The sequence below is a fragment of the Gopherus flavomarginatus genome, chromosome 3, assembly GCF_025201925.1.
Source record: "Gopherus flavomarginatus isolate rGopFla2 chromosome 3, rGopFla2.mat.asm, whole genome shotgun sequence".
Lineage (NCBI taxonomy): Eukaryota > Metazoa > Chordata > Testudines > Testudinidae > Gopherus > Gopherus flavomarginatus.
The window spans coordinates 175,372,259-175,436,314 of record NC_066619.1 but is presented as its reverse complement, the minus strand read 5'-3'; the positions used below and the strand labels follow the sequence as shown (position 1 = coordinate 175,436,314).

Here is a 64,056-nt window from a genome sequence, read left to right as displayed (position 1 = left end):
CAACAGGTCACTGATACAGAGCAATCTGAATCACTTGATAAGCTAGGTGCAAGCAAATAATATGTATTTTAATATGGCTAAATATAAATTTATATATCTATCTAGGAGAAAAATGTAGTGCATACTTTCAGGAAGGTGACTGTATCCTGGGATGCGGTAACTGAAAAGGATTTGGGGGCGGAGATGGATAATCAGTGGATAACAAGCTCCAGTGCAAAACTGTGGCCAAAAGAGCTAATGCAATCCTTGGATGCATAAACTGGAATCTCATGTAGGAGTAGAGGGATGATTTTACCTCTGTATGTGTTACTGGTGTGACTGTTACTGAAATACTGTTTCCAGTTCTGCAGTCCATAATTCAAGAAGGATATTGATAAATTGAAGAGGGTTCATAGAAAAAACATGATTTCGGCTCTTTGAGTCTTAACAAGGAGAAGGGGTGATTTCATTACAGTCTATGGAGTACCTACATAGGGAACAAATAATAAAGAACTCTTCAATCTGGCAGAGAAAGGTAAAACACGATCCGATGGCTGGAAGTAGAAGCTAGACAAATTCAGACAGGAAACAAGGCTTAAAATTTGTTAGCAGTGAGAGTAATTGGAAAGTTGTTCCAATGGTTAAGGTTCATGATAGATTCTCCATCACTGAATTTTAAAATCAAGAGTGGATGTTTTTCTAAAAGATGTGCTTTAGGAATTATTTTTAGGGGAAGTTCATTGGCCTGTGTTATACAGACTATCTGATCATAATGGTCCCTTCTTGAACTGGAATTTATGAACAGCATGACATTATCTTTGTCTTCCGTTCCTCCACTACCACCCCAATTTGTGTCTCTCACACTTGTTTATTGTCTAAAATATAGACTATAAACTCTTCAGGGAAGAGAACGTGTTTTTATGTCCACAAATCTCCTAGCATATCCTTGGACACTGAATAGTTAATAAAAATACTAATAATGACTATACATTATAATACAGTTCTTTATGCTTGTGAATTCAAGTCAAGTAAATGCTGAAATAAAGTAAGGCCAGTCTGACTGTCAAGTGGCAACATGTTGCAGCTGCTATACAAGATTATTGAGTTTGAAAGTGAAGTGCAGGTGAGAAAGGACTAGGAACACTATAGAATTCCTTTAGCACTCTGCCTTTAACTCAACCAGCTTAGCATGTGTTAAAGTGTATGCTGCATTGTTTATGCTAGACTGAACATGTTAGAATGCATTAGCAAACAACATATCTTTACATCTTAGTCTACTGCAGAGTTTCTCAGCCTTTTCAGGCTGGCTCCCCTTTATTGGAAGTCAACAAGTTTTGCAACCCCCTTTCATTTACTATAAAAATAGGAGAACAAATATATCAGTGATAACCATATATAATGTATTTGTATGTGTATTTTGAGAGGTCAACAGAGAATACTTGATCTTGAAGGTTATGGGTGCGCAGGAGCAATGGAGCAAAATTTTCTTTGCTTTAGATAGTAATAAAATTCTCAATACCTCAGAAGACCCCTGATTGCTTGGGGGATGCCACCAGTTGAGAAATACCAATCTAGACAGAGCCCCATATGTCATTTTCAGAACAACTCCTTTCTGGCCAGCCAGTTGCCGAATAAGGGGCTACCCAACATGAGTGAGGGTATCTGAATCAGAGATCTCGCTAGACTATGAGGTACAAGCCATACTGAATCCTCTTTAGTTACCATTTCAAGTCACTACAGAGCTTGAAGGAAATTAACATGTGGATTCAGCCACATCTTAGCAAACATGTGCATTGTGTGTGTTCCCTTGTAAAAAGTGTATCAACTGTGACATGGTAAGGGACCATGCAGCTCATGGGTTTGCTAATGGGATGTAGCGCTTTTCACCTCTAACCTGCTGTTTCATATCCAGCCCAGGTCAGTAATGACTAAAAGTTATCCTCTAATGGTTGTTCAGTGACCTATGTGCAATAATTTTGATGGTCACAATCCAGTTCCCAGTGGTCAGGAATCCACATTTCTGAAAAGGTTATCGCAACAACCCTTTCAGCAATCTCAGCAAGAGGGCCAATTCATTGGCTCGAACACCTTGCAGGATCCGGTCTTAAATGAGTAATTATTTCTAGAGATTAAACCTACAAGGCCAGATACATTGATGGTATAGAAAGCATGTTCTGCCTCCGCCCAAGCTTACCTTGTTCTAAAGATGAATAGTGGAAGTAAGTCTTCACATGTGTGTGAAAAATTAGAGGGAACACTGCTACACAATGAATTTTGTTATGTGCACCAATATAGAGGTGACATGTCACACACCACCTCTATATTGGTGCACATAAAGTTTCTGTGTCAGGGGTGGGGCTGAGGGGTTTGGAGTGTAGGAGGGGGCTCAGGCAGAGGGTTGGCTGCCGGGCGGGGGGTGACTTCAGGACCTATGTTCTAAATTCACAAAGTTAAAATATTGAAACAAGGCAATGTTGCTTCAAAGAGATCCTATTGGATATTATTTCTACGCTGAAGCAGAGTTTACAGGAAATTGAATTTTGACTACATTCCAGTACAACTGCAAGCTTTTTGTTTTGTTTTGAAGTTGTTCAGCAAGTCATGTGGTAGTTCCTGGTAAGAAGGAAATTGCATTTCAAGATGTTTACTGTACTTCCGTGTTTTGTCTTTTTTCCCCTTCCTTCCTAAAGACAGGCTAAAGCTGCACAAAGAAAATACACTGCTGTAATTAATTATGCTGAGAACATGCTATTTCCTTGTTCAAGGCTTATAACAAAGTTAAAACATGCCTCAGATTTTTTTCTTCAAATGGTTTTTACTGTGCCATAACAGTTTAAAGATAAAACTACAAACTTCTGTACCTATAGAAAAAGGATCTTTTGAACTAATGCAGTTCTCTTTTGTTTCCTGCTCCATCCTTTTCTATAATGCCACAAATTTTGGATTTTACGTCAGTTTTATGAGACTTTAGGTCAACAGATATTCCTCATCAATTCTGAGACAAAAAGCCCACAGGCAGAACTCTGCTCTCTGTTATGCTTAAATACATTCAGAATAATTCCACTGACAATGGATTAAATAGCAAAATTTGAGCCAAGATCTTTTTTTCCAGAGCAATCTCTATTGTTATCATTAACATGCCGTAGACTCCTTCCAGATCATGAATGTTAAAAAGGGATAAAAATTAACCCTGGTACAAGGAGTCCATGCAATACATACATGCATCAGCTAAGGGCTTGTCTACCTTAGGGATTTTTGTATAGATGTGGCAGCACTGGTGAAAACTCCATGATAATGTGCTGCAATGCTGTAAAGTGCAACATGCACTGATTTGACTTTGACTTACCTCAGTTCCATCATACCGAAGGAAGCCCCAATTTACACCAATGCAGTACATCATCTCTACGCTGCCCTGGAGGATCGTGACCTGGACGTGGCTTGAGTGTTCCCATAATTCTGAGAGCAGTGCAATGCAGTCAGGAGTCTTGCATTCCTGGTAGGATCTCCCAATTCATCAAGGTGAAAGGTGAGGTTTCAGACGAACAGCGATCCGACCCTCCACCCCCACATCCTCAAAGGCAGCTCAAAAATTTCTCTCATCAGTTTTGAAGGCTGCAGCAGGATGGCAGTCTCCCATCATCTTGGTTTCCTTGCCACTGGATTAAGATCTTCATCCTGTCAAGGACCTTGTAGACCCTGGTATGTAACAATGTCTCCACATTCAACGAAATCATGCACACGTGTCTTCCATATTCATGATCAAGTCCTATGGTGATCAGTGAGTGGCAACGGGAGCAGGCAGTAATGACCAGAAGCTCCTAGTCACGGACTGGCATGCAGGCAGCAGCTGTTAGATGGTTGGTTTTGCATTTGGACAGAGGCAGGAGTGCAACTCGGCAGCTGCAACAGCAACTGAGCTGCCCTTTTTAGGATCGACTGCACATCCCACATGGGGAAGTGGCAACAAAAGGTCCCCTAAACAGTCTTCCTCACCTATCCCGACTGGATAACTACGTTCAGAGGGATTATCTTACTGTGCTCAAAACTGAACAATGAAATTTAGAACCTGGAACATTCAAACCCTGATGGACAATCCAAATAGTAACCAGCCAGAGCACAGAACAGATTGTGGCCAGAGAACTCAGGGGATATAACATCAACATTGCTGCACTGAGGGAGACCTGACATATAGGAAAGGGACATCTAAAGGAACAAGATGGTGGTTACACCTTTTTCTGCACAGGAGCAGGTGATGATGAATCCACGGTATTGGTTTCACTATCAAAAGTGAAATAATAAACCAACTCTCGGAACTACCAATTAGCAACAATGAACAACTCATGACTCTCTGCCTTAAACTTGCCAAGAACCAGCATGCAACACTCAGAGCATCACTCCAACTCTTGATGCTGATGACAAAACCAAAGAAGGATTCTATGGCAACCTTGACTAAATTCTGTCCTCCATCTCCAAAGAGGACAAGTTGATACTCCTTGCTGATTTTAACACGAGAGTTGGACATGACTTAGAGCTTTGGAATGGCACGATCAGAAAGGAAAGAGTGGGCAAGACCAATACCAGTGGAATACTTCTCCTGACCAGATCCACAGAACACAATCTAAATAAGCATAAACACTGTGTTCCAAAAGAACAAGTACAAGACATCATTGGAAAAAACCTTATCCAAGCATTGGCATCTGATCGACTATGTCATTGTCCGTGCTCATAACTGTGAAGATGTCTATATCACAAAAGCGATGACTTATGCTGATGGTTGTTAGACAGACTGACTATCACCTCATCCACTCAATTACTTCCATCAAACTTGCTTCAAAACAATGAATGCAGAAGAAATCAGCCAGATGAAAGATCAACATCGAGAGTCTCAAGGACCCAACCAAAACCTGGCCTTTTCTGGCAAGGCCTCACCGAGAAACTTAGTACATGGCCTTTATCAACCTCATGAAAGCAACTGACTCCATCAACCATGAGGCTCTGTGGCAAATTCTCCTAAAATTTGGATGCCTACCAACATTTGTTGCCATCCTCTGACTGCTCCATGACAACATATCCGTGATGGTCATCAACAATGGATCCATAATGAACCCATTCCTAGTTGAGACAGAAATAAAGCAAGGCTGTGTCATGGCTCCAACCTTCACTGTCTTCTTTGTTGTCATCCTCCTTCTCATCGCTGACAAGCTTCCCTCCAGACTTGACATCCAATACAGATGGCAAGCTCTTTAACGTCAGTCATCTCCAGTCCAAGACAAAGACTATTACCAAATCAGTCACTAAACTCCAATATGTAGAAAAAACTGTGCTCCCACTCAGAAAATCTTCAGAAAACAGTTGAGGCCTACAACCAACTAGGCCTCACACACAATACCAAGAGAACTAAAATTCTCCATCAACAGGCTCCAAATCCCCAAGATCCTGCTCCCACAGTCAAGACCAAGAAAGAGACCCTGGAGAATGTCAAGCACTTCTCCTGCCTCAGCAGCTTTGCCAATAGTCAACACTGATGAGAAGATTCAACACCGATTCCAATGCAGCAGTGCAGCTTTCAGAGGCTTGAGAAAACATATCTTTGAGACTCGTGACATCAAGAACTGTTATATCCTTGGGGGCAGCCAGTTTAGGAAGAAATCACTTGAGGTCAGACAGCAGACAGCTAACAAAACTACCATTTATTTACAGACACAGAGCTCGCCTAACCGGCCGAAGCTGGCTGGGCTATCTCCTAATAATCTAACTCAGTTGCCATAGGAACAAAAACCATGACAACCAAATACACAACATATTCCTCCCCCCCTAATAAGAACATCCCCTAAATAAAACACACACTAGACTAGAGAAGGAGGGTAGACTGCCTCCATTCCCAGCTAAACCCTGGGGATTATTTTGCCCCATAACTGTGGATTTGCCCTAGCTAAAGATCCAGCCGATGAGGAGGCCTTCTGTCTCTAGGTGGATTACGGCGAACTTCTGCTGTTGTTGCACCCGAAAGTACCATGAGCTCAGGGTCCGCAGCACGAACAGGTGAGGAGGTGGTATCAGCTCGTGCTGGGCAAAGGGGTATCTCAGCCGCCAGAAGTAATGGAGGAGAACAGTCAGGAACAAGTGATTTGGTGTCTCACCAGAAGAGGTGAAGTCAGACCACTCAACTGCAGATGTGTCCTGAGGACTGGCATGACCTGGCAACAGCTGATCTACATGTTGCCGCCAGGTAAGATTCTCTGCAGTCTGGACTGTGTAGGAAACAGGTCCTGTTTGAGTGAGGATCGTGGCAGGGACCCATTTAGCTCCGGAAGTATAATTCCGAGCCAAAACTGGCTATCCTGGGCTAAAGGTTCAGTCTTTTGCTCTGGGTGCCCATCTGATTTGATATTGCTGCTGATGTTGCACAATTTGTCAGGGTTCAGAAGGTTTCAGAAGATCAAAGCAAGTGCACAGCTGTCGTCCCATCATTAGAAAGGCCGGGGATGCCTGGGTCATAGCATGAGGTGTGTTTCTGTAGGAAAGAAAGAAGGTATCCAGACGCTTTTGAATGGAGTGTTGTCCCCTTGCTGATTTCAAAGCATGTTTCATTGTCTGCACAAATCTTCCAGCTAATCCGTTGGGGGATGGAGGATATTGTGCTGATGTGATGTGGTGTATCCCATTTGCCTTCATAAAATTTTGAAACTCCTGAGAGACGAACTGCGGTCCGTTGTCGCTCACAAGTTCTGGCAGACCGAAATGACTAAAGAGTCCCCGTAGTTTTTGGATAGTACTCTCTGCAGTAGTGGACTGCATTATAGAGACTTCTGGCCATTTAGAATGGGCATCTACTGCCACCAAGAACATGCTTCCTTCAAGGGGGCCAGCGAAGTCAATGTGAATACGTTGCCATGGGTTTTCAGGCCAGTCCCATAGGTGTAGGGGTGCCCACTGAGGTGCACTCCTCACACCCTGACATGACATACAAGCTTTTGCCTTCTCTTCAATAGCACTGTCCAATCCAGGCCATCAAAAATAGCTTTGTGCAATTTCCTTCATGCGCACTATTCCACAGTGACCGGAATGTAGCTGTTCTAACATCTGTGATCTCAGTGGTGGTGGAATGACGACACGTCTCCCCCACAACAACCAACCAGATTGGACCGATAACTCTGTCCTCCTAGACATGTAGGAAACAAGGTCGGGTGAGACCAGAGAGGTTTGTCGAGATTTTCCATGCATCACCAGGTCCATAACTTGGGACAATACTGGGTCAACACGAGTTGCCTTCTTTATCTGAGTAGCTGTGATGGGTGTATTCTCTACCTGTTCAAAGTAGAAGATTGCCTTTTGGGCACTGTCTTGATGTTTGACTGGCAAAGGCAACCTTGAGAGGCCATCTGCATTGCCGTGCAGAGTGGATTTCCGATATTTGATTTCATGTGTGTGTGCTGAAATTAACAATGCCCAGCGTTGCATACGACTAGCAGCTAATGGGGGAATGCCTGTGTAGGGTCCAAAAATTGACATCAGAGGTCGATGGTCTGTGAGAAGAGTAAACTTCCACCCAAACAGGTACTGATGAAATTTCTGAATTCCATAAACAATTCCTAATGCCTCACGTTCAATTTGGGTGTAGTTAGTTTCTGCTTTGCTTAGAGTGCCTGAAGCAAAAGCAATAGGTCTCTCTTCTCCCAAAGGCATAATGTGTGACACAACTGCTCCCACTCCATAAGGGGAGGCATCGCAGGCCAATTGTAGGGGTAAGGATGGATCAAAGTGTGTTAGAACTTCAGAATTTAGCAATGCATCCTTAGCTTTGTTAAATGCAACATCACAGGCTTCAGTCCACTTCCAGGCCTTGTTCTGTCCCAGGAGCTCATGAAGTGGTTTTAGCAGTGTGGCTAACTGTGAGATGAACTTTCCATAATAGTTCAGTAGTCCTAGAAACGAACGCAGCTGGCTTACATTTTGAGATGGGGGAGCCTCCACAATAGCTTTAACTTTTGCAGGGGCCTTATGAAGACCTGCAGAATCAATGATGTGTCCCAAATATTCAACAGAGGGCTTGAAGAATTCACACTTGTCTTTGTGAACTCGTAGGCCATACTCTTCCAGTCTTTGTAGGGTAGCCTCTAAATTCTTTAAGTGATCCTCTTCATTCCTTCCAGTGACCAGGATATCATCCAGATAGCACTGAACTCCTGACAAGCCACACAAAATCTGGTCCATAGCCCTCTGGAACAGGGCAGGAGCAGACGTTATTCCGAAGGGTAGCCGACAGTATCGATAAAGCCCCTTATGAGTCACAATAGTCAACAGCTCTTGGGACTTTTCATCAACGTGCATCTGTAAATATGCTTGACTCAGATCAGTCTTACTGAACTTTTGTCCCCCAGCCAGGCCTGTGAAGAGGTCATCGATGCGGGGAAGCGGGTATTGCTCTGCACACAACACTGGGTTGACAGTGACTTTAAAATCACTGCAAATCCAGAGAGAGCCATCTTTCTTCACTATTGGAATGATAGGAGTGGCCCATGAGTTATGGGTAACTGGTATTAGGACTCCATTGGTGACCAGGCGCTCCAGGTCTGCTTCAACTTTTGGCCTGATGGCATATGGCACAGTTTGGGCTTTCAGATATTTTGGTGGACTGTCAGGTTTAATGTTCAATGTCACAGCCATTCCCTTCATTCTTCCCAAATCATCTCCAAAAACAACAGCATGTTTCCTTAGTATAGGGGTTAGACTGATTTCTTCTTTAGTCATCCGGTGCACTTCTGCCCAGTTCAGCTGAATCTTCCCAAGCCAAGACCTACCCATTAAGGCTGAGTAGTTACCTCTCACCACAAACAGTGGCAATTTAGCAGCCTGTTCATTGAGCTCCACCTTAACATCAATAGTGCCCAACATAGGCACAGCTTCTAAAGTATACGTCTTCAGAACAGTTTTTGTTGCCTTAAGCAGAAGATGCTGTAGCTTTTCTTTATATACAGTCTCGGAGACCAGCGAGACGGCTGCACTGGTATCCAGTTCCATGCGTATAGGTTTGCCATCCAACAACGGGGTTACCCAGTATTCATGTGAGCCCACTGCCAAAGACAAAACGTGCAGTGGCACTTCCTCTTGTGATGAGGTGTCACCTTGATCATCCTGGGTCTGCTCTAGGATATACAGGGTTCCTCTTTTTGTCGGCCAGACCACAGGCCTCTTTTTCTTTTGTTTACAGGCACACTCAATGTGTCCCTTTTTGCCACAGTGTCAACACGCCAGGTCCTTACACCAGCATTCTGATGCCTGATGACCTGGCTTACCACAGCAGTAACATTCCTGACTCGGCACAGTTTTGTGGGTAGGTTCTTGTGACACTTTTTGCACCCTAGGGGATGCACCGATGTATTGCGCCTCCCTTGTAGCCAGTTCCATGGAGACAACAATATCAACAGCCTTCTGTAATGTAAGCTGAGCCTCTGTCAGTAGGTGCTTCCGTATAGCTTCACTGTACAAGCCACACGCTAACCTATCACGCAGGGCATCATTTAACATCTCTTTAAATTCACAGTGTTCTGCTAGCTTTTTTAAAATTGCTACAAATTGTACAGCTGTTTCATCTTCTTTTTGGTCTCTTTTGTGGAACCGATATCTTTCAGCAATTACCAGTGGTTTTAGGGAAAAATGGGACCCTAGGATTTCCACAATGTCACTGTAAGATTTAGTCTCAGGCTTAACAGGGTGTAGTAAGCTGCGTAGCAGGGAGTAGGTTTTAGCCCCTACAACACTTAAGAATATTGGCACCTTCTTCTCTTCTGTAATGTCATTTGCAATAACAAAAAGCTCAAAACGCTCAGTATACACATGCCACTGCACTATAGTCTCATCAAAAGGTTCCAGTGGCCTGGTCAGAGTAGCCATGATTTTTAGTTTCACTTTCACAGTCAGTGCAAACAAGCAGTTTTTTTGTTTGTTTGTTCTTTACCTTGACTTCTACTTTCTTCTGTTACTGGAGCAGCACCGGAATCCCACCCTCGTCGCCACTTGTTATATCCTTGGGGGCAGCTGGTTTAGGAAGAAATCATTTGAGGCCAGACAGCAGACAGCTAACAAATCTACCATTTATTTATAGACACAGAGCTCGCCTAACCGGCCGAAGCTGGCTAGGCTATCCCCTAATAATCTAACTCAGTTGCCATAGGAACAAAAACCATGACAACCAAATATACAACAAGAACCAAACCAGGTTTCACATGTATCTGTCTGTTGTTATCCCTGCTCTACTGAATGGTGCCAAAACCTGGGTTGCATGCAGAAGGCAGCTCAAGGCTCTTGAATGATACCATCAACTGTGCCTCCACAAGATCTTCCAAATCAAGTCGGATGACTGATGCACCAACATCAGTGTTTTGTGCCAAGCCAAAACTTCCAGTATGGAAGCTATGATCATCTGCCACCAACTCTGTTGGGCTGGTCACGTTCTCAAATGCCAGACAAATTGATTCCCAAAGCAGGTCATTTTCTCGTAGTTGAGCCAAGGCCAATGGACGAGGGGAGGGCAAAAAAGCACTTCAATGACACCCTCTTAGCCAACCAAGAGGAAGTGCAACATCGATATAAATTTATGGGAAACCCAAGCCTTTCACTGATTAAAATTGAGAAGGACTTTGTGGCAAGGATTCCACCATTTCAAGACCCAAGGGAGACAACAACAAGAAACAGAGAAAAGGGAAAGGAATGAATGTGCTGCAGCCTAAGTCAACAGTCCATATCCACCCCTTCCACCAGGAAATGTTTGCTCCAACTGTGATAAGATCTGTGGATTCCAGATGGGTCTTATTAGCCACCTGCAGATCCACCAGCGATAACTGGCTATCATTTCTTAGAAGACAATCAATCATTCTCAAACTCAGAGGGATCGCTGGCTAATTACATCTACACTGTTGGGGTTGCACCAGTGTGGCTACATCTGTGCAGAGATCCCTAAGATAAACAAGCTTTCCAATTCATGGTTGATTGAACCAGAAGGGAGAAGAGCCACAGCCGAAGTGTCCATGTGAGGAGGCCAAACTATGGGCTGGCATAAAGGCTTTAGGACTGCACTGCAATACCACAACTTAGCTCTGGACTCAGGGAGAGATAGGCATAGAGAATGCATTTCAGGCTTTATGACAGTGAGTTTCCTCCTAAGAGGATGTTAGAAGCAAAATTAGGAAACAAATGAAGATTAATTTTAAGCAAGAGCATTGTTAATTGCCTCACTGGTATAGAGCTTCATATTGGGGCATCATAAACAAAATATCAAATCTCAGATTTCGGCCCTACAATTTTGACTTACTTAGACTTTGAAAATAACCAAGACTTTATAAACTCACTCCTAAAAAAAAAAAAAGAATAAAAAAATAGCACTAACGATCATGAGCAATTCAAAATTCATAAATGTGTGGGACAGAAATAAATTCAACTACCATCTCTATGCTGTATGTGAGCAATCAATAAAGGTTGCAAAACTTTGAGGAAAACAGACAAAAAAATTGATTCAGAAAAGGGTCAAGTGTCATGTCAAGTCTTCACTGAGAACATGCACATTCCTGTGTTATATCTGTTCGCAGTCTTGCTCCTTACGTACCAGACTATACAGCCACATGAGAATACATGTGAGGCCATGATGTCATTGACTGATATGACAGACAGCCATACTAGTAATTACACCTCAATTTGTGATGTAGATGTATATTTAGTTACCATTAAAGTTCCAGTTACAAATTAGACCAGACTAAAATCCTGCCTACATTTAAGAAATTTGCACTGGTGTAAATTAGTCTGCTGCAAGCCCCTGATGTGGACATAGGGCATCAATGTAGTGTGGTGTTTATAATAGTGAAAGTTAATCCAGTAAATTGCATATCACATCAATGTAATTACATTGGTGTAAATTTCTCATACATAGAAAGGGGCTAAGGGAACAGACTTCTTGGATCTTAGCCATATGTCATTAAACAGTAAAACATTGGTCAAGCTTTTAAAGCCATGAGATAGCTAGAATTATGTGTAATGTACTTAGTACACTAATAGCACTACAAAAAAAAGACACCCTTTTACATAGTCACATGCCTAAGAAAAGACACAAGTGTATTGCTGTTCTAGCATATACAATATAAAAATTTGGGAAGACACTTCCATTCTAAACCTCTTTCAGTTGCTCATAATGGTCTAAAAAGTATTTCCTTTTCAGTTTAAACTCCATGTTTGGGCTCAGGCTAAAAGTTACCATGTTTGTATATTTCCAATAGGAAAATGTAATTGTTGTGGTCAATTATAAATAATATAGTAGAGGCATTTGGAAAGAACCTGGTTTCTTCAAGCTTGTCACCAAAGCAATGAGCCTCAACTGAACGTATGAGAAAAAGTTGTGGGACTATTTTTTAAAATTAAAAATGTTTATTTAGAATGCATTGCCTCTTGGTCTGCCAGCTAAATTCTGCATCCTCAGTATAGTGGACAGAAACTTTCATTTGCTTAAAATATCATCTGCAGCTTTGACAGTTACTACAAGTGATACTAATAATGTAGAAGACCACTTTGTTTTCCCGCTGATAGGAGAGCAATTAGCTGCCTTAGAGAAAACAACAGAAAAACATTTGGCATTAGCCAACCCTACTGAAAGTGTTACACAGAATTCTCCCTTTTATTTTAGCATTAAAAACTTGCTCATATTTACATAGCCACTGAACCTGTTTATTTTAGCCAATTCAGTTCTAACACATTTTGGGCCAGATCTACAACTGGGCAAAATTGCCATAGCAACACTGGTTTTAATTAAGCTCTGCTGATTTACAGCAGCTGTATCAGGCCCTTCGCATTCAAATTTATATTATGTGTTTTGATCTCTTTGTTAAAATCTCCACTAAAACACCAGGATGAACCAGCTTCAGTCTAAGTTTAGATTTTTAAAATGACAATATTCGGCCAATATTTCATTTAATTTTATTGCACCTTGGGTATGTTTACATAATACACTAATCAAATAGTGAAAAGATAATTAGAAGAATTTCCCTCAAAGACTTCCATCAGTCCTACAGAATTAGCTCATAATCCAAACAGGATATAAACATACATAAAACATAAGGTTATAATTCAAAGAAGTAGGCAACAGTAGCCTGGAAACATCCCTGTTTTTCAGTAAAGGTGAAAAGGACCCAATATTCCGGTTACAATGGACCTCTCATTGTTTTGATAAAGATTTACCATGGGATGTTATGTTTGCAAATATGATGTTACGTAGGTGTCTGGACCTGCCCCTACAGAGACCCAGATCAGTCAGTGGACAAATTTGACCACAAAGTTTCTCAATTCCCATTTGATTTCATAGGCAGCATTCCCCCAAAGGATCTGGCCTATTGAATGCAGTGTTGTAGCAGTGTTGGGCGTACTGAAGTCATTCATCATACCTAGTGACATCAGTTGTAAACATGGAGGTAGTTTCCCCAGTACTCTGATGTACAACTGTATATTCCCATGCTCCAGCAAGTTCAGTCTTGGCCATGAAGGATGACAGGAGCATCTGGATCTATCAGAGCTTTCTTTACAGTATACCATCAAAGCAAACTTTTGCTAGTAGATAGAAATTGTCAATTTGTATGCCTGGTTATTCAGAGTCTCTTAGGGCTCATTGTCATGTGCAGTTGTGCCACTGTAGCGCTTTAGTGAAGACACATTTATGCCAACACGAGAGCTTCTCCCATCGGCACAGTTAATCCATTGCCCCGAGAGGTGGTAGCTATGTTGCTGGGAGAAGCTCTCTCCTCGCTATAGCACTGTTGACATGGAGGGGTTAGGTCAGTTATAACTACATGGCTCAGGGTGAGGATTTTTCACACCCTTGAGCGACATAGTTATACCAATAGAAGTCTGTAGTATAGACATGGCTTAAGTCACCTTAAAAATCTTGGTGCTACTTTAACCATGAGCTTTCATAAAGACACAAGACACAAATAGTTTTGTTTGATTGTGTAGTCTGAGCCCTTTTTTTAAAAATCACACATTGACCTCTCAGCACACAAGATATGATTATTGCAATTACCTCAGCAGAGCTTATCTGCTAGCTGCAGCTTTTTCAGAAGGCAGCAACATAGCTGAACACACCCTGACTTCTTTACCTTGAATATCTATAGAGGCAGAGTGAGTGTAAATAGTCATTTCTTTTCAAGCCTTCAGTTGGATTACTGTTAGTATCCGAGACCTCCTCCTTATCCTGTCCTGACATGTCTGCACTCCTACTGCCAAACCCTAATGTATTTTACTTGCTCCTCATTTCATCTCATTCATCCCTAGTTTTTAAATAAAGCCTACAAAAATGTCAGACTCCAGCCCACCCCTTCCAACAGAACTTTAACAGTCCTGTATGGTAGTTCCTCTCCTTCACAGAGCCACTCAGCCTGAGCCCCAGCAGCATTCCTTCTCAAAGCAGCTATCCCTTCCTTAAGCAGCCAAGGATGTCCCTCATTTCCCATCTCCATCTAACCATTAGCAGCCCTAGCCATTTCAGTAGCACCCACTCAGAGTACCAGGAGCAGCTGCCACTCCAAAACACAATCTAGCCAAGTTTGCCAGCCAATCCCTGACCCCCAGGACCAGTCCAGGCAACAAGTAATCTCTCTCATATCTGATGGCAGAGAAAAGACAAAGGTGAGGGCTGTGACACTAGAGGAGGGGGACAAAGAATAGGGAGTGTAGTGGAAGAAAAAACAAAGCCAGGAGTCTGATAGGCCGGGAGACCACACGACAAAGCCTGTGATCCAACCACGGCTGGCCCACTAGAACTGCAATGGGAATTTCCCTTTCCATCTTGTTTTTCCTATATAGTTTAGCTTAGTCTTCATGTGTTTACACTAGGCTGCAATTACTAAACTGATATATCACTATTTCTAAGAAACTGCTCACACTGAAACTGAGAATGAAAGCGGTACAAGTCCATCTGCTGATTTTCATGTCAATATTCAGAATGCTTTTCTAGCTCAGTGAGATTAGAGCCTTGGGAAGAATGTGAAATACAGAAGGAAGCTTGCAGATGGACTGCATTTTCTTTCCTGAAAGAATTTACCTGTAATTTTTGTCTTCTAAGTATGTCCAAATTTTTGCTTCTTTCCCACTTTATCAGACAAGAGCAGAGTCTCTCTGCCCCAATAGTGATCCTCAGCAAGGCTTTGTGAAGATGTGGAGAGACTTTAGTATATTTATGGAGAGTTCCATTGGTAAGTTTAATGGACCTCCGACTCCAAACCCTGCAATAGAAAAGCCATAGAATTAGTGGATTTTAATAGGATCTCTTTTTCTAAAATACCTTTGAATTGTAATTAATCTTTCATGTCTAGATGTCAGAGCCCTGTTCTGATTGAGGCCTGGTCTACATTCAAAACTTAAGTCAACATAGCTACAGCACTTTAGGGTGTAAAAAATCCAAATCAGCGTGCCACTGCTATGCTGACCTCCACCCCCTGTAGGCACAGTTAAGTCGACAGAATAATGCTCCCATTGACTTAGCTACTGTTGCTTGGGGATGTAGAATTACTGCAACACCGGAAATAAACCCTTCTGTCCCTGTAGTCTGTGTCTGCACTATGGCACTACAGTGGCATGGCTATGGTACTGTAGCTGTGCTGCTAAAGTCTTAGGCTAGGTCTAGGCTAAAGAAATCTGTGTACTTAAGGCAGCAGAATCCTATGGAGTTGATCTAGACCACCACACCAAGAGTTTTGTTTGCCCACAACATTAGTATGTCTTCCTTTTTTTTTTTTTAAACAAGTCTGTTAATAGTAAGGAGTGATAGGCTATACAGAAGATTCTGGGCCCCTGGGATTGATATGGCATCCTGCAGCTGCCTACCTAGAGGAATGGGAGACCTAGGACAAACCAATGCATTGGGTTCAGAAGTCATGCATATTAAAAAAGCCATGAATGTGGGCAGGAAGTAGAACTCTCAGCCACAGGAAGGTTTCCACAGGTTTTATTTTTTGTGAGGTGGGCAGCACTAAAGTGTCTCTGGCCAGAGGAAAAACAGATTTGAGTTAGAGGTAGGTAAGCCTGGGGTTCTTTTTCTACCTCAGGACAGAAGAGAGATGTAACCACATTCTCTGTGTCTGGACTGGTAATTATACATCTATCAGAATTCCCCAGGATGGAATTATGGCCTGTTAGCCCTTACTGCTACAAGAGGTATGTAGAATCAAACTGATATAAGGCTACTTTCCCTTGCCTATTTCCCCTAGTTGGACTCACATTTTGGTATTAAGTCCAGCAAACAGCCCTCCCTTTTTTCAAGGGAAGACTATTTCACTCCACATAAAGCTATTAGGCTGTCCAAATTCTGCTCCCAAGTGGCTCTGGCATCCAGAAGGAATGAATGGAACGAGCTAGAGAAGAGTTCGAGCTGTCTACCTCAAAATAACAAGAAGATTGAGCAGCTACATTTCCACTAAGAGTGAACTGTGCTGTACAATTTTCAGCTCCTAGATAGCTGAATGTATTTTGATCACCTCCACTGTAGGCAATCCCAGATTCTGTATAAAGTTTAATACCTAGCTGCATGAGATTGTGAGCAAGACCTACAAATCTTCTTCCGGACCCAGGATTAAGACTATATTTAAAACATGGGTATACTTCTGCTCATCCACAGTAGTCACTTACTTAGAAGGCAGCCCCGCAGCCAGAGGTGAGCAGTACAACTGCCATGGCTTTAAATGCATCTTTAGAACCCACGGGGAGACTATGACTTGGAGATGCAGTCTGACAAGGCACAGCTGCTGTTGAACAAGGAGCATGTGCCAGTCAGCATCCCTGAGTCTCTAAGAGTGCTTAAACAACTTCCAATTCAATGCTGGACTTCATTTCATGTTGGCAGAAAGCAATGAATGTGTTTAATCTTTTCAAAACCATGATGGATCAGCACCCATTAGCTAAGAAATGGATGAGAGTCTTTGTTCATTTCTGGGGAATAATATCACCTTCATTTTAGAGGACACTATAGTCTATTAACCAATGATAGCCAATCTCCAGGAAACTGAACACGTGATATTTGGGAACAGATGGGGATGTTTGAGGAGTTTCTGAAGTTACCACATAGAACGGATCTTACACAATCTAAAGAAGTAAGATTCCACTGCTGTTGAAAAAGCAGGTGGCCTCAATGGACTAAGATTCTGCATAGCAGAGATTGGAGCCCTTGCTTCTGACAGCTAATCATTTTGGTCTGCAAGTCATTTTACAAACAAAAAGGGTAATAAAACTTTGGCCAGACCCCTTTTGCTGTTCAGTTTACCTCTTATTTCTTGGTGTAGTTGTGCTCCAAAGTCTACTTTTTCATGTTTGAAACAAGTTGGGTGTGTAGCTCTCATGACTGTGAAAATTATGCATGATACTCATTTCCAAAAAGTTAACCTAATCATAAGGCTAGACAGGATGAAAGAATAAGAGGTCTGACTAGCCCTGTTCTTTAGTAAGTAACTTGTGAAACCCTAGATGTGTCAATTTAAATAGCCATATTTCACAGATAAGCGCACCATGTTATGTTTACCCCACAATCCTCAAGTGCCAGGGTTGCCACAGGAGCAGTATATTTTCATCTTGGACTTCTTCATGGAGTTGTAAAAAACAAGTTAGGGTGAAGGTTCAACAAGGCCTCTGGAAAGAAGCAGAGTGTCTTATGTTCACTCTTTCTTCTCCCCAAGTACCAGTAAAAGCTTTGGTATTTAGATACAAAATTATGATCTAGAAGACAGGGGGAAAAGGTAAACCTGAAGTTTTTCCCAAGACAGAGCAACTTTTGCATTTATGCCTGATTTTAAGTATTTATAGGAGTTAAGGAAAATAATTAGTACTGGCACTGCCGTGAGTCACTCAAAACTATTACAATTCAATTGTTTATCACATGGAGCCCTTTGATGGTAGTTTATGATTCTTCCCGTGACTTTTACTGAGTTATTTAGGGACACAATACAAGGTAGAAGAACCTCCAGCTTAACTAATTTTAATAGTCAAAAGCCCAGCAGCTGGAGTACTAGGTCATTAATATAAACTGTGTCATATTAGAGAAAGGAATACAACATTGCAAAAAAAGCAAATAATGAGTATATACTGTAGAAGCTTTTCAATCTGCCATTTTTGCTTTTTGGCAAGAATAGTTACTTCACCTTAAAAGGTGAGTAGCTTCCAAAGTGACATAGCTGAGTGGGATTTTCAGGACTGTGTTGGCAGTTAGGTAAACAGTAGAGCCTGAAAATCCCAGCCTTAAGATTTGTTTTGTACAGAGGATCATTTTGGCTAAAGCTGATTTATATAAAATTTCGCACTCGCCTTTATCAGAAGACTTAATCAGCATTCACAACTCACTGAAGTCAAAGTAATTCAAAAATTTTGAAAATAGTGCCCAAATTACTTGCCTAAAATGACAAAATCGGTGGGTACAAACAGAACAAGTTTCTGAGTCCAAAATCCACTCTATCCCATATAAAGACAATCTTCATGCAGGAGCATATGCAAGCTTTCATCTTGGGATTATGACAAATTACCTCAAACACACTGTAAACATGCACCACCAAAACATTTTTGTGGCAATCATAACAATAAAAGAATGATAGATTATTCAGATTTATACTGAAAGTGAAAATATTCAGCAGAGCGCTGAGCCCTCCACCGTCAATATCTTTTTAGACTTATGAAAGGAATCTTGTTTTTTGGTATACTCTTTGCTTGTGTATAGCAGTAAAGAATTTGTACTTTAGGAGTTATCTAACTGGCTGTAGATTGCGCCTCATTACATTCTCATGCTAATTTATATAATGCATTTACTATTACTTGAAACACTAGTCTTAGTTCATTTTTTCTTTATGTAAAGATGCAATCAAAGTGAGGGAGGTGGGCTGAAGCTCCCTTAAGAAAAGTTCTCAGATAAACTTATGATCACAGCGAAAGATCTTAATTTGCGCTCCAATCTCCACCACGGTTTCCCTTAGCTGTCATTCACTGTATTAGACATACTTGCAGATAAAAGTTGTTTTGTTTTTTTTTTAACCACTTACCATATCCAATGGCTCAATGGAATCAAGTCTTTCAGCTATCTGTGGTCTTAAGAAATGGTGATTTCTTCAGTACCAGATTGGCAATTACTAATCACAGTGGATCCAATGTTGGCAATTGAGTGGGAATATCAGCGAACATGAGATTTCTAGCTTTGGATGTTCTAACATTAAAAGGGGTAGATAGTATCTGAATTAAGACTTTTCTCTGATTACATAAAGACTAGAACATTTTTAAACATGTTTCTAATCACCAGAAGGTAAAAAACAAAGATCCTCTAACTTACCTTTCTAGGCCCTGCTCTACATTACAAGTTTAGGTCAAATTTAGCAGTGTTAGATCGATTTTTAACCCTGCAACTGTCCACACGAAGCCATATTTGTCGACTTAAAATCAATTTCTATACTCCTCCCCGACTATGTGATTAGTGCTGAAATCAACCTTGCTGGGCCAAATTTGGGGTAGTATGGATGCAATTCAACGGTATTGGCCTCTGGGGGCTATCCCAGAGTGCTCCATTGTGACCGCTCTGGACAGCGTGTTCAGCTCAGATGCACTGGCCAGGTAGACAGGAAAAGTCCCACGAACTTTTGAATTTAATTTCCTGTTTGGCCAGTGTAGTGAGCTGATCAGCACAGTGACTATGGAGTCCCAGAATCGCAAAAGAGCTCCAGCATGGAGCTAACGAGAGGTACTGGATCTGATCACTGTATGGGGAGAGGAATCCGTGCTATCAGAACTCTGTTCCGAAAGACAAAATGCCCAAATGTTTAAAAAAAATTTCCATGGGCATGAAGGACAGACTATAAAAGGGACTCTCAGCAATGCCATGTGAAACTTGAGCTCAGGCAAGCCTACCAAAGAACCAGAGAGGCAAACGGCAGCTCCGGGTCAAAGCCCCAGATATGTCTATTTTATGATGAACTGCATGCCATTCTAGGGGGTGCCCCTAACAACTACCCGACCCCTGTGCATGAACTCCGTCAAGGATTCTCACGCAATAGGGATGCGGATTTTGGGGATGAGGAAGATGATGAAGTTGTAGATAGTGCACAGCAAACAAGCGGAGAAACCCTCCCCCCCCCCCCCGTCCCCGACAGCCAGGAACTGTTTATCACTCTGGAGCCAGTACCGTCCCAACCCACCCAAGGCAGGCTCCCAGATCTTGAAGGTGGAGAAGGGACCTCTGGTGAGTGTTTCTTTGTAAATAAAATACATGGTTTAAAAGCAAGCATGTTTAATGATTAATTTGCCCTGAAGACTTGGGATGCATTCGCAGCCCGTACAGTTACTGGAAAAATCTGTTAACGTGTATGGGGATTGAGCAGAAATCCTCTTTATCTCTCTGTTATTCTCAGGGGAGTAATATCATTCATGGTCACCTAGTTGAAGTAGGGGAATTTTATTAAGGGGACATTCAGAGGTGGCCGTTCCTGCTGGCCTGTTTGCCTGTGGCTGAACAGAAATCATCCCTGCTGTTAGCCATGTGGTGGGAGGAAGGGTGAAGCAATCATCTCAGAGAATTGGGTGTGTGAGGGGTTCAGTTGGGTTTGTGCTGCACATTAACCCAAAAACCGCAGCCCCTCCTTTTAAATGGCCAACCCAATGAGTGCTTGGTATGGGAAATGAGGGCATTGCTGTTTGAAACCATTCCCACATTATGAAGGTTAAAGAAGCCAAAAGACCAGAGCTTACCATGTCTACCTGCAAGCCAAATTCTGTGCCTGCCGCCCCAGCATGTGTGATCTCTCACACCAAAACTGGCATGCCCTCAATATAAGAGGCAAAATGCAACCTTGTGAAGAAAGCACACGTGCTATGTAATGTTATCAGCTTGGTTCACTGTGAAAGTCTATCCATTGTTCTCTAACATGTTTTTAAATACTACTCTCCCTTTGTCTCCTGCAGCTGCAAATGTTTCAACGCTCGCCCTATCCTCTCCATCCCAGAAGCTAGCAAAGATTAGAAGGCAAAAAAACAAAAAAACAAAAAAAGCCCAACCACTCAATGAAATGTTCTGAGCTCATGCGGTGCTCCCACACTGAACGAGCCCAGCAGAATGCACAGAGGCAGACAATGTCAGAGTGCAGGAAAAAACAAAATGAACGCAAGGACAGGAGGGACATGCAGGAGGACAGGTGGCAGGAACAAGATGATAGGTGGCATCAGCATCCTGAGAGGAGGCAGGAAGCAATGCTGAGGCTACTGGAGGATCAAACTGATATGCTCCAATGTATGGATGAGGTGCAGGGAAAGCAGCAGGTGCACAGACTGTTGCTGCAGCCCCTGTGTAAACAACTGCCCTCCTTCCCAAGTTTCATAGCCTCTCATCCAGATGCTCAAGAAAGCGGTGGGGGGGCCTCCAGGCACCCAACCACTCTACCCCAGAGGACTGCCCAAGCAACAGCAAGCTGACATTCAATAAGTTTTGAAGTTCAGTGTGGTCTTGTCCTTCCCTCCTCCCCTCCACCTCTCCTGCACTACCTTGGCAGTTATCCATCCATTTGTGTGATGAATTAATAAGAATGCATGAATTTGAAACAACTTTATTGACTCTGCAAGCGGTGATCGAAGGAGGGAGGGGAGAGTGGTTAGCTTACCAGGGAAGTAGAGTGAACCAAGGGGGGAGGCTCATCAAGGAGAAAAACAGAACTTTCACACTGTAGCCTGGCCAGTCATGAAATTGGTTTTCAAAGCTTCTCTGATGTGCAGCAGGCCCTGCTGTGCTCTAACCACGCTGGTGTCTGGCTGCATGTAATCAGCGGCCAGGCCATTTGCCTCAACCTCCCACCCATCCATAAACTTCTCCCCTTACTCTCACAGATACTGTGGAGCACACAGCAAACAGTAATAACGATGGGCGTATTGATTTCGCTGAGGTCTAACTCAGTAAACTGTGCCAGTGTGCTTTTAAACATCCAAATGCACATTCTACCACCATTCTGCCTTGCTCAGCCTATAGTTGAACAGCTCCTGACTGCCTGTGTACGGTTTCATGAGCCATGGCATTAAGGGATAGGCTGAGTCCCCAAGGGTAACTATAGGCATTTCAACATCCCCAACTGTTATTTTCTGGTTCTGAAAGTAAGTCCCTTGCTGCAGCTATGCACACAAACCAGAGTTCCTAAAGATGCGAGCATCATGTACCTTTCCCGGCCATCCCACACTGATGCTGGTGAAACATCCCTTGTGATCCACTAGTGCTTGCAGCACCATTGAAAAAATACCCCTTACGGTTTATGTGCTGGCTGCCTTGGTACTCCGATCCCAAGATAGGGATATGCGCTCCATTTATCGACCCACCAGTTTGGGAAATGTGCAGGTCATAGTAGATGGCTTTGCTGCAATGGGACTCCCTGAGTCACTACCCTTGATAGCAGCAGCTCAGTGATCACATTGGCTACTTGGATCACAGCAGCCCCCACAGTAGATTTGCCCACTCCAAACTGATTCCCGACTGACCAGTAGCTGTCTGGCATTGCAAGCTTCCAGAGAGCTATCTCCACTCGCTTGTGAACTGTGAGGGCTGCTCTCGTCTGGCATTCTTGCGCTTCAGGGCAGAGGAAAGCAAGTCAAAGTTCCATGAAAGTGCCCTTGTGCATGCAAAAGTTTCGCAGCCACTGGGAATCATCCCAGAACTGCAACACTACACGGTCCCACCAGTCTGTGCTTGTTTCCCGGACCTAGAATCGGTGTTCCATAGCATGAACCTGCCCCATTACCACCATTATGTCCAAATTGCCAGGGCCCGTGCTTTGAGGGAAGTCTGTGTCCATGTCCTCAACACTCGTCACTGCGCTGCCGTCGCCTCCTTTTGAAGTTTCTGGTGCTGCATATAGTGCACGATAATGCTCGTGGTGTTTACAGTGCTCATAACTGCCACAGTGATCTGAGCGGGCTCCATGCTTGCCATGGCATGGTGTCTGCAGGAGAGCAGAGTGGCAACGGAAGCAGTCATTCCATGACAGTTTGTAGTCCTACTGCACAGTCTGCTGCCAGCAGCACCCAGGACACAACAGCGGCAGCTGAGCAGGCTGCATGCTTGCCATGGTATGGCATCTGAACGGAAAAAAGGTGCAAAATGATTGTCTGCTGTTGCTCTCACGGAGGGAGGGGCAACTGACAACATGGCTTAAAGGGTTGGCTTACATGGAATTAAAATCAACAAAGGGGACGGGTTTGCATCAAGGACAAACAACTGTCACATCGAAGTCTGGCCTGTCATGAAACTGATTTTCAAAGCCTCTGATGCACAGCGCGCCTTGCTGTGCTGTTCTAAATCGCAAACAGCCTAGTCAGCAAACAGCATCAGGAAGTGTTTAGATGTCCAAAAGCACATTCTAACACCATTCTGCACTTGCTCAGTTTATAGTTGAACTGCTCTTTACTACTGTCCAGGTTTCATGAGCCATGGGAACAAGGGGTAGGTGCAACTGTGCGGTGCTGCCAGCTGGGAGAGAAGCCTGAGGCAGAAGTCTTCAGCTCACAATATTCCAGGCAAGACTGAATCTCCATGAGACAAAAGTTAAAGACGAGTATGACCTGGAGTCACTCCCATTTATGTCCAGGCGCCACTCACTGAGGTCAGCCAGGAGCATGCATGTCTGCCCAGGCACCCCGACCGAGCTCACTGAGGTCAGCCAGGAGCACCCAGGAGACTACGACAAGCAGTTGTATTGCATTGTCTGCTACCGCAAAGGCAAGGAGCTGCTGCTGTGCGGCAATGTAGTACCACATCTATCAGCAGCACCCAGGAGACAAACTGTGACGGTGAGCTGAGTGGGCTCCATGCTTGCCGAGATATGTCATCCGCACAGGTAACCCAGGAAAAAAGGCGAGAAATGATTGTTTGCCACTGCTTTCGTGCGGGGGTGGGGGGGGGGGGGGGCTGATGACAGGTACCCAAACCACCTGCAACAATGTTTTTGCCCCATCAGGCATTGGAGCTCAACCCAAAATTCCAATGGGCAGTGGAGACTGCGGGATAGCTACCCACAGTGCAACGCTCTGAAAGTTGACACTAGCCTCAGTATTGTGGACGCAATCCGCTGACTTAATGTGCTTACTGGGGACACAATTGACTGTATAAAATCAACCTAATTTTGCAGTGTAGACATACCCTAGATTTTTCAACTTCCCTTGCTTCCTGACAAGCTTTTAAAGACTAAAAGCCTAAGTTATTCTCCACTTGTTTTTTGCTTCTCATATTCAAAGTAACTGACATCAAAAACACCTTTGATAATGACACAGGTTTAGAAGATTTGGGACATTTGAGTAATATTTGTTTAGGGCCTAATCTAAAACCCACTGACAGGTGCATGGCCTTTAAAGATTATTTATGCTTATCAAGCAAGTTACTGTATGAGTTTAACACTAAAATTGAGTTGTCAATTTCTTCCTTCAAGCTGTCATAACACTGACAAAATTCTGACCTGTACTGATTTGATATTTTCTGTTATCTCATGACAACATAATGGATTAATCGGTAGCTGTATTAGAGAAAAGTAATTTAGATTACTGAAGTCTTAAAATCCTAATTTTTCCTATTCAATTTAAGCCTCTGAATTGTAAAGTAGCTTCAGAACATGGGAACTACTTCCGTTATTATACACAATATCCTTGACTTAAATCTTAGAGCTGGCTGAGAAAATTTAATTTCTGCAAAAAACTGAGGTTCTGGAAAAAAGCTTCATCTCAATAGACAAAAGCCTAGCTTTCTCCATAAAAAAGTTTTGAGAATTGAAATTCCACAATATTTAGTCTTAGAAACACCACAAAATGTTCCTGCTATGAGAATTTTTTTTTTTTCCTGGAAATATTGAAACAAAGGCAGCTCCCTGGCTCTCATGGAGAAGTTGCCAAGGAGCTAGACAGGCAAACTGGCAGCGAACGAGGCAAGGTTCCATCCTAAGTTTAGTTGAAGTTGACATATTCCCATAGAAAAGCCACTGTAAATTCAGTGTGAACACAATTCAGGCAGCACTGTCTGGCACATCCCATGAGTGAGAATACACTGAACACCTGAAATTTTCAATTTCAGTGAACTGACAGGATCTATATTTTAGCCAATCTTGATTTTGCACAATGCTTCCTCACTCTAACATACCTAATCCAGCTTCAATTTGTAGGTGCCTTTGCAGGTGAATTACTCAGGTAGAATGAGGACCAAGGCATCTTTTTTTTCCCTGTGGCAGGTAAGAGTGACCTCACTATCTCAACTGGATTCTACTTTTCTCTTCCTAATCAGGTCACTTCATAGTCTTCTGGCTTGATTTTCTGCTCAAGTTAGATGGTACTGCTCTTATAGAAAGCAAGAGTTTGCTGAACCTCAAAATTAATAGAAAGATGCATCTTTCTAAATTTAACAAACTAATCTGACCTGCATAACACAAGCTACAAACTTCACCCATTAATTCCTGCAACAAGCCCATAATTTGTTTGAAGAGGAGTACATTGTACCTGGGAGAGGGGGTAGTAAATATATCAAATAGACACTCAAGCAATAAAGACATCTGTCTGAGCAACATCGGTTCACAAACATTATGTGAGAGGTAAGACAATGTGCTCAATCTTAAATTGCAATGCTCAGCTAACATTAAGTTTAATTGCATCTTTAAAAATTCACCTGATCCCAAAAGAACTGACATAAATACACCCTGTAGAAACAGAAGAATGCCACAAGAATCCGGTTACTGAACTAGTGATAGGAATGACACCTTTGCCTAATATTCCAGAAAGCATAGTTAAGAAAGCTAGATGGTATTTGAAATCACAATTGCACCTCTATTTTAAAACCAGAACAAAACCATGTACCAAACTACATATTCAAATATTTTATAAAAAAGTTAAGGTTTAACATTTATTTTACATCTAACTTTCCATATCCATGTGGAGACAAGGAATTAGAATGCACATGAACTATAAGCAGTGCAAAAAGTGGTGCCAGAGAGAAGTCACAGATGCACAAACTGATAGCATAGGACTGGGGGGAAGCTATGAACAGTAAGAATGGAGACAAAAAATAAGGAAATTCATGAGGAAGATGACAGGAAAGAAAAGAGCAGGATTAATAATGCCCTTGTTGCAGAGGAAAGAAACTAATGGCACAAGACAATGTTTCTTGTCAAATTAAAAATCCAATAGCAATGACTCTTTATTCATTCAAGTTTCGTCACCTGAAATAGATGTCTGTTGTATTAAAATATTCATTAATGTAAATGGCAGCATGGCAGAACAAGTCCTTTTCAATGGATAACAAACATCCCACATAGTAAAGTCACTTCAACACAGCCTCATGACAACTCCCACATCAAAACAGTACTTTATTTTGCAGTTTTTGCCCCATTATTACTCTCACATTAAGATCTTTCAGCTATCGTGTATACAAGAGGAAGAAAAGCTTCTCAGTCAGCAAACAGGGTGCATCTGGAAATGCCTCCACAATACACCATTTCAGATCTGCTGGGTCCCAAGTCCATCCTTGAACTCTGGGCTCCCAGTACCAAGTATAGCTCACTAAGGCTACACTACTAGGTTAGCTTATTAATTCTGCATACATCAGGCTGATCAATGTGTCAACCTGCAACAGACCAAGTATTATAACTGAAAATGGCAAAAGATTCACTCTATTGAACTTTACATCATTATTTGATGTCAAACAATGAGGCAAATCCCAACAGTATATACAAAAACCAGCTTTGCTTTTACAAAAGATTGTTTCCCATATTGATTAATCCAGGCAGCTAACTCATTGGTTTATGCAACTTTATTGAAGAAAATAAATCAGTTATTAGCAGAGCTATTAGTTGATCACTCATCCATTGACAACTTGCTTCATTTATTCAGTGCTATATTAAACAGTGTTCTGGAAGACAGATTAACTAATAGCTCCAAGCCTCCTAACAAAATTTAAATGAATTACAAAAATGTTCTGAGACCCTATTTTGGAATACAAGGGATGTTTGACTTCCAAATTTTCATTCTCTGTAGAACAAGAACTGGTCATTCTTTTATTGACATGCATAAGATACATCACATTTTCTGTTCTGATGCTATAGAATCTGTACCAATTCTTCAGCCACGTCAGTTATGAGCATAAGCATATAATAAAACCTCAAATCTCTAACACTGGAAGGTTTAAAACAGGATGGATGTTGCTACTGCAATGTTACTTCCTTTGATGTGAGAAAATTGAACATCCATCTCCCCTCCCCTCAGGTGATATCTTCAGTATCTGTTAGAGCAGTGAGGAATGGTTTTAGTCTCATAACCAAGTTAGAATGAAGACATTGGCCACATAATACACATGCTCCTTTTAAAAAAAAATTTCTGAATGTTGGGCAATTGTTCTTGTGTAACTACTTTATAGATTCTAAAAGCAGTTATTGTCCAAAGCTGGAAAAACTAAAGTCTTCTCAGATGAACATGTGCATGAATGGAAGGAGGTAAACAAAAAAATAAAAAGATGAGGTCTGATAGGGGAGCAGCCGGATAAGAAAATCAAAAAAGGAACAGTAATTTAAAGTTTATTCCAGCTATAATGCAGGTTATTTTGACTTTTAAGGTATCATCACATGGCATACTTCTGAGTCCATTCCCGAGATATTCTGTTGTATCTGTGAATAAAGGAGGAAACACATTAAACAGGTCCAGTTAAAGCACAAAGTGATATTTAATATACTACTTTTAGAAGAAAGTTTTCAGTAATTTCTTACTGAAGAAATTCACTGCTGCTGCTTCTTTCAACTGGCTGTTCCAGTTCTTTCTATACTTTCATATGTGATCTTTTACTGAAGAAAAATAAGTCTTACTAGAACGTCTTCAAGAAACTTAGAACAAAAGCCTACATTTTGAGACTATTTGAAACACACTTAGATTGCATAAAAGATAGGTAAATTGCTAGAAGCATGTTATGAAAGATTATTGCATGGGGCGGGGGAGTAAAAAGGGGTGAAAATTAAAAGTTCACTTTTTTGATAGATATATTAGGTTGTTTGGAGTGTGATTTTAGAACCAAGTCTAAAGAATACTGCATGCTATGATTAGAGATGATATATTGAACCCTACAGTCAATTATGTTATTGGTGGATTTTCAGTTATGTCCTGACAAAATTTCCTTTTCAGTTGGAGAATGATGCAAGACCCATTTTTCATACCAGTATTCTGCCCAGGCACAGAGGTTTTAACTGAAAAATAATGACAATGAATTCCAGCCAGTGTTTGCTTTTAGAAAAGGTTATTAAAATAGGCCATGAACTTTTTGTACAACACACTAATCTACAGGAATTGGGCAGATACAATTAGTTTCTTAACAGCATGCTTGTCAGTATTAAAGTTAATTTCTAACTATACAAACAAAGTAAAAAAACCCCCAAATAACCAAAAACAGTACTTTTCCCCTTTTTAAGCACATTCAATTTTGCCTGTACACACCGTCTGAATTTGGACCACCTAGATTTTTATTTATACATGGTGGTTTGACTACACAGACCAGTTCCCTCCACCCCCAGTCTCTACAAAATTTGGTTAAATACTTACCAGGAGAGAGGTACAAGATCTCTCAGAACCTCAACAATTCAAAAAAATCTGTTTCTTACTACCACCACTACGTTTGTTTTGCCATGCAAGAATATTATCTATTTGTGAGATATAGTAATTGGCAAATACATTTCACACTAATCACAGATCAAGCTGTTAAATATTCAGGTTCAATAACTGATAAATCCATTATCTTTGTTAGTTAATCCAGTGTCTTAAAGCATGCAGCACTCAAGTGCTGACCGTCTCCATTTTGTTAAATGCACCGTCAAGTGCAAACATTCTTACCCTACAGCATAGCGTATTTCTCTGTCCACTCTCTTGCTAACCTATTGTACCTAATTGGACAAGTATATTTAATATTAATATACAAACTTCAACAGCTATTTCACTGAGTTCTATCTGAGTACAACTGTAAAAACCATGCTTGAGACAAAACAGTTTCTACACAGATAGAACACCACACCTTTATCCAATGGGAAGCGTCAAAATGGAAAAAGTATGCAGTTATCAAAAGAAGGCACTAGAGTATTTACAAGGGTAATTTCTCTCCTCAAACTTTAGAGGCTTTATATGAACTGATACTATTTCAGAGTGTCTCACATGAGACTGCTTAGAGTAAACCAATAATTTTAGATAAACTTTCAAATACAAATCACTACAACGTTAGTGAAACACCTCCCTGCAGCTTCAAAGATAGCACACATTTCTTCATAGTTGCATGTTTCCATAACCAATTACTTCTTCCTATGCCACAAATTCAGTCTAAGAGGGAGAGATCACAAGTATCTCATTCATTCCCTCCCACTGTTTTCTTACACAAGAAGAGTATGTTTCACAGTATATTAGTAAATTATCCTTATATAATTCTGTACTTACTTGTCTCTGTCTGTTTTATAGATACGTGCAATCTCTGGCACTAGGGGGTCATCTGGATTTGGATCACATAACAGTGAACAAATGGATAAGAGAACTGCAAAATAACCGAAAAGATTGCTCAACAGTCAAATCTGAACAAAGATCTCAGCTAAATACAATGGAAATACAGTTAATTTGCTTTGTTAGGACAACCTCAGTATGCTATAAAGAAAAGATTCATTAGTCTTCTGTTTATGATGCATGCTGTGTAAGTTTAGAGGCAAATTACATAGCCCAACTCTAAATGTGTGGCTCACAATCATTAAAATATATTTATAAAGGTGTTTAACTACCCCCCACCCCCTTTTGTTTGTCCCTGAGCTCCTCTGACTCTAGCAGTTCCCACCATCCCACAAATATACAAAGAGAAAGGTAACGCTGTCCAAACTATAACGTTACAGAGTGGCAATCTACTGAGCCATGTTATATAGCTGATCAGCTCTTTCACAGCTAGAAGTCTCTGATACACAGATTTGAATCAGATAGGATTTCTTCTCTGCAATAGTAATAATACAGTAATATTCTAGGCTGATCAAACTAGATACATACTGATAAGATAAAAGGAAACACTAAAGTAAGACTACTATGGAGAAATACTGTTTGAAGCAACTTATTTTTTACATTCTTCATTTCCCATCAGTGTTTTTTAAAACTGTAAAATTCAGAACAAGCAAGCTGGGGGTATAGTGTCAACGCAACATGCAGATCCAAATTCAGACACAAGCTTGGTTCTTGCTCCATGAATAGGCAGGAATCAGTAGTTCTATAGATAAAAGAACCCTTTGCTTATTCTGACTAGTGCAACTATCTCAGGGGGATCTACCAAACCAAAAAAGGGAAGTGAGCTCTGGTGAGCTTTTCTTGAAGTCAATTAGTTTCAAGAGTTGAATTCACTAGATTTAATGAGAATATTCACATTTACAGGAAATGGAAGGGAAAAAGCCATAAAGCAATACTGATCACAGTCTAAAATATGATTACTAAATTCATATATGGAAATTAGTACTCCATATTAACAGCTAGCAATTAACTGCCAAGCATTAGACTGATCACAATCTAAAACTGGGAGTTTTCTATGAGCACACATGCACCAACAAGTTACAATTTTAGACTGACCTACTTAAATCAATGCAAAAGGTTGTGTAGACACTTATTTTGGTTTAAAACCAGGTTAATTTCAGATTATCTTCATTTAGGAATAGTTTAAAACTGAAATAAGCCACTCTAATAGAAGAATCCATATAGGGATTCAACTGCACTGGTTCATGTTGGTGAGTAGAAAAAGGTTTAGCAATAGCTAAAGTAAAACTGCACACTGTTTTGTTTTTTAAAACAAAGATGAAATAAATAAGCATACAACAATGTAATCATTACCACATATGCAAGATGCCCTTCGCAGGCTACAGTATAATTGGAGATTAATGGAATGCCAAGAAAACTAAGCAAAAAAATCACAGTAACAAAAGGATGATGGAAATTGTAATGTTTTCTTCACCTTTAGAAATAGTTAAAGCAGGAGACCACTGTGATCTTAGAATATCGAGACAAATGCTGCCATTACTGTTAATATTTGGATGATAGATTCTTGTTGTAAATGCAACCTATAACAAAAAATAGATAAAGTATTTGTTTCACATATGCTAAATAGCGTAATTAAGAGTTACACACAAGTACAGATAAGGTGCACCAGACTTACTGAAATATGTGTTGTGGCTCCTGAACACCAAACATTTGAATCAGATACTCAGCACTTACATGCTACTTTTCCTCACCACTGTACAAACATGAGTTATCAACACTTCATATGGTTAAGTATCATCTCCACTTGTCTGGCAGTGGAGAAGTTAAAATGATTTGTTCAAGACAAAAAAAGCTCAAGTGAAGCAGGGCTGCTATTAGAATTCAGATGTTCCCGATTTCCGTTCCTAAGCTCGGTTCATTAAAAAGCATTAGTCTCACAAAGAAAAGACTACTTGCCTTAGGTGGTTTGAAAGGGTAGTCTGTAGGAAAGTGAATTGTCAAGAAGAATACGCCGCCTTGATATGGACTGTCATTCTGTCGAAGAAACATGTCCACTGTAATTATACGCCTGAATTAACTTTTGCAAGGAGATACACTACTCAATTAGCAAGGCAAATCATTCACTTAAAACACAAATAAGATGTTTAATCCACAATGTAAGCACTGAATTTTGATGATACCTGGGCTTAATATTGGGGGAAAGAGATAACTGACTGCAGCAATTGGTCACTGGCAACGAATTTCCTCCTAAAACAACTGTATTCTGTAAAGGCTTAGTTTAAAGCAAGTGTTACATGCAGGCCAGATCTGGTTCTGACAGCTTCTTCCACCCTGCAGTCCCCTTTGCAATTTCAGATGTATCCAAACTGCAGCAGCTCAGAGAGTCAGGAGAAAGCTGGAATGAGAGGAGTTTAGGAGGGACTACGTGCCTGGCTAGCCACAAGCAACTGATCCCTACTCCCCCTGCCCTTGTAGCAGTTTTTTGTAGACCAGTTGCAGTCCTTTCCAGCCTTCTGCACATTCTGTCCCCGCCATCACCACTGCTTAGCTTTCCAGTCCTTTCTCTCACCACATGCCTGGATCCCTGCCTCTGGGTTACACATAACCAGGTTCCTGGAAATGTATTTTCTTCCCCTGCTCAGGGAAAAGGCAATCATAATGATAACCTCAAGGGGGGGAAATTCTCAGGTTCAAGTGGTGGTGGAATTACCACCCAACGTACAGCAACAGAGAACACTCTCAAAAGGTGGAGACTGAGCCAGTGACTTATCATTTGTGGGGGGGGAGGGGGAAGAGGGAGGAAGAACAGGAAGGAGAGAAGCACATACAAAAGAGGAAGTTTTAGAAAAAGTATAAGCTTTATTAAAAAGTCTTTAAGTGCAATATTTAACTTTGCTGGCTAAAGAAGCACATTCTGCGATTTTGTAGTTCTCTCTTATTGCTTAAGCCCTCCCCCCCCCTCTTGGCCTCAGGACTGAGCAAAAAAGGGTAGTTTGATCCTTGTCACAATGGGTTTCACATACTTGGTCTACAGGAATACTGGAAGATGGCTTTATTCTGTTGATCTATTTTTTAAAATGTTATATCCTTTAAGGCCAATCTCTTGTTTATATACAGACTAGCCACATCCTATTCCTTTAGTTTATATATTCTTTAATATTTGCAAATGAAGCAATGTAGTTAAAAGCCAACAGATAAGTCAAGGGGCAAAAATGTCATGCTAGAGTTGACACTTCAATGAGACAGCCTTGGCAGAGATTAAGTGCATCATGCAGCAGTCACTGAAAAACTGCTATATTGGCAAATGAGAAGTTCAAGAAGTACTTCAACTCTTTTACTGTATACATGCTGGAAGCAAGTCTTAGTAGTTAAAGTGAAGTCACAGAACTGGTTAGAACAAGTGTAGAAAAGAACTATGAAAGCTTCCTAACATGTCTCTGACAATGAGAACTCAATCCTTACTATTAGACTTCTGTGTCAGTAGTGGATCTCAGATGTGGAATATGTTAAGTCATCTATCTGCACTATCGATGACTACCCTGTCATTAAGGTATGAGGCCTACACCAGTGGACCACTAAGCTATTATCCTAAAGCTAGGATAAAATTCTAGCTAAAATTCTGCTCTAAAGTATGTGCTCATGCTATTCCAAAGGGCATAACTAATAAAAGCCTCTTGCTTGATAGCATAAAGATTAAGTGAGAAAAAGAGGATAAACACTGAATGAGCAGAAGAGGTAGAAAAGAAAATTTCTGAATTTGAAGTCCGACTATACTTTGAGAGTTGTGACCATGCAGTCAATCATGTAAGTATAACTCAATGACATACAATGGAGCTCATTCCATACTTGAAGTAAACTTCCAAAAGTATTAGTATAGCTATTAAGCAAACATTCTGGTCTCTCTGGAGTGCATACTTTGTTGCATGCAAAGGGATAACAAGCTATAAGGACAAATCCAGCATTTTAACTTTGAATTGAAGATACAAGGATTCTTCAGTTTGACACCCAAAAGAAGCTCTGCACTAACTGGTATCAATAGAATATCTAAACCAGATTTGGACATGTGTAAGATCAAAGTAGTACATTAACACTGCTCTGATAATTAAGTTCTACTCTAACATGACTAAGGCCTAATCTACACTTAATTCAGGTCAATATAGCTATGTCACTCAGGGATGTGACAAATCCACACCCTGGAGCCCCACAGCTATGTCAACCTAACCCTTGCTGTAGACCCAGCTGCTGTCACTCAGGTAAGTGAAGTTCCTACAGTGACAGAAAAATTCCTTCTGTCACTGTAGTCTGCATCTATAACCCAGGGTTACAACAGCATAACTATGACACTTTAGTTATGCTACCACAGAAGCTGGAATTTAGACATGGCCTAAAAGTGTCACTGAAGGGGTTCCATGTTTATTGGCACTTGATTCAGTTTGCTCAGATTTTTAAATTTTGAATGAACTGCCAGTCCTGACAGAGCCTGGAATCTGAAAATGACTTAGTGCCTTCTCATACCTCATTAACAGTGAGACTGCAGATGAAACAAGCCTTCAGTTACATACGTGCAACCCCATCAGCCTTCAGTGAGGTTGTACAGGTGTAACCAAGACCTGATTTTGGCCTGCAGAATCTTATTGCTCATTATGCATAACAGAGAGAATCTAATCCAATGTTCAGATCCCAGGCTGAGTACGCACACTTGGCAATTATATCACTCCATCTGTAAACTAAGCAAGTCTGGAGTAGTTCTAGATATGGAACATTAATATCTTTAAAAAATCTCTTTAGGAGGAGAAATGCACATTAATATAATTCTCTTCATTATACAAAAAGCTGTTTTCAGATCCCAAATACAAAACATGCACCCCAGTGTACTATTTTTACTGAAGGGAAAACTTTGTTATAAGGTAACTAGCCACAGCTTCCTGGAAGACTACTTAGGGTATTTTTTTGAATAGCTTTAATCCAAATATGCATGTCTTAAAAAAATTTGATAAAGTTTGTTTGAAATACTAAAGCATATCAAATGGCCAGTGTGGTTTCCTAGAACCTTCAACTACTTGGTTAACTGAAGTACTAAGAAGTCTAACTTGTAATGCTCTTAATCCTCAATAATGGCAAGGGGCTTTAGACCTTCTTCCTAGTCACGTTATACAAATCACATTCAAATTTAAAAATGCATAATAAGCACTCAGAACACTTTGCACTTCAGAAAACTTTTCATGACAACACCTTGCATTGCTATGCAGGACATCTGAATTCAGGTACATGTCATGTTATGGAAGTGACACGCCAACAATGAGGAATCTGCATAACTCAAAACTCACTTTCCCTCACTCTGTTCTCAAACTGGCATTTTTGAGAATGTCTACATTAAAAAAGACTAGAGAAATCCAAAGACAATTCTTATTCAACAAGAACTATGATTTCAAGTTAGTATTAACATTCATGGGAGTCAGAATACTTACAGGTCCCATAATTGTGGCTTGCCAATGGAACACTAAAAAGGAAAAAGTTAGTGTTAGTGTTATTACTTAGACATTATATACTTTTTGAATTAAAATGAAAACATAACATTAAAATTTAATACTACTTACTATCATCTCCAACTGGACCTGCAGAACACTGTGCTGGAGGGTCACGGGCTAAGTCACTAAGTTCCTAAATAGAAAACATTGTGTTCAGAGAGAGTGAGTGAAGTGCCTTAGCCACTGTTCAACTGGAGGTACAGAAAATCCTTACATTGTTTTTCCTGGATAAAGAGAATGATTTGGCAAACCTATCAACAGGAGCAGTTGTGGTTGGTATTACCAATGTTTTCACTAAAGAGTAACAAGACCTGCTAGCACTGGCAATTTAAGTTAGTAAGTAAATTGAGTGCTGATACTTGGAAAGTCAACAGTAAGAACAGAATTACTACTTGTAGCTTTTAGATACCTCAATGCGGGGGGGGGGGGGGGGGGGGGGGGGGGGAAGGGGGAGAAATAGCATGAAGAATTAAATGAAGCCCAACAAATGTTTAGGATTTCCTTCCTTAAAAATACTTAATATCACAAGAGGCAAAGGAACAGGTAAAATGTCTTCACACTTGCAAAAAATCTGAAATTTATCATTTGTGTTCTGGACAAACAGCAGCACAGTTGTTTCATTTCCTCTTTCACTTCGATGTAAGACAGATCCTACATATGGTGTTAGCGATTTTATATTATTTTTATATATAATATGTACAATATATAAAGAGGCCCACCAATAGATCAGTCTTTTTTCAGTTCACCTTTTAGAGAACAAAGATTACAAAAGGAATACAACATGCTTTTAATAAATGCAATTAACATTATGTAACAATTTCACTCGAGTATGTTCTTAAAATTCTGAGAAATCTGAACAGACATGGTTTCTCGAGTGGCTTCACAAAAGGGAATGAAAATAGAGATTTAGAATGAAAGATTTGTCCAGTCATAGCAGTTGTGAAATCAATACAGTAAAACCAGAAGTCTCAATCTCAGATTTCTCAGTTAAAATAGCAATTGTCTTGAATTTCATTGAAAAGGGAGTGTTAACTGCCATTTATGTAGTCAAAAGTAAGTCAGTTTACTTATTCTTCTTAGTATACTAAAAGATTGCAGAGGGATTTTAAAAAGAATTCTTCACAGCTAACCTCTTAAGACATCAAGAAGTCATGAGTGCAAGGAAAGGAAACTAGCCCCGCTTTCTATAATGGATTAGTGTTAGAAATCACATGCATTTCACTTACAAGTTACTAAAACCAAACACTCTGCTATATGTCGAAGGTTTAAGAAACTTAGACTTGAGTATTGTGATGCACAGACATATGGAAATTTTGATGATGCAGCTTAACACCTTTATAGCTGAAGTAGCTTTCACATTCATCTTGGTCTGTGGTGAGTTTACAAACACTTGAAATAAAAACACTTTTGACCAGTTATGGTTTTAGCAAACTCACCACTTGCTAATACTTTAACAGCAAAAGAGAAAAATGCAGGTCAATATGGCATTAAAGGAGATTTCAATTTTCCTGTCCCTTCAGTCAAACAAGAGTATCACTATGTAGGACAGCAGTTATTGGAAGGCACACAAAAAAGTTAACCTATTTTTCTCTACTGCCTCACCTCTCAAAAGTTTCTTCAAAAAATACTCTTATAAGTAGTAATTATTTTTCTGCTCCAGTAGAAAGTCCTGACAACATAAACCAGTTCACTTTGTAATTTTTCCTTCAACATTGCAAAAAACTGTTCAGCAAAACAGATACAGCATTGATGAGGTATTATCTTTTATTAGACCAACTTCTGTTGCTGGGGGAAAAAGAGAAGCTTTTGAGCCTCCACAAAGCTCTTCTTCAGGTCTGGGAAAATAACCTAGAAGAGCTCTGTGGAAGTTCAAAAGTTTCTCTCACCAACAGAAGTTGGTCCATGAAAATATATTGCATCACACACCTTGTCACTAATATCCTGGGAGGGACACAGCTACATCAACACTGCATATAGCAAAACAGAGGTAACCAAAGTTGACCTCCTTCCCTCCTAAACATTTAATTTAATCTGAGGTGTTAATGTCAAGGCTTAGTTCAGACCATCTATAGAGCTAATGTAAAGCATAGCAATCAATTGCAGTCTAGGCACTTTAACAAAAACAGCAGCAGACAACTTCACTCTATACCACCCCTTCCCATTCTTTTACAATAGATTCTATGACTTCACTCTAAATCAGGACATGTTATACTGGCTAGACTGGAATATTCTGCTCTCTTTTATTTATGGTACTTTGCCATTGTAACTAGAAAGGTAAGTGTGGCATCTGTAAGTCAATCTAAATGGGCCTGTATTTGTTTGCTTTTGCAACAAATCACACAAGTTATGGATCAACAAGGCCTGAATTTACAGTTGGAGACCTCAAACATTTTGTATTGCAATGTTTCTCCTGCAGTTCTGAGAACATAAGAATTTTGGATATACGTTGGGGGCGCATCAGTTGGAAGCGACGGAGGAAGAGAAGGACCTTGGGGTACTGGTTGATAGCAGGATGACTATGAGTCGCCAATGTGATACGGCTGTTAAAAAAGCAAATGCGATTTTGGGATGCATCAGGCGGGGTATTTCCTGCAAGGATAAGGAGGTGTTAGTACCGTTGTATACGGCGTTGGTGAGACCCCATCTGGAATACTGTGTGCAGTTCTGGTGTCCCATGTTCAAGAAGGATGAATTCAAACTGGAACAGGTTCAGAGACGGGCTACGAGGATGATCCGAGGAATGGAAAAACTGCCTTATGAAAGGAGACTCAAAGAGCTTGGCTTGTTTAGCCTGGCCAAAAGAAGGCTGAGGGGGGATATGCTCGCCCTATATAAATATATCAAGGGGGTTAACGTTAGGGAGGGAGAGGAATTATTTAAGTTTAGTACTAATGTAGCCACGAGGACGAATGGGTATAAACTGGATATTAGGAAGTTTAGACTTGAAATTAGACGAAGGTTTCTGACCATTAGGGGAGTGAAGTTCTGGAATAGCCTTCCGAGGGAAGTAGTAGGGGCAAAAGACTTTCCTGGCTTTAAGACAAAGCTTGATAAGTATATGGAGGGGATGTTATGATAGGATCGTCAATTTGGGCAATTGATCTTGAATTACCACCAGACAGGTCTGCTCAATGGTCTGCGGGGAGATGTTGCATGCGATGGGTACTGAGTTGCTGCGGAGAACTCCTTCTTGGGTGCTGGCTGGTGACTCTTGCCCACATGCTCAGGGTTTAGCTGATCGCCATATTTGGGGTCGGGAAGGAATTTTCCTCCAGAGCGGATTGGCAGGTGCCCTGGAGGTTTTTCGCCTTCCCCTGCAGCGTGGGGCACGGGTCGCTTGCTGGTGGTGTCTCTGCAGCTTGAGGTCTTCAAACCATTTTTGAGGATTTCAATAACTCGGTCCTGGGATAGGGGTTGTATAAAATTGGATGGGTGGGGTTCTGTGGCCTGCCTTGTGCAGGAGGTCAGACTAGATGATCAGATTGGTCCCTTCTGACCTATGAGTCTATGAGTCTATAAGCAATGGCAGAATGAAATTAATAGTATTATGGTCAATTTTTCTACTGCTATTCAGACATAGGGGCAGCTGTTCTTTCCAAAGAAATCAAGATAAATCCCATGTGAAATGTCTTTAATTACTCAATTTGTGCATGTTTTTCTATTAAATGGCAGAGATTCTTCAATTTTATGAGATTTTAGGTCATTTTCTGGTACATCATAATATTGATAAGATCCCTATGTTGTTACAGGGTGATTCTCTAAGAACATTCCCAACAGGATGAGAAGTGGTTTCATTTTAATTCTTGAAATGATACTAGGGAAAGGAGAGAGAATGCCCTAGGTTGGGGTGGGCAAACTTTTTGGCCCGAGGGCCACATCTGGGCATGGAAATTGTATGGTGGGTCATGAATGCTCACAAAATTGGGGGTTGAGGGTGCAGGTTCCGGGCAGGCTCCCAGAAGCAGCGGCATATGTCCCGCCTCTGGCTCCTATGAGAAGGCGTGGCCAGATGGTTCTGCACACTGCCCTGTCCGCAGGCACCACCCCCTGCAGCTCTCATTGGCCATGGTTTCTGACCAATGGGAGCTGTGGCGGTGGCGCTTGTGGTGGGGGCAGCATGCAGAGCCCCTTGGCTGCCCCTACACTTAGGAGCTGGAGGGGGGACATGCCACAGCTTCTCAGAGCCATGCAGAGCAGGGCAAGCCCCTGACCCTGCTCCCCAGCTGGAGCCTGAGAGCATATTAAAATGTCTGCAAGGCCGGATGTGGCCCCTGGGCCATAGTTCACACCCTTGCCCTAGGTTCAATGTGTAGTCTCAATTCCTCTAAAAAGACGTGTGGATGAGAAATGAGATTACATCCATGTACATGAGAATGGTCACTTTTCTCAATGTCTAGCTAAAATCTGTTGAGATCCACTGGAGAACTCCTCTAAATACTAGAAGTGTCATAACAGATGACTCATCTTCAGTTGAGTAGAAGCAATCATATGGCATTTAACAACTGAGATACATTAATATTTACACTGTCACTGGACTATCCAATTTGATCTGGGAGAAGCAACAGATCTGTTGATATGTTATGTTCTTTTACCAAAAACTGCCAACAGCACCTAGAGCCCTAGGCGGGCTCTTTAGTTTGTAAAAACACACACAAATATAAGTGAGATTGTACTGGAGGTAGAAAAAATTGAGGTTTGCACTGCAGCTTCACAAAGGTTGTAAGAAGCAAATTCCATAGACCAGGGAGAGTTACAAAAGAAAGATACTGGAGGTCTTCAGAGCAGTAAGTTCAGACTAAAAACTGAGACATGAGATCTCTCTTTTAGTGTAAGAGGGATTTTCTAATAAATCTAGTAAAAAATGCAAATACTTAAGCTAGAAGTAGAAACACCTGACTGCCAGTGAAAGAAATCCCATCTAACAAAAATGAAGCGGAGGACAAAGCAAAGTTCAAAGCAAAGTGTATATGTAGAAAGATTGTGCGTATCTATAGCTTAGCTAATACTAAGAGTTTGAAAGTTATAACATTTGAGTTTCAGGACTCTTTACTCCTCAAGTCACACCCACCATGGGTATTTACTCCAATATGGAGGTACCCATTTTACCCATTAAGAAAATGGTTTTAGATACTGGTTAAAAATGATTTTCCTTGTCAGCATATAAGTAGCCTCAACAGCCTGAAGGACCATGGTTCTGGCTGGCCTACTGTGATTAGATAAAACATGTCTTGATTTTAAACAGATTTAATGGGTAAAAATTCCTGTGCAGAAAGCATCGTATAGCACATCACATTTCAACTGCTACACAAACATTAAACTTCAAAAGCCTGATTAGGTTAACACTCCTTGTGCGCCTTCATTCCCTCATTTGGGAAGATGCATTTTTCATCCCTCTTAGCCCTACTACTTGTGTGGCAAGCTAGAACTAAATTGTGCAGCACGGCCAACTGATTTCAGAAGTGCTCCAGCAAGAACCTGAGAATTCGGCACAAGAGTCAGTGTCAAAAATTTAAGTTCATTTTCACATTTAATATAATCAGCCTAGTTGTTAGAATACAGAACTTAGGTGTATTTGTTTCTCACTTAGCGAGTTACAGGGGTATAAAAACAAAGAATAAAAAAAAAATCAGTCCGCCTGTGTATGGGCCTTCTCTCACGAGGATAGTCTGAGGCCTTGTTCTTAGGCTAAGGCCTTTGGCTAAGCATCAGGGGCAGCCATAAGCTGTGAAATGTAGGGTCATATCCAAACCAGTCACTCTGAAGTAAGGTGGTATTGGGCTGCTAGGAAGATGATCCTGTCTCGATAGTTCCCATCACCACCAGATAAAGAAACAGATATTAAGATGTTTAAAGAAAACTTAGTTTGATAGCATCCTGTCTGGCAAGAAATCACTTAACCACCATTGTTATGAACCCTCATTTCTGTATTGTTTTAGTTTTCTATTGTTCATCTTTCTGGTTCTCTAATTGCTTCTGTCTGCTGTATAATTAATTTTGCTAGGTCTAAGTTAATTAGGATAGTGGGATATAATTGCTCAAGAGAATTATGTTACAATAAGACATTAGGATTGATTGGTTAAGGTATAGAAGAGATTATTATAAAAACTAGGGTCGAACAGGAAGCGGAAGGGAAACTGGAATCACCTTCGTTAAGGGGGGGGGACGGGAACAGGGACAAGGGGTAAAGGCTCTGCAGCATCAGAGTTGGGAAAGGAACACTAGGGAACAGATTATCGACATATAGAAATAAGCCTGACTGGTGTAAAGGACTTCAGAACATGCTTGCTTGGAAACTAACCCCAATAAACATTGCATTGTCTGCACTTCGGACTTCTGGTCTTTTTGTTTGCTGTGCATGACAAGAACCAGGGAAGTGGAAGGGTGAAGGGAAAGCCCTCTAACACTAGTTTTCAAAATGTTTATAGTAATACTGAATTCTATTTTACGGTATTCTCAAATGTCATGCGTTGTTCGTTTATGTTACAGCTACATCAAAGAAGCTGTCAATGAAAAGACAGAGGTATTTTGCATTTGGGTAGTTGAAAAATTCCATGTTGGCTTTTAGATAATAGCGATAGGCATCTCTAAGCACCTCCTCCTACAGACAACCAAAAAAATCATGATGGCACTTGGAATCTGGAAAAGCGTGAGGCCATTTGGGTTATGGCAGTCAAGAAAAAATTGACGTTTTTCACATTAGGAAAGGCAAACATCTGATCTTTCCTCTCATCCTTTGAGGCAAGGGGGGTGGAAGAGACCAAGACAGACTGATTTGGGAGTAGGGGGGAGAAGAGGACAAGGGACAAAATTTCCTCCTCAGGTCAGTGATCAGCTGCCCCAATACCTACCACTGCTTACAGCAGCAGTGGGCAAATATTCTGGCAGAACCTTTCAACCTGTCAGTGAAATAAATAGTTTCAATATTAGGCTTTGAAAGTTAATATTTCATTGAGCTGAATAGGAGCACCTCACCTCTGACTAAGGAAGATAATGTTTACATTTGATGCACTTTAAGGTTCTCTTTACAATCATAAGACCTGGCAGTTTTTTAAAAATTAAAATGAAGCACCATTCTGTAGTAATATGTCTACAGAAAACGAGGGGCCCTGTTTACTCTTTCGATCCCTTAATTGTGTCACTCTGCTTGTTCTCTCTAGTTCCCTTTAGTCTTAGTCTCCTCTTCTTTGTTTGGAAGGCATATTTAAGGATACTCCATTAGGATTCCTCAAAAAATTCCTAGCGTAGATTCCATTTGATAAGGAATAGATCTACCTCCATCTTGAGACAGCTAATGATACCTTTTTTCAGTTTACAGGGACAGTTCTGAGAAATATGAACAGTATTTCCAAGCAGCTGACTCATCTACAGAGATCTCAGACCCAGCTGGAAAGGAATAAATGACTGACCAGTCTTGGTTCAGAACTTGGATGTACTACTACTAGAGGGAAGTATTAGTCTTGTAATAAAAGCATAAGACTAAGAATCTGGTTCTCTGTCTGGATCTGCCATGGACTTCCTGGGTAGCTTTGGGCAAACCACCTCTGTATCTCAGTTTTCAAATCTAGAAACTTGTGATAGCCATATTAAGGATTAAATGTACAGCATTTTAAAGCACTAATTAAGGATTAATTACACTCTACTGTTCCTGTTGAATACACTGCACCTCACAGTGCTCTAAGTAGCAGTACAAGTAATTTGACCCAGTAGGGAAAGTTATGAACATGGCAAGATAGTTGGGACAGTGAAAAAAAAAAAAAAAAACACACCCTCAGTTATGATCATGACAGATTTTAAAACACAAATTCAGCATTTACTAAGAGTTTCTGCTAAATTTTTGGCTTAGAAGTTTTACAGTAACTTTGTATTAAGTAGTAATAAGGAGGGAAAGAAATGACAATACAGAGGCAGCCATTTCCCCCAATATTCCATGTGCATATGAAAGCAACTCAGTGGTTTCAAGACAAGAAATATTTTCCATCACTGTACTGTAAAAGTTAATTGCTAATTATATTTGCGCAAAATGGCCAAGTCGTTGTTGATGCTGGGAACCATAAGTGAATTTCTTGGGTTTTGGATGGAAAGTAAACCAAAATTTTAACACTAGTTTTTGCTTAAATATTTTTGTACTACTGTATTTGAGCACACACATTTATAAGTGTGGATCATGTGTAATTTCAAACACTGAATTGTGCTCCAAGTACACACCACCCTACAGAACATGAAAAGCTTGAATTTTGCAACAAAAAAAAGACTAACTCATCTGAGACCCCTTTTTCAGATATTATTTAAAAAGGTTTGAGAGAAGAGACATCTGAAGGGAGAATGAAGACCGCTGAGAGGATCAATGGCACAGCACTTGTGTGCTAACACAGTTCCATACACTGGGTACAGTTAAGAACATTTCAGAAATATAGCAGCTAATGTAAAAATTGTTAGAGACCTGATAATTTTAGAAGTTAGAATTTAATGCATTACAGCTGCCTTCTTGCAAGACACCTTACATAACAGGCTCTGTGTCCACTCTTCTCTCCGTCACTTGTTAGAGTTTGCATTCCATGTCATAGCTGCTGCCCCTTCCTGGTCCAAGTTGAAATAAATTCTACTAGTTCAAGATGAATGCCAGCTGACTTCACCCCACGGATTCTAGCGGGTGCTTTTTTCTCTCCTACTTTCATAAAGTGTAATAATCTAATGGGGAGTTTAAGACTTGATTCTGAAGATTAAATAATTAAAATAGATTATTCATTAGAAAAATACATTGCAGTCTTCTGGTAACCAGTGAAAGAGGCACAATAGAAAAGGCTGAATTGATCTGCTAACGTTTCAAATAATTTGTTTAAACTAAGAATGAGAAATTACAGACCAAAATGTAATTCCAGCAATATTTAAGCCCTAGCAAAAAGACATTTAGACATCAGAGAGCCTTCTCAAAGTACATTAACTTGACACTTAAAACATCAACACCCAAGAATGCATTATTAAATTAATCTTCCCTCATTGGAGGAGACCTAAGGACTACTCTGTGACAGGAAGGATTGAAAGGGTCTAAAAAGAGGGATAAGGAAAAGAGAAATTGTAAGCCTGTGTTAAGATTAAAAGTGGAAGTTAAATGCCTTTCCTAAAACAGCCACTCATAGCAGACAGAGTACTAGAATTAGTTATTATTGGAGCAGAATACCAGATAAAGTCATAATAGTTCCAGTGCTACTCATATTTAGGTGGTGTCTCAAATGCAAGTATAACCATCAAAAATACATACAAAGAGACATTTGGATAGTAACAAAATATAACGAAACAAAATTCATTATACCTATTACAAATATACAGTTAAAAACAAGTCACAGCTTATAAGTAACAAGTCAGTCAAATGTTAATATTTATATTAAAAAGGCATTAAATTATTAAGAAAGTGAACACGGGCTAAAGTGACCAGAGCAAACAGGCAAGGAATAAAGCCATCATACAAAAACAGGTACAGAAAACACTGAAGACAAGCCTGAAGATCACGGATATATTTAAAAACACCACATTTTCATTCTCATTAATTTGTCAGTACATTCCACACCTTTCAGGTACATTCCTGTTTTGTCTTTAGGACCTAAGCTCTTGAGGGCAAAACTTAAGATTATGCAGTGTCTAGCAATGTGGTTCTGGTCAGGACTGGTGGATGCTACCACAGTATAACTGTTACATATAAAAAGAAAACCCCCACTTTAAAAGAACATGCACGTTGTAAGTTAAGTACTCAAAAGTTTGGAAGTTTCAGACCTCAGGTGCAACTTTAATTCAGCTACCTTGTACATGTGCATGAATTATGTTAGTCTAATTATGATCAAACTATTTAATTGACAGGACTCCTGCCTCAATCAGTGCACAGGATTGTGTAGTTGAGGACCTGTCATTTGTTATAGAAGTTAGAATGGGTATAGAGAATAAGGCAGGGATTACAGAAAGAGAAAGGACTCATGGTTAAGGCAGTTGCATGTCACTCCAGAGAACTGCATTCTATTCTCACTTTTCACACAGTTCCTGATGCTGGGGAAATTACTTAAACCAAACTTCATAGGTGATCACTACCTGTTTTCTTCATTTTCTGAATGCCTAACTCAAGGCACCTTGAGCTCACTGCAACTGAAGTCAGCTGTAGTTGTGCTCTCAACATATCAAGTACCACAAAAAGGCTAAGTAATTTTGTTTTAAATGGCCATATGCATCTCAAATTAGGCATACAATATGAATGTATGCTTTCAGCCTTAATCTCTTTGCTTCAACTCATTCTCCATAAAATTGGGTTATCCCTGTCTCACAAGAATGTTGGGAAGACAACTTCATTAATGTTTGAAGCACTCAGATGCTATGGTAGACACCTCAGAAAGACTAAGCAGAAATTAATTAATCTGTATTCAGTGCAGTTTGGACAATGTGAAGTAAATAAGAACTAGGACCACATTTCTTTTTATCCTTATCTTTCAGTATATCGAACAGCTACCCATTTAGTGAGCAGCATCCATCCTGTACATCTAAATTCTGGCATTTCTCCAATTTGAGAAGCTTTGCAATCTTCACGTACAAGAAAATCCTTATGTTAAAAATATTTCCAAGTTTTTTTTTTAAAAAGAGTAAAAAAAACCCCAAACTATCATGTGGAACATACTGACACCCCTCCCTTCTCCTCCAACATGGGTCATCAGCAGAGCTGGAACCTTTAGAACCACAGCACAGAACACCACCTGAGGTAACAGTAAGAAACACATTGGCAATTTGCTAGTAGGTGGAGGACTGTTCAAACTCAGGAATTCATGGTTCAATTCTAGTTTCTGGAGTTTTCTACTCAGACTCTTCTGTCCCCATCCCCCAAGCCTTCTTGTTTTCTTCTGCTCCTATCTAACCCCGCCCCTACCCCAGACTATTGTCCCCAACCCTCTGCATCTGAACCAAGTTTTATCCTCCCTTCTCCATACTGCTTGGGAGCCAGTAGGAGCATTGACAATAGAGGATTGACAGGATAGAGTCCCCATGTTCTCACACTGATGCCCCTGCAACTAGTAAGTACAACTGAAACAGAGAATCCTGCTCAGGCCCTTGTGTCCTGGGCTGGAGCATACTCAGTGCCAATCAGAGAAATGTTCTGCCAAATAAACAAGCCTCTACTAAACAGACAAATTATGATTTTTCATACTAGTAGTTCAGCCGAGCTTGGGTAAATTTTCCACAGAGACAGCAAATTTCAATTCCCTGTAACAAAGCATGGAGACACTACAGCTTCTGAGAATATTCTGAAGATGTTCTATAATGGGCAAAGTTAGGCATCATAACTTTCACTTTTAGTGAACACACAATCGCTATTTAGATTCACATTGAACCTCATGTCAGCATGTCACTTGATTTACTAATCCAGGATTCTTTTACTTTAAAATGTTAAAGTATTCAAGGTCAATTTTTGAAATTCTTAGTGCAGCTTTTCATTCATGTGAGGCCTAGCTACCACTTAACAAGTGACTGATTTCTTATGGACCCTCACTTTTTATGAATAAAACAATGTGAATGAGAGCTTATGTACATGGGGAAATGTACTAACAACTATATGACATGCATCCGACGAAGTGGGTATTCACTCACGAAAGCTCATGTTCCAATATGTGTTAGTCTACAAGGTGCCACAGGACTCTTTGCTGCTTTTACAGATCCAGACTAACACGGCTACCCTTCTGATACTTAACATAACTATACTACTGCTGCAGATATATTGCTGTAACTTCCAGCATGTAAATCTTCTGAAAGAATGTCCACACAGGAAGTTACATCAGTACACTTGTAGCAATATATATTTTACTAGTACAATTACACTGGTATATTTCCTTGTGAAGAAAAGCCCTAAATCTTGGAGAGGATAAATAAAGATTTTTGAAGTTTAAGAGGCCCCTGATTGGCCCTCTCTTTTTTCATCCCTTCAAGGAGCAAATGCCCTGCTGTGATCCCAGGTAGGGTTGTACATCACTGGCTGTGATGTAAGATGTAACACCACCACCGGAGGCAGAAGCTGCCTCCACAGAAGAGACTGTTTTATGCATAAACAGCCACTGGAGCGCACCCTCAAAACTATTAGGATAATTCTGGAAATGGTTAATCACCTCTCAAATGCGAAAGAGGCTGACTAGGGGAAGATGAAAAGTACTTGGACTCTCCACCCACACAAAGGATGGTATAGCACTGAAGGGAGTGATGGGAAAAGGGATGTTCCAAGGAAATGCTCCAAGGAAGCTCAGTCAGCCGATAAGCTGACTTATCCCAAACTCTCCACCCTCAGGCAGGACCATCCCTACTCTCTCAAAGACCCTCTGATCTGCGATTGTGAAGGGATCAGAAAAGACATACTGTAAGCTTTACGCAGGACTGCATCTTCACATCTCCAAACTGACTTCACTAGACAGCTGAAATTCTGGTTTCTTCTCAAACCTTCCTCTTCGACTCTACTCCTCTTGGGGAGATTGCAGGGGTGGGGGCAGGGGAAGAGAGAGAAGAGGAGGAAATTTGACAGCTACTCAAACCCTCCTCAAACACACACTAGGTTTTTTGGATCCCTCTGCCTTTTTCATCTCAGCTGCAGATTGCATCATGCTCCTATTGCCATATATAATGCTTCAAGTAGCAGAAGAGTGAAACTAACCAGGTGTAAGGAGCAAAACCTGTTTCTCTTCTCTGCTCACCCACAGTAGTCAGAAACAGAATTTATGCCCCTGGTGCTTTTAAGGCAAGTGAAGCACATGTTGGAGCACAGACTACAACACCAAAACAAAGGCGGCTGAGGTAGTATCTTTTATTGGACCAACTTCTGTTGGGTAGAGACTCTTCTGAGCTTACAGAGCACTTTAGAGCTGTGTAAACTCAAAAGCATCTCTCTTATCCATGGAAGTTTGTCCCATGGAAGATACTACCTCTCTCAACTTGTCTCCCTAATATCCTGGGACTGACACAGCTACAACATTACATACAACAATGCAAGGTACCAAATTTTGTCATTTGAAATAGAAACTCCACAACATGAAGAAAAATGAAGCACAGCTTAACAGCGACATCTACTTCCCGAGCAAATGCAAGGAATGAAACATAACTCTTGACCTCTACGTACAAAACTAAGTATCCTGAACAGCTCTGCAGACAGACTTCATAAAAACTGAGGAATCACTTACTGCACCTCACATACTCCAGAAAGGACCACCGCAGACAAGAAATCACCACATGTTCCCACATACTGGAAGAAAAAAGATCAGGGAAGTCACCTGAAAATCATGCAAGAAATCTAACTATCAAGAAAAGCTAATGACAGCCATCCAACACAAATATAAGATGTGGAACCAACTACTCCACAACCTACAAAAGACTCTACCTCCAGGAGAAACCATGGCACCAATACCTACTAAATGAACACTACATGATGCCCGAACATCAAGACTACTGCTAATGAATCAAACTATCTGCACTCTCTAAGGGTAGGTCTACACTGCAACTGACAACGCACAACTGGCCTGTGCCCACAGACTCAGGCTCATACAGTTTGGACTAAGGGTCCTTTTAACTGCGGCGCAGACATTTGGGTTTATCTGGGCTTCAGCTGCAGCTCTGGGACCCTCCCACCTCACAGGGTCCTAGAGCCCATGCTCCAGCCCGAGCATTTACACCACCATTAAATAACCTCTTCACCCAAGCACCAGCCAAGGGTCTTTAATTACAGTGTAGACATGCCCTGAGGGACTGAACTTCTGCTCTGCCGCAGAACCGGATACCAGACTAAGAGCATGTCTACACTGCAATTGATGACCTATGTAACTACTGCAGTGGCTCATGTCCACATTACCCACTTTTCTGTCAGTGATGTGCGTCTTCACCACGAGCACTTCCACTGACTGAAGAGGGGTCATGTGTGCGCGCGGGAGGGAAAGGGAAAGAGGAGAGAGTACTGAGAGCCAGGCTTCTCACCTCTCCACTCCTAGGCGGGAGCAGGGGGGGGAAGCTGCCTGTGGTTTCTCGCCTCCAATGGTGAGATCTGCACCCAGAGTCCAGTTGGCTGCTGACCCCAGGGCTTCCAGAAGGGAGCCCAAGTGGCAGCCCAAGCCAAAAGCCTGGGTGGCAGCCTGGCTCATAGTAGAGACCCACTAGCAGCATGTCTGGGAGCCAGCTTTCTTGTCCATTTCATGCCACCAGCAGAATATTAGCCAACACCATAGATATAAGTAACACAGCATCTACACACAGACAAGAGCGAAGTTAACCAGGTGTAAGGAGCAAAATCTGTTTCTCTTCTCTCCTCACCCATAGTAATCAGAGACAGAATTTATGCCCCTGGTGCTTTTAAGGCAAGCGAAGCACATGTTGGAGCACAGACTGCAACATCAAAACACGGACACTGCGTCACCCTAACTACACTGACATAAGCCCTACGCCTCTCGTGGAGGTGGAGTTATATCATCAGTGTAGTAGGGCAATTACATCAGCGGCAGCAAGGCTGTAATGTAGACCAAGCCTCACGTGACTTTCTCTGTCCTCACCTTCCTTTCCTCCCTAGGACTTGAGGGGTGTTAACACATTTCAAGGTACCATCTAGCTTGAAGTTTCATTGTGTATTTAGCTGTGACGCTCTGAGGGGTAGTCTACACCGGAAGCGCTAGAGAGACTATGGCGAGAGGTGGTAGCTATATCAGTGGGAGAAAGTCTCCTGCCGACATAATGCTGTCTACATCAGCACTTAGGTCAGTGTAACTTGCCTTGCTCAGGTGCGTGGATTATTCACACTCCAAGCAACGTAAATTATACCGAAGTGGTAGCGTAGACAAGCGCTGAGTAAGTTTCCCAGTCCTGAAAAAGGGCTCTGTGTGAGCTTGAAAGCTTGTCTTTTGATAGCAGAAGTCTGTTCAATAAAAAAAAATATTACCTCACCCATCTTGTCTCCAATTCCTGGAACTGATACGGCTACAACATTGCATACATCAACACAATTCATTCTTGGCCTTCACAGTTGCCTATTTTAAAGCACAGTGGGCCTCTGAAGGTTAGTGACATTTTTTGTTAATTGTGGCTTTGCAAACAGTTATGTTTAATCTCAAGAAGTATGGACAGATACTTTGTCACCACCATACTATACAACTAGACCCCATTTGCTGAGACTCTAAAAGCCAGCTCCAGAGTCTAACGGACTCCAAGTATTATGAAAGAATGACACATACTGAAGGATCAAAGTGACTGGAAGGCTATCAGTGCAATTTCTAGCAAGCCGAAAAGGTTTAAAATTAGTTGTGTGCTGAACACCACTACTTCTTTGTGCAATCTGGACCTTAATTCACTTTTTAGAAAAATACTTGAGGTTCACTCACTCAATCAGGAACACACTGGAGTCTAAGAATTTTAGAGGTAATTTGCAGAAGTATTTTAAAACATTTTCCTTTTCACTTTGTGTGTGTTTCAAGAGTGTCTGAAAAATTTATTAGTCTTGGTCTATATTACAGGGTTAGAGTGACAGAAACTGCCTTGTGTCAACCTCACTATAGAATGTCTTCCCTTAAATTTGACTTCCACCAACGTAAGTGCTTCTCTGTGCCGAGTTAGTACTATACCACCATGTCCCCAAGCAGCGCTGAGTCATAACTGACGCAATTAGGTTAACGCAATGTCAGTATAGACACCATGCTGCTTGAGTCAACTATTACTGGTTTTCAAGAACTGTCCTACAATGCCCTACACTGACAATACAATCGATACAAGTGCTCCTGGTAAGGAAGCACACCATTGACTTAGGCAGCCAATGTGTACACACACAAGCTATTTAATATCTGAGGTGGCTATAATATGACATAAATTAGCTTGACATTTTGTAGTGTAGACACGGCCTTAATCTTTAAGCTCAAATATCAGCAGTGTCATGGTCTTACTGGAGAACCTGTGGGAGTTCTCAGGAACATTTATTGTAAGCTGGAACACATCAAGTGAAGGGGCCAGAGTAACAAAGCCTTCACTTATCCAAAATATTAGCCACTGTAGTTAATGACCTGTTAACAAAAACAATGGCAGAAAATCCCTTTCCCTCTTCTTTATCAACTTTCATTCTTTGCTCTTGCGATGCACCCTTTCACATCTCTCCAGGAATAAACCTTTTCTGAAGTATTTTACAAAAGAGGCATTACCACCAATTCAGCTGAAAATATGGTAACATTAGAGGTATTTTTTTTTTTTTTTTGGTAAAATCCCTGGTGTACACAATGGCCATAGTCAGCCTAGACAGGGCTGGAATTCCAAAAGTAATAACGAAAAGAGAAAAAAAGTCTAAAAACCTTTCAGGCTTCTGCCATAAAGCTGCAAGAAACAAGCAAGCTCAAAGTTTGTGCTTCAAAGATGACCTACAAAGAGATATCTTATTATCATCAATTGCTTTTTCCAGGATCTGTTTGACTGCTTAATACCCATTTTCTTATAACACCGCTTATTTGCCCAACCTTTTAACAAGCACACATTCTCCCAATTCGTGTAACAAGCTCAAACCCTTGCCTCCAAATCACATGATAAAGGCAAACAGAGCAAATCATTGATCAAGATATAAACATCACAACAAGGACTGCTGTATAGTGGCAATTCCCACCTTACTTGGAAGGAAGCCATTTTAAGAAACCTCAGCAACTACTTTTAATACCTCAAATAGCTATATTGGTACTAAATAAATACAGTGACTAAGAACTATAGGACCTCTTTTTCAGCTTGACATATTGAACAACCTTGGCATCTCAGTATATTTCTTCTTAGAACCTCTTACTGAAAACCAATGCAATAGATGCACAGGAAAGGTAGTTTATTATAAGAACGCACTAGAGGTGGGAAAATCTGTTTAAAGTCTGTTGAAACATTTGATTAATTTAAGGGGACACTTAGTTGCTTCTGTGTTTGTATTGTTACAAAAATCTAAAGTTACTAAAACTAAAAAAGATTAGACAAAACTTCTGTCCCGTCCCCCCAATTTGTGTACTCCACATATATGTACACAGTGCTATCAGAGTCAATTTCACTATTTGTCTTGCATAACCAGTTTTCCTTTATTTGTGTAGGGTTCTCAAACAGCAACAGAATAAAACTTAAATTAGAAAAATGATAGTAGAGCAAAAATTTGTTAGAGGGGCTCTGGAGCAAGACTAATTTTTAAAGTATGATTTCAAGTTACTAACCCTTTATCAGGTGTGAATGGACAACTTGCCTCAACAAATCTGCCCTTCATTTGAATCGGCTTTTTAATCCTGCCCCTGCGCTCTCTCCAGAACTATTAGACTGAAGAAAAAAACTTTTCCTGAACAATATTATGGCATCCTTGGTCCCACAGTGCACAGACAGATTATTAGTATTTTAATTTCCTTATTTTAAGAGTAGCTGCAATAAAAATTGTCTGATGTAGTCAGATTCCCATTAGATCAAAACCATCTCACTTCTCTGGGCAGAAACTGACGTAGTTTGCACTGGAAAATAATCTCAAACTGCCACTAAACTGAAAGCTACCTAGTACCAGTACATTGGTAGTAATGTAGTGTGTGTAAAAAGTTAATGCTGTCAGTTATAACATTTTCATTCCAAATACCGAAAGTCAGTATTCTGTTTTAATGTTAATTTAATCCTTAAACAAGAAAACAGTAGCTTCAAGGTTAAAACTGAAGATTCGATGAATTGAAGATTCTTTCCTAAAAAGTTACCCCAAAATACATAGCCTAATGCAGTGGTCCCCAATGCGGTGCCCAAGGGTGCCACGGCGCCCACTGGGGCATCGATGTGCACCTGCATACTGGCCGGTGGACAAGCATCCGCCGAAAAGCAGCCTCACCAAGAGGCATCGCTGCCAAAATACCGCTGATTTTCAGCGGCATTTCAGCAGCAATGCCTCTTGACATTGCTGCTTCTCAGCGGCATTTCGGTGGATGCTTGTCCACCAGCCAGTGTCCTTGTTGGCTCGTCTGCCACCCAGAAAAGGTTGGAGACCACTGACCTAATGTTTTCACGCATTCTAAAATGCAACTTCAAAATGGTTGTTGAAGTGCCAAGTCAATATTAGATAGCCTTTGTAAATAAATGAAAGGTAGGCTTATCCTAAATCCCAACTTTTCAGAACAAATTTCTATGTTAGCAAGACCTGAAAGTCTATTTTTACTTACCTGCCAAGCCCCAAGTTTAATATTTTGGTTCACTTCAAAGAACATGGTCCTTAACAAAGGAATCAAACCAGATCAGGAATTGAAAGAAAAATGCCTCTCCTTTGTGTGTTTGTGATGTCATCTGCTGAAGACAATGAACTCTGACCTTGGCAGGTAAAATTTCTACAGACTTGCAAATTAGATTGAATCAGGTATGTACATTTACAGTGCTCTGAGGTCTTGGACATGCATTTTGCAGCCCTGACTAGTGCCAAGCACATACTATAAGGAAGCATGGAGTTTCAAAGTCTGATCTATTGCACCACAAAAGCTAGAAACTGATGTCTGGATGAGTTTGCCAGGCCTAGAAAGCATCTCAGAATCCCAAATTACAGATAAAGGATTCATCTAACTATAATGGTCTCAGATGGCAACTGTGGAAAATCAAGTCATAACTGTAAACAGAACAAATATGGACACACATCTTGCAGCCTGGTTTGGCTACATTAGTTGAAAATGGTTATCATTTCCAACCACTAACCTTGGACAGGAAAGATCTGAACCCCTGGACATACTTTTATTATTAGTCATGTTTATTAAGACAGTGCTTAAAAACTATCCAAGAATGCGGCCCCATTTTGTAAGGGACTGTAGACAGTCCCTACACTCCAAAAATCTTACACTGTAAATGTACCAACTTTTTAAAAATGTGCTAATGCTCCAAGTAAGATAGCAGGTTAAGTATAGATTATGCATTTGAGAGTTTGTCTTGATTTATACTTGACAATTCCTCGGACCTAAAGAAGTCTGAGTTCAGGATGCATTTCACTTGCATACACTGGTGACAAAGCATACCATGGAGTCTCCCAGCTGCATTTTAATTTAAGTTATATCATCCACAGTTACAGTGGAAACAAGTTTTGGTGGCAAGTTTTCCAGAAACTAAAGTGTTTTAAGAGTGTCATTTTAATTCAAATCTACACATTGTCCTACTTAAAACAACAGTTTTGAATTTAAGAGTTTTGTTATCAGGGTGTAAGCAATAAATTAAGACACAGTAACCACATTATACTCCTGTTAGATAACCAAACCAGTAAGTCAAGACACCAGACCTCCACAGTAAGAGGTGTCAAGTTACTGTAATATTTAAGAAAAATATGACAAACCCTAATCACTGCATCCAAAATTGACATTTTCAGTGCACGATTTAATGGCACTCTGAGTTTCTGGTTTGTTGGCAAGCTGTAAAGCGACAAAGACAAAAATCATCCATCCAGTCTCAAAATATTTAAAATGCCGTAACGCTTGTAAGTACAGATCAACACCAATTTAGAGCTTAAGCTATTTATTTTTAAATCATGCTTATCATTAAGACCCCAACAGTTTGGGAGTTTAGATGTTGCACTGTAACACTAAACCTTTGTTCCACAGGAATGTCAAAACTGAAATTGAGATGGTTTACAAATTACTTAAACCCCACCCTCTGCCACTAACCTGCCTCTCTAGAAAGGTTAAACTTCCATCACCTCAACTTTTTTTTCTGAGTTAGCTGTAAAGTTACTCCACCCTGCTGGATTGTGCAAGGATGAAATACTCAATACATCATCATCACAGTCTTCCGCCCCCAATACAGCAAGAGGTAAAAAGCCATTCCTCTACGACATTATGAAAGCGGTAGGTTTCCAGGGGGAAGTGGAAATCTAGAGGAAAAGGAGCAGCTGCTGCTGTGCAGTGAGAGTTGACGGGAGCGTGGACGTGTGTGTGTGTGTGTGTGTGTGTGATGTTATTGCAGAAAGCAAGAGACCCGGAAAGAGCCTGAACTAGGCAAACCCGCCGCCATCTTACAATGCGGGAAAGAAGTTACACGCCAGGGAAGAGAAACCAGTCTGGCCAGGAGGCGGATTCCCCCCTCGGGAAGGAGCGACCCAGCACTGACTATCCCTGCGATGTAAATACAGCCACAGCACAGCCAGGGAAATCAATAACATCACCAGCGCAAGAGATGGAGGCGAGAAGCCGACACCGTCTCTGCGCCGGGTGACACTGACATTTAGAGCCCTTGCCCGGGTCCTCCAGACAACTCGGTGACTGCGACAAAAAGGGCTCCCGGGCGACATCACCCGCTCTCCCCACCTCGTCCCGCACAGCCAGCCCGGGCCCCGGAAGGAGATCAGGCCCCCTGCTCTTCACCGCGGGGGGAGGGGAGTCACCCGCCCCGGCCGGAGGCCTCCCTCACTCCCCACCCAGAGCCGGGGGCACCGCGCACACACCAGGCAACACCTCCACCCCCCCCCAGCCGTGCGGGACCCAATAACCCCGAGCGACAGCAACACCGCCCCAGGGACTCGCCCCCCCGGGGCCTGACGCGCAGCCCCGGCGTCGGCCGGGGCAGGGGGAGGGGGGCAGCGCCGTCTCCCCGGCCCGGCCCTCGCTCACCTTGTTGATGCGTTTGAGCGCCATTGTGTGTGTGCGCGCCGCCGCCCGCCGGGCCTGTCTCTGCGCCGCGGTGACTCCGGGCTCCGCTCGCGCTGAGGGGGGAGGGGGATAGTGGCGTCTCTCCTTCCTCCGGAAACAGCCAGGGGCGCCCGCCCGCACGGAGCGCAGCCGCCCACAGCCTCCTCCCGACGGGCGGGTCCGGCCCCCTTCTTCAGAGAGCGCTGGCTGCTGCCGCCTCGGGGAGGACAGACGATGAGCTGCGCCGCCGCCAGCGAAGAAACCGAGCTCAGCCCCCTGCACAGCCGCCGCCGGTGGCGAGGCCGAGGAAGAAAGGAGGGGACAGGAGGCACCGCCCCCCGCTCCCGGGGGCGGGTCACTGAGGAACCTCGCCTGCACCCCCCTCTGACTGGAGCAGGGAGGAACGCGCTAACCGCCGCCGCTGCCGCCTGGGAATCTGCGCACGCGCTACCAAGCCTGCTGGAACTGGGGCAGTCGCGGGGAGACTCAGGCTCGTGCAAGTTGCGCGCATGCGCCTTGTAGAGCTGCGGGGGTGGGGGGAATTAAGAGGTGGGGAAGGCTCGTAGTGTCTCTCTCGCGAGAGTAAGACCGCACTCGTGCCTGTTCTGGGGAGGGGAAAGAGGCGCCGCTTCGCCAATCAGAATCCCGTGCTTCCCTTTTCGCAGACAATGTGAAACCGGCGCACTAGGCGGGCCCCAGTTTCTCCCTGCGCTTGAGTAGGCGGTCTGTCCTTCGCTGTGCGGGCAACGGGCAGCCCACAGAGCTAAGGCTCTTGTCGGGCCTGCGAGTCTCCCACCTGCCCCGCTCGTGGGCATTCCTTAGTCCCCGCCCCGGCGTTCGTCAGCGCCGTGTTCACAAAATGGCCGTCGAGAGCCCATCTGCGTTCGTGTGTTGCTAACCTCGTACTGGTATCCCTCCGCTCAGCCGCTGCGAAGGGGAAACACCCCCCGGCGGCGCTAGAGGAGGAGTGCACGCATGCTCCTCCCCTTCCTGTTTGTCTCCCTCGACCCAGGGTGTGTTTCCAGTCCCCTGTACCGCCAGTGTAGACGTAGTAGGTTGGTACCTCGTTTAGTCGAGGTCAATCGTGTCCCGAGTTGGGCTCTTCTGACCGGGTTACACTGGGGTACAGTTATGCTGCCTTGCTTGCTAGGATTGCTGGATATACAGACACAGCTTGATTAGGGATGCTAACTTTCTAATTGCATAAAACCCAATACTCTTCTTCTGCCCTGAGGTCCTGCCCCTGCTCACTCCATCCCCACTCCCTCTAGCTCCATAATTTAAGATTTTTAAGAGCAGGTTAGACAAACAGCTGTCAGTGACAGCTTTCAGAGTGGTAGCTCTGTTAGGTTGTATCAGCAAAAAGAAGGAGGAGTCCTTGTGGCACCTTAGAGACTAACAAATGTATTTGGGCATAAGTTTTCTGGGGGCAAAACCCACTTCATCAGATGTATGCAGTGGAAAATACAGAAGGAAGCTCTATATGTTACAGAGAATATGAAAAAAATGGGGGTTGTCATACCAACTAATTTAATTTAATTTGCAGTTTCTCATTGGAGTCTGTTTTTGAAGTTTTTTTTGTTGAAGAATTGCCACTTTTAGGTCTGTAATTGAGTGTCCAGGGAAGTTGAAGTGTTCTCTGACTGATTTTTGCGTAGAAACTGTCCGGTTTGGACAGTGTACATGGCAGAGGGGCATTGCTGGCATATGATGGCATATATCACATTGGTAGATGTGCAGGTGAATGAGCAACTGATGGTGTGGCTGATGTGATTAGGTCCTATTCAAGGGACATACCTATTAAGGGACACCATCATAGGACATCACATCAGCTACAGCTGCCGCTGCCATTATGCAGCACAGAGACCAGGTCAGGCCAGCTCTGCAGCTGCGCTACCCCAGGAGCTCACAGCCCCATCTGGCGCATTGTGAGTTGGGGCTGCAGCGGAGAGGGGACAGTGGGGGAGGGACTGAGGGTGAGCCTCCCAGGCCAAGAGTTCAGGGGGTGGGCAGGATGGTCCCACGGGCCGTAGTTTGCTCATCCCGGTCTACATAATACTTAGTGTTGCATTGAGTGCAGGGGACTGGACTAGACCTCTCGCTGGAGGTCTTTCCAGTCCTACAATTCTATGATGGGAGTTCACACATCAGGACTATTATTTCAGGCTGCCTGCAGACCAAAGCAGACAACACTTTTGGCAGGCTACCTTTGTTAACCATGAGGACTAGAAACCTTATTAAAAAAATAGTTTAGATTTGAAAGAATCTGACTCTGCCCCTTCATTCACAAATGTGTCAGATGGGCAATGTGTTTGACACGTCTGCTCTGCTTAAGTATACTTAAGTAAATATTAAGTCCTGATGTCTCCAAGTAACAAATTGGGGCTTGTTTTATGTGATCACAATTTATCTTGTGCTCCAGTATGATCTTCAGAGAATGTGGTCAGCAGAAAGTCAAGTCTCTGGAGAAGGCTAGGTGCATGTTGCAGACAGAGGCTCCTCTGAGAATGGAACATGAGGTCCCTTTAGGTTGACCAGACTCCCAATATTAGGGCCTTCATCTTATATAGGCAACTATGCCTCCCTCCAAAAAAGTGTCCCGATTTTTTTGTACTTGCTATCTGGTCATCCTAGGGCCCTTGCAGCAGCAAGAGCTGGGAGGATGCTGAGAATGGAATAAGAAGCCCTCTGTAGGACGGCAGGTATGATGCAGAGACTTGGTTTATTTATTTTACAAGCACATCATAGTGGTAAAGCCAAAAATACAACTGTATGCCTGCCTCTTTAGGGGGCAGAGCTGTGGCTCAAGCAAGTATTTTAAAAAGGGTCTTCACTCTTCCAAGATTTTGAAAATGACACCTACTTCAAGCATTATGTCCATTTCTTTTCTAGGAATGGACATAATGGGTGGTGATACCTGGATCCTCAAGCACTTAGAGCCATTCTCTCTGGAATTAACTTGATTATCACACCAAGATCCATGGACTACTTTAAGTCTCCCAGAGCACTTTCAATGACCCATGGAGCTGCTGCTTCTATCCTGGTGGAGTATCTGGTCAGTCTTAACCAGTGATGCTTCCTGTCTAAAAGTTTATAGAGCCTTTTTTTAAATAGGTAACTCAGAACAAGGCTGCTTTTTAACTTTGTATTAGATGCTTCTACTTGTGTAAATTCAATCATACTTAGATTTTTGAGGCAAGAACCTTACCCCATTTTGGTGAAGTAGCAAACATGTAAGAGGACAAAATCAAACTGCATACTGACCTGGAGAGATTAGAGAAACGGAGTTTTCAGGAAATTATGGGAGGTTCACTGTTAACAACTGTGATATCCAGGGAAAATAAATAACCAGCATACATACATAACTGAGGAGCGTAACCAAACAGCCATATCCATTTCAGTGATTTGAGTTTGTTTTCATTATGTTGTCTTTAGTATTGCTCTGATATTACTTTTCTGTGTACCCAAGGAGTCTAGTTGCTGCAGAAGAGATGTGGGACCAGAAGGGGAAGTGTCCACAAGAAAATCTCAATCTTTAAAAATGTTTCCCAATATAAAAAAGTTTGAGAAGAACTGGGTGTCATAAACAGATAGTTAAGGGTTAATGTCTCTTTTACCTGTAAAGGGTTAACAAGCTCAGTGAACCTGGCTGACACCTGACCAAAGGACAAATCGGGGACAAGATACTTTCCAATCTTGGTGGAGGGAAGCCTTTGTTTTGTGCTTTTTGGGGTGTTCTTTGTTCTCTCTTGGGGCTAAGAGAGGCCAGACATGCAACCAGGTTCCTCCAATCTTTCTGGAACAGTCTTCCATGTTCAAAATAGTAAGTATTAGCTAGAAAAGGCAGATTAGATTTATGTTTTTCTTTATTTGCAAATGTGTATTTTACTGGAAGGATTTTTACCTCTGTTTTCTGTAACTTGTATCTCATGCTAGGGGGGAGGGAGTCCCTCTGGTCTATGTAAAGCTGAGACCCTGTAAACATTTTCCATCTTGATTTTACAGAGATAATTTTTACTTTTTCTTTCTTTAATTAAAAGCTTTTCTTTTAAGAACCTGATTGATTTTGTCCTTGTGTAAGACCCAAGGGGATTGGGTCTGAACACACCAGGGATTGGTGGAGGGAAAGGAGAAAGGGGGAAGGTGAATTTCTCTCTGTTTTAAGATTCAAGGAGTTTGAATCACAGTAATCTCTCAGGGTAACCCAGGGAGGGGAAAATCTGGGAGGGGAAAGGTAGGGGAATGGTTTATTTCCCCTTGTTTTAAGACTGAAGGGGTTTGGGTCTTGGTCTCCCCAGGGAAGGTTTCGGGGCGACAAGGAGTGCACCAGACACTGAAATCTCTGGTTGGTGGCAGCGCTATCAGATCTAAGCTAGGAATTAAGTTTAGAGGAGTACATGCAGGTCCCCACTTTCTGGACGCTAAAGTTCAAAGTGGGAAAGAGACCCTGACACTGGGTTATACGATAAACACATTGAAAACAATATTCTGCCTTATAAAATTAAATGTTTTTTTAATATGGGACTGATATGTAGCTGTTAAGGGATTTTAGCAAGTGTGGCCCTAGGGAAAAAAAAGTTGTTTTTCTGTGTGATAAATTTTATCCATTCCTAGCATCTTCTTTGCTCCTATTCCTTTTGTTACCCAGCTTCTTGCATCCGCACTATACCATATAATCATTATTACTGTATTCTACAGATGTGGTCTAAACCACATCTTTCATTAGTGTCTCTACAATGTTTTGGGACATTACTATATAGCATGCATCTGTGTGATTTTTCTTGCTAATTTAAGTGTGCAAGAATGGTTATCCTGGTATACATCTTGTTTTTGTGTGCTATTTCAAAGATCATACATCAAAATAAAAATATATTTGAAAGTGTGATCTCATGTACATGTGATAAAATAAAAATAAGTACTGAGAATGGTTTCATTTGTGGTCATTGGTTTGTAATAGATTTTCATTTCTGTAAATAAGTTAGGTTCATGTTAGGTGAATAATAAGTTCATGTTAGATGAATATACATGATTAAATAAAAAATAAGTAGTTTGCATGCTCAGTTAAAAGCAATTAAATACATAGTAGTATGTTATGTAACACGATACTTGAGATTTTAATTCACAAAAGGCAAGCACATTTAAAGTTATGTTATTAATTGGTTTAGAACAGGGGTCAGCAACCTTTCAGAAGTGGTATGCTGAGTCTTCATTTATTCACTCTAATTTAAGGTTTCACATGCCAGTAATACATTTTAATGTTTTTAGAAGGTCTCTTTTTATAGGTCTATAATATATAACTAAACTATTGTTTTATGTAAAGTAAATAAGGTTTTTAAAATGTTTAAGAAGTTTCATTTAAAATTAAATTAAAATGCAGAGTTCCCCGGACCAGTGGCTAGGACCCGGGCAGTGTGAGTGCCACTGAAAATCAGCTCGTGTGCTGCCTTTGGCACCCGTGCCATAGGTTCCCTACTCCTGATTTAGTTATAAACAAATAAAAACAGGGCACTGTCCAAGGTTTTAGCTCCCCTGCCATAAATTACAAAAACATATAATATTAAACCACTGGCAGAACAAACTCTCTCCTACCAGTCTGATGTCTCTCAAATCTTTTATCAATGCTATATATATTTATCAGCTTTCAAAATTATCATGAATAGTCAGTAACTCATTGATCTCAACAAGAATAATTAGGTTAGTAAAGACTAGTTGTGCAAGTAAGGGTTTGCAGGTTCAGGCCCTATTATGAAAGTCTTTGCAGAGCTTTGCAATGCTGACATAAAGTAATGAAGACCATATGAAGTAATGGAAAATACTAGTGAGACAAGTTATGATTGCTGTAGGAACAAAGAATATGGATTTCCTGATTTATATACATTTAGTATTTTAACCTTAATGTATTTGCCTGTAAATATTAGTATTTTGAATGTGGTTCATTTTATTTTGACTTTTAAGATCAATCCTAAAAAAATAGTGGTGGGATTGTCACATATGTAATTTAGCCAATCCCTACACAGCTATGATTTGTTCATTTATATACCACCATGATATTTATTTAAAAGTTTCAAAAGTAGTAGTAGTTTTTTTCTTCAGACATTGAAACACTGAGTTCCTGGCCACAATGTCACATTTGTGACTGAGAGGCCTCTGACATCATAGCTATGAGATATGACTTGCTTGTTAAATAGTTGAGTACTAAACTATATATTGCAGCACTGTTTTAAAAACAATTTATAAACAACAATAAAAAACCACACATCTCTCATCAGGTATCTTCATAACATCTCAAACATGCTGTAATACTTTACCGCTGTCAAACCTGTATTAAATATTGTGTAAGTTGAATTACATGTATAGGAAATATTTATGTTGTGATACAGTCGCCATTGTCTACATTGTGCTACTTTATCATCTTCTACAGAGCCACACTAAGCCAAATTCTGAAATTCTTACTCCAGCAAAAGTCTAATTACATGATGTTTGAAGTTTTAAATCCAAACAGTTTTTGAGTCATGAAAGGGCATTTGAACAATTTTCTTCAAGTGGGAAAACCCATCAAGTTTTCATACACTACTAACTTAAAAATTATGGAAGAGATTTTCTTCAGAATTTCTATAGACACAAAAAAAGAACAATTCAATTTCAAGAATACCTTCTCAAACATGACTACAGCCATATCTGGAGCATCGCTACAATAAAACTAGAAGCAATGGCCTAAAGCTAAGAAAGGAAAAGTTTAGACTACACATGGCGAGGGATGGGGGGGTTGTCTTAAAAGTACAAGCCTAGAACAGTAGCATAGATTTACAGTGGAGTTGGTTGGGGTACTCTCAGTTCAAATATTCAAAAACTTATGTAAGACTGTTCAGTATGTGTAATGTGGCAATAAAAAATGCACTGAGGTGTGAGCCAGATGGGGCAGTCAGTATTATTGGAGTAGCTGCGACTCCACATTCAGATAAATTACACTACCCAAGTGCTCATTGGACCTCAGTTCTTCCTATAATGTCTGGTCTTTGTTTTGTTTTCAAATAGGCAAAAACTGATATTACTGTTAGATCCCACAGTAGAATCTATAATCTGAGGACAATGCATTTGCACTTGATCAAAAGACCATTTAAATCAGTAAGAGACATCTTGGGAAAAATATATATATACTCGTGAAGTAAAGTGGATAATTTAGTTCTTTGTAGACAGAAATACTATTCTTCCATTATATGTGGCACTAGAGAGAGAAATTAGATTTGCGAAGGTTTTTGTGATTCAGGAGGTTTAAAATCTTGGTAGTATAATGTTACTTGACACTTAGACCCAGATTCAGCAAAGCACATGCTTAACTTCAAGCACACAAATAGTCTCATGAAAATGGTTAAATGCTTTGCTGAATAGATGCCTTATATAGCATCTTCCATTTGATGATCTCAAAGTACTTTGCTGACTATAATAAGGTAGGTACTCCAAGTATTGTTATCCCCATTTTAGAGACAGAGACTAGAATTACAGAGAGGTTATGTAACTTGCCCAAGGTCAAACAGGAAGTCTGTAACAAAACCAGGAATAGAACACAGAATGGAGGAGAGGGAGAATGCTCTACTTTGGGAATATACTTCAGGTTGCTTTGGTACTACCAAAATGGATATCACGGTCCAATTCACAAGGATATGCTGGACTAAAACTGCAGTAACAAATTAATTCAGTGAAGTTACATTGGTAGAAAACAAACACCACTGTGGTGAATCAGGCCCTCTAAAGATATTTAAAATATGTCTTTAACAATATTATAACATCTCACACTATAAACCTGACATTTAAAAACTGTAATTTTCACCATTTGTTATTGTTTAAATATTTCCATTTCATTTGGAAACATTTGGTATGGTTCTCATTTACACGAAGGCTACTTTTTACCTCTCTGGCAGCAAAGGGGCCTTTACCCTCTTAGCCCTGGTCTACACTACGAGTTTAGGTCAAATTTAGCAGCGTTAGATCGATTTAACTCTGCAGCCATCCACACGCCGAAGCCATTTTTGTCAACTTAAAGGACTCTTAAAATTGATTTCTGTACTCCTCCACGATGAGGGGGGTTAGTGCTGAAATTGACCCTGCTGGGTCGAATTTGGGGTAGTGTGAACGGAATTTGACAGTATTGGCCTCCGGGAACTATCCCAGAGTGCTCAGTTGTGACCGCTGTGGACAGCACTCTCAAGTCAAATGCACTGGCCAGGTAGACAGGAAAAGCCCTGCGAATTTTTGAATTTCATTGCCTGTTTGGCGAGCATGGCAAGCTGATCAGCAGAGGTGACCATTGAGTACCAGAATCGCAAAAGAGCTCCAGCGTGGACCAAATGGGAGGTACTGGATCTGATTGCTGTATGGGGAGATGAATCCGTGCTATCAGAACTCTGTTCCAAAAGATG

General features: G+C 41.3%; 1 protein-coding gene and 2 long non-coding RNA genes across 4 annotated transcripts; 2 read left to right on the top strand and 1 right to left on the bottom strand.

Annotated features, from left to right (window-relative positions):
* Positions 1 to 22,105: 22,105 nt before the first annotated feature.
* On the top strand, positions 22,106 to 44,382 carry LOC127046909 (uncharacterized). Its single transcript, XR_007773252.1, has 3 exons — positions 22,106 to 23,843; positions 25,155 to 25,220; positions 42,339 to 44,382. It is a non-coding gene; the product is annotated as an uncharacterized LOC127046909 (long non-coding RNA).
* Positions 26,143 to 56,486, bottom strand: UBE2D3 (ubiquitin conjugating enzyme E2 D3). Of its 2 annotated transcripts, XM_050944551.1 has the most exons (8): positions 55,622 to 56,486; positions 35,100 to 35,163; positions 34,971 to 35,002; positions 31,459 to 31,536; positions 30,977 to 31,082; positions 29,443 to 29,536; positions 28,852 to 28,901; positions 26,143 to 27,641 (listed from the first exon to the last, which is right to left on the bottom strand). In XM_050944551.1, the coding sequence occupies exons 1-7, from the start codon at positions 55,643 to 55,645 to the stop codon at positions 28,853 to 28,855; spliced, it is 447 nt and encodes a 148-aa protein (XP_050800508.1). In that variant the 5' UTR covers positions 55,646 to 56,486; the 3' UTR covers positions 26,143 to 27,641; position 28,852. The 2 variants fall into 2 exon arrangements, with proteins under 2 accessions (XP_050800508.1, XP_050800509.1); XM_050944552.1 differs by lacking the exon at positions 28,852 to 28,901 and having other exon boundaries at positions 55,622 to 56,477.
* Positions 56,487 to 56,727: 241 nt separating this feature from the next.
* LOC127046907 (uncharacterized) lies at positions 56,728 to 60,566 on the top strand. Its single transcript, XR_007773250.1, has 2 exons — positions 56,728 to 58,694; positions 59,109 to 60,566. It is a non-coding gene; the product is annotated as an uncharacterized LOC127046907 (long non-coding RNA).
* Positions 60,567 to 64,056: the final 3,490 nt, after the last annotated feature.

Coding starts and splice junctions, on each gene's coding strand:
- UBE2D3 (XM_050944551.1), bottom strand. CDS start 55,645: ATGGCGCTCAAACGCATCAACAAG. Junction 35,164..55,621: donor CGCTCAAACGCATCAACAAG/GTGAGCGAGGGC, acceptor TTTTCTATTTAG/GAACTTAGTGACTTAGCCCG. Junction 28,902..29,442: donor TATAAAACAGACAGAGACAA/GTAAGTACAGAA, acceptor TTGTCCAATTAG/GTACAATAGGTTAGCAAGAG.